The 63,860-nt window shown below is 51.6% G+C and overlaps 3 protein-coding genes across 6 annotated transcripts; 2 read left to right on the forward strand and 1 right to left on the reverse strand.

Annotated features, from left to right (window-relative positions):
• The first annotated feature begins 28,899 nt into the window (after positions 1-28,899).
• On the forward strand, positions 28,900-31,279 carry MED31 (mediator complex subunit 31). Its single transcript, XM_036756610.1, has 4 exons — positions 28,900-29,023; positions 29,176-29,253; positions 29,881-29,977; positions 30,706-31,279. The coding sequence occupies exons 1-4, from the start codon at positions 28,993-28,995 to the stop codon at positions 30,926-30,928; spliced, it is 429 nt and encodes a 142-aa protein (XP_036612505.1). The 5' UTR covers positions 28,900-28,992; the 3' UTR covers positions 30,929-31,279.
• Positions 31,273-32,476, reverse strand: TXNDC17 (thioredoxin domain containing 17). The gene is made up of 4 exons (XM_036756611.1): positions 32,084-32,476; positions 31,861-31,942; positions 31,697-31,772; positions 31,273-31,481 (listed from the first exon to the last, which is right to left on the reverse strand). Exons 1-4 carry the CDS (start codon positions 32,226-32,228, stop codon positions 31,410-31,412), a joined length of 375 nt encoding a protein of 124 aa, XP_036612506.1. The 5' UTR covers positions 32,229-32,476; the 3' UTR covers positions 31,273-31,409.
• A 32-nt stretch (positions 32,477-32,508) lies between these two features.
• Positions 32,509-59,946, forward strand: KIAA0753 (KIAA0753 ortholog). 4 transcript variants are annotated; one of them, XM_036756613.1, is made up of 18 exons: positions 32,559-32,717; positions 33,129-33,687; positions 34,165-34,271; positions 37,977-38,039; positions 38,126-38,341; positions 42,513-42,720; positions 44,267-44,481; positions 46,988-47,157; positions 47,508-47,624; positions 47,715-47,825; positions 48,213-48,302; positions 49,705-49,783; positions 51,720-51,785; positions 54,928-55,089; positions 56,442-56,523; positions 58,397-58,517; positions 58,615-58,839; positions 59,206-59,946. In XM_036756613.1, exons 1-18 carry the CDS (start codon positions 32,691-32,693, stop codon positions 59,321-59,323), a joined length of 2,736 nt encoding a protein of 911 aa, XP_036612508.1. In that variant the 5' UTR covers positions 32,559-32,690; the 3' UTR covers positions 59,324-59,946. The 4 variants fall into 4 exon arrangements, with proteins under 4 accessions (XP_036612510.1, XP_036612508.1, XP_036612507.1 ...); XM_036756615.1 differs by lacking the exon at positions 47,715-47,825 and having other exon boundaries at positions 32,509-32,717; XM_036756612.1 differs by having other exon boundaries at positions 47,508-47,825.
• The last annotated feature ends 3,914 nt before the right edge of the window (positions 59,947-63,860 follow it).

Genomic DNA, 63,860 nt, shown 5'->3' on the forward strand with positions numbered 1-63,860 from the left:
CCTACCTCCTGCTGGGCAGTGTTCATGTCCCACTGAAGAAGAGCTGCATGCCAAGATACCCTGGCTAGTGGGTGAAATCTCACCTTCCTTTCTCACTAACCTACATAGGGAGGTGAGGGAGTCTTTCTCAAGGAAGGTTCTCAGCAGAACTCATGGTCCTCAGAGCAGGAGCCTAGCTAAAATCCCCCCAGAGAGTTGGCCGCCTAGAGAGCCTCCTGGGGCTCACTGAAGAGTTGCTTCTGCCCTGGTGCAGAGATTTCATTTGGTGCTTCAGCACTCTGCCTGTCATGACAGATCTTGAGGGTGGGGTCTCCCAGAAGGAAACATCTGGAGACATTACAACCAACTCCCCTGTGACCCTGACCATTATCACCTCAAGGTCCTCCCCTCCCCCAGAGCCTGGTCACCAGGGCCATGGCCCCCACCACAGGAACCTCAACCCTGTGTGGCCACACATGACATTACCCCAGCTCCAGCCGCTTTGGAAATGAGGCGTCTGCTAGTTAGCGTGCTGCTGTTATCACTTATCAGAGATCTGAGCAGGATCCAGAGAAATCCCCCTGGCACGTGCAGGAGTGCTGGCCTCTTTCTGCCACCTTCACTTAGGGCAGACATGGAGCATTCTGAGCAGCATATCAGCCTGGAGCTCTGTGGATTCAGAATGTACTGTCTGCTGATGCAGCCCGGAATGTGGTCTCTCCTAGCCTCAGGTCCTATGCCCTGTATCACTCTGTACCACCCAGCCCTCACCTCAGCCCCTGATGGAACAGGAGGAGCTCAGAAAACACCCATTTCAGGAAAGGTGTAGGAGAAAGCTCTCCTTGGCAGGCTGTCATCACGGAAGTCCTATCGGGTTGATTGCCTCCTAGTTGGGGGAAGGGGGTAGGAGAGCATGGGTGCCCGGGGCCCTGAGGATCCCCCATCCCCCCTCACACTTTCACCTTTGAGGTCAGGGGTCAGGGCCAGGGTGATCAGCCAGCTCTCTGCCTCTGCCTTGGTGCTCAGCCTTTCCCTGAGGGGCCCCAATTGCTGTCCTTTCTCCTAGCTCCCATTAAACCCTGGGGGGGGGTGCTTCTGAACTCTGCCAAAGGCTATCCATCACCCTGTCCCCACCCCCACACCAAGGCCCAGGGCCGTCCCTGGGATCCCTCCAGACTCCCTACAAGGAGTCCCTTCAGTGCTTCTTCTTCCCCAAATGGCCCTGGAGAATCCTGGACCTTGGACAGGGCCTGAGGGCAGGAGATGCAAGATTAAAGGAGAGGAGATGCAACCTCTTTTCAGTTGAAAAACCACTGCCTGTGGTTGTGATTTCTGGCAAAGTGAGAGCTGATCAGAGCTTCTGCTCTGCGCTAGGCTCCAGCAGGGAGATCTGGGATTAGGGAGCTATGTAGGCTCCTGCCCCTTCCCTTCTCAGTACTGCCTCACCCCTCCATATCCTTCCTCATCTCCACGCCCGAGCCCAGTCCCCCGGGACTTGATTCTGCTTTCTGCCTCAATTTCGCTCGTACGGACCCCTCCGAGGCCCCTTCCCCCCAATGCTCGCTGAGCCTTCAGTGCCCTCAGAACCTCCTACTCCCTATGACAGCTCCTCTGGCCCTGTCCTGTAAGCTCTGAGTGTTCAGAGCCTAAGAATGCATTCAATTGTTGGGCTGCCATATTACACAATTTGCTCACATTAAAGCTTGAGGTCCACTAAGACCCCCCGCGCCCCCGATCTTTTAGGAATGGTTCATGCTTAGGAAGCTGAGTTTTTGAACCTTGATTTTTGACTTCACATTTATCCCATTAAAATTTCATCTTACTAGATTCAGCTGGAGGTTCTGGGCTGTTGAGAACATTCTGTCTCCTGGTCTGCCCAGGTCAGGCCTCGGCTGGAGTTCTGTGCTCAGGGCTTCTGGGTGCCAGGGTTGAAGAATGACATGGATAATCTGGAGAAGAGGCCAGGGACTGGGCAGCTTTAGCCCTGAGTAAGACAAGACCAGGGCTGGGGTGGAGGTGAGGAAGGACTGGTTAGCTGGCTCCTGGTGTCTATATGGCTGGTGGGGGGGCGGTGGGGGGAGGCTGACTAGACTTGACCTCCTTGGCCCCAGAGACAGGAACAGAGGAGCGAGTTACAGGGCTAGAGGTGAGTCAGAGTGTACCTACTATGTGCCAGTCATTGTCCTCCATGTGAAACATCTGAGACCCCTTGCTCACAAGCAGCTCTCACACTAAGAGGGGAGGGTTCTTCCCATGGCTGCCTGGCTAGAAGGATGCAAACAGGTAGCACAGAGATGTGCTGACAAGTGTTTAATAACCATCTCTCCAGAGGAAAAAAATGCGTCAGCTCTTAAGCTTAATCTGCGTCATTAACATACTTTCCACTGCTGCCTTAGGTCTAGACAGAAACAAAACAGTCAATCAAGCCCGGATGTGTAGCATTGCCCAATTTATGAGGTGTAAATGCACACCCTGAAAATTTAACAATAGGCTTTCAAGACATGCGTGGAGGTGGGACACCACCCAAGGGGGCTGGAGGAGGCACAAAGGGTGTCCTCAAGGCCCTTTCAGACCAGCCCCTACTCCTGGGAATCTGTGATTTCAAGACCCAGGACCCACTCCCTTGGCCCTCACTCATATGGAACAGGTGGAAGGAGCTCTCCTCCCATCGTGAGTGCCCAGGCCCCAGCAGTAAGGGCCGGTGACCCAGCTCGACCCTGCCCGCCTGTAGAGGGGATGGCGCTTGGCTTGGGGCTGTGCAAGGTTGACCAAGGAGGAGGGACCGGCTCCCCAGCCCCGCAGGAGTGCTCCAGTAATGACAGGGCAGAGGTATACTTGGGGTTTACCACTTGGCATTTTTAGCTTCAGACCTGCCCAATTTATCATCATGTTGTCCCGGCCAGCACTCCACAGAACCCCCAGGGCCTGCCCAAGAGGCCTCCAGCTTGGAGCTCTCCTCAGTGACAATTCCCATGACATGTTTCTCTTACTCAATGGGTCCTGAGTGGCCATTGTGGACTGCCGGCTTGGGGCATCCTCCTGGCTGGTCCTTGAACAAGCCCCTCTTGGCTCTGGGCATTCCCTCTGGCTGTTCCCCAGGCCTGGCTGCTCTCCCCCTCTGCTAACCACCGACCTCCCGGCTTCCTTCAAGTCCCAACTAAACCCCTCTGGACAGGAAGCCTTCCCTACCCTTCTCTCCCTTCCTTATTCTTTATTTATCCTGTTCAGAGGTTGCTTTCTATATTTGTTTGCATATTGTCTCCCCCATTAGATTTTAAGCTCCTTGAGGGTAGGGACTGTCCTTTGCCTCTCTTTGTATCCCTCACTCTTAGCACAGCAACTGGCACATAGTAGGTGCTTCATAAATGTTGATTTATTGATTGATGCCCCATGGGGAGCAGGAGGCAATCCCCAGGCCTCCCAGTATGTGAGGGATGTCTTTGCCCAACTAATCAGGGCCAGGATTGGCTACCCACTGCCTGGAGGTAGCTGAGCACCCAGCCCATTCAGGATCTGTGGGCCTACTGGGCAGAGCACTGGATTTGGAGGCAAGAGGACCTGTGTTCAAATCCTGACTCAGACACTCACTGGCTGTGTGACTCTGGGCAAGTCTCCTCCCCTCTCGCTGTAGAACGAGGGGGTAGGACACAGTGGCCTGGAGTGTCCTTCCAGCCCTAGAGGCCTTGTTGGGGTTCAAAGGGGCTTGATCAGGGATGGTGGAGAGGGTGCAGAAAGGCCCAGGAGTCATAACCCTCCCTTTGTCTGAGGTGTGCCTGGGACCAGGGTCACTGAAGAGCTCCATGAGACCAGGGAACTCTGGGGGGCACTGGGAGCAAAAGCCGCGGAGCCTTCATGCACCCCACCCTTGGGTCTGCCAACTCACACATGAGACTCTTCCTGAGTCTTGCCTGCAGACCACAGTGACTTGGACATTTAAACAAGTCAAAAAGAAAATGTTTTCAATGTGGATGAACCCTTCAGCTCTGCTGGCCCTGTGACCCAGGGCTTTAAGGGGACCTCAGCAGAACTGGGGGCCCAGAGTCCCCTGGGACTACCACTCTGACCAGCTGGGCCACCTTGGGCTAGTTCCTTCCCTGGAAGGAAACCTAGGCCCAGTTTCTCCATCTGTCAAATGAAGGGGCTGGACTGAGGGACCCCTAAGGCCTTTTCCAGCCCTGGCTACTGGGATCTGAATGGTTAAGGACTCCTCTTGCTCCCCTTGCCCCAGCCCTGCCTGATTTCCTTCCAGGCTCAGAGCCAGCCCAAATTTCAGCCTGGATCCTTTCTTGGTCTCCCCTCCAAGTTGAGCTAGCATTGGTTTTGATGGGTTCTTGTAGAGACTTCTCAAAGTATGTGTCATCTTCCCCAATGGAGTGGAAGCTCCTTGAGGGGAGACCTTCCCGCTGGCCTGTGTATCCAGAGCACCTCATACTACGTACCTGGCATATAGTTGGTGCTTAATAAAGGCTTGTCAATGGATTGATCTTGAAGCATCAGCATAGCTTAGTGGGTAGAATGATCATCTCACTTAGACTCAGTCAAGGTTGGCTTCAAGAAAGTCTGGGTTCAAGGGCCTTCTCTGACAAATACTGTTAAACCATTTCACCTCTGAGTTGGCCCAGACACTAACTAAAGGGCCATAAGTTGCAGAGCAGATGTTGCTGAGAATCCCCTAATCAATGATTTCATTTAACCCTAACCTTAACCTTAAATACACACCTGGCTCCTAAGACCCTCAACCTCGGGGACAGTCATGAGGACCAGTGTGATGGGCTCCTTAACCGATGAGATCCCAAGCCTGGCCTCCAATCCCCCCAACCTTGGGGACAGTCATGAGGACCAGTGTGATGGGCTCCTTAACCGATGAGATCCTAAGCCTGGCCTCCAATCCCCCCAACCTTGGGGACAGTCGTGAGGACCAGTGTGATGGGCTCCTTAATCGATGAGATCCCAAGCCTGGCCTCCAATCCCCCCAACCTTGGGGACAGTCGTGAGGACCAGTGTGATGGGCTCCTTAATCGATGAGATCCCAAGCCTGGCCTCCAATTCCCCCAACCTTGGGGACAGTCATGAGGACCAGTGTGATGGGCTCCTTAACCGATGAGATCCCAAGCCTGGCCTCCAATCCCCCCAACCTTGGGGACAGTCGTGAGGACCAGTGTGATGGGCTCCTTAACCGATGATATCCCAAGCCTGGCCTCCAATCCCCCCAACCTTGGGGACAGTCGTGAGGACCAGTGTGATGGGCTCCTTAATCGATGAGATCCCAAGCCTGGCCTCCAATCCCCCCAACCTTGGGGACAGTCGTGAGGACCAGTGTGATGGGCTCCTTAATCGATGAGATCCCAAGCCTGGCCTCCAATCCCCCCAACCTTGGGGACAGTCGTGAGGACCAGTGTGATGGGCTCCTTAATCGATGAGATCCCAAGCCTGGCCTCCAATTCCCCCAAACTTGGGGACAGTCGTGAGGACCAGTGTGATGGGCTCCTTAACCGATGAGATCCCAAGCCTGGCCTCCAATCCCCCCAACCTTGGGGACAGTCATGAGGACCAGTGTGATGGGCTCCTGCCCTGGCTGCCTTGCTTGCTCTGAGAATCTGGGCTCAGATGGCTGCATCTCCAGAAGCCATCCTGGATTTCCTTGAATGTCACCTCCCAGAGGGCAGGGGCTGTCTCCTTTTTGCCTGTTTCCCTGACATATAGCAGTCCATGGCACATTGTAGGAGCTTTGAACATGTTTGTTGATTCAGATGGGGAAGTCACAACCACAAGGGAAGTAATTGACAACATTGAGGGGTGCCAGAGACTGAGATTATCTAATTAAACTTTCATTTTACCAAGGAGGCAACAGGCCCAGAGAAGGAAGGTGAGTTGTCCCAGGTCACCCTGACAAGAAGGAGCCCAGCTAGGGCTAACAAAGGACCCATCAGAGACAAGAGGTTTCTGAGCCAAAAGAAACCTAGCAAACAAACCTTCCTGATCAAATAAGAAAGATTTTTCTTCTGGGGCATCCCAGAGGCTTCCCTCTGCCCCCTTCTCCCTGAGCCAAGGGCTGGATCCCCTTTGAATTGGGGGTGGAGCAGGCTCCTCATCTCTCCCAAAGCAATTCCGGTCAGCCTGGCCCGAGTGTGGTGGTCTTGTCCCATACAGCAAGGCTCCCAAGGGTCTATCTGAGTTAGTAACATCAAACCCATGGAAGGTGATTCCTTAGTTTTCCTCTGGGAAAGGTGGGGTTCATCTGACCAGACTGGGGGGACTGAGTAAAAGCTGCGAAGGCAAGCCGCTGATGTCCAGGGACTCCGTGCCCCTGAGAGAGGCCTGGGCAGTCAGCTCTAGGAAGAGATCGCATGAGCCGTGCTGAGCCGAGCTCAGTGTCCTGGAGGTGGGTACCTCCTGGCACTCCCTGCCCCCAACTCTACCTAACTCCCCCCAGCTTTCTTCCTCTGAAAGAACAGCAGCTGACAGTCTGACTCCTACATCTGAGCACTGGACCAGATTCATTCATTTGTTGTTCACTTGTTTATTCATCTGTCCATCTCTCATGCACTCAGCCCGGAGCTAGACAGTTTTCATACAATGACTGTATTCTCCCTAAAGCCAGGCACACTTGAAGGATATTCCCTTTACTAAAAGCGCATTTTCTTTGTTTGAAATTGGGAGTGACATCTACGGAGGATTCCAGAATCTAGATGGTAAGTTCCCTACCTTTCAGAAGTGTCCATACCTATGGAGTTAAAAGGGACACTCTGAGCCCTGATCCCTTATTCTGGCAATCCTGACGTCACCTCATCTGCCCTTTGCTTCCCTCCAAGAAGAGACAGGGAGGTAATACTAGGCAGAGGATGAGAGTTTCCGAAGGGGAGAGATGTAGAGACAAGGAGAGACACAACGGCCAGCAACCTGTCCCGGACAATTGTCGGTATTGGACTTATGACAGGAAGATTGTGCCCTGCAAGGCAGTCAGCTGGGTATTAGGCTTGGGGTGTTTGCCTGGCACCTCTGGTTTAGTGATGGATTCACAGGGATAGACAGGTGCAGGGGCCAGAGCCTGGAACTGAGAGCCAGTGCCCTGTCAGGACAGCTGTGAGCATCACTGAAGACTTCTAGAAATTCACTACTTTCAGTCATGTCCAGCTCCTTGTGATCCTATTTTGGATTTTCTTGGCAGAGATACTGGAGTGCTTTGCCATGTCCTTCTCCAGCTCATTCTCTTGCTCAATGGGTCCTGAGTGGCTATTGTGGACTGCAGGCAGGACTAGGCTTGGGGCTTCCTCCTGGTTGGTCCCAGATGAGGAAACTAAAGCAAACAGGGTACAGTGACTTGCCCAAGGTCACATAGCTAGTAAGCATCTGAGGCTGGATTTGAACTTAGATCTTCCTGACTCCAGGCCCAGCACTCTCTCCATTGATCTGGTAAAATGTCTAGACAACCTGCCATGGATGAGTAACTGGCTACACCCTGCTCCTCCTCCCTCAGTGCTCGAAGATGGGAGGCATCTCTGATTGGCTCTGCCCCCTTCCTGGACTGGGGCACTGAGACACATGGGATTGGGGGAGGGGGAGGAAGCTGACTCCTACCTGAAGTAAGGAAGGGGAAGCTGCCTTGCCATGATGCATATCTCCATTGCCATCATATTTGACTATTTTTAGTCTAATCTAATTAAATAGTGCATTCAGCCGAAGCTGGGAGTGAAGGGCAGCGGCTGCCACACATGAGGGCATCAGAGGAAGGGGCATGACTCCTGTCTGTGGGAATGGTTCCCGAGTGATCAGCAGCCCCTGATTGCAGGCCTCCCCATTGATGACAACAGCAGGACTGCAGAGTGGGAAGGGCGGTGACAAGCTGCTGAGGCTCTGCCTTGCCTAAGGCTGCTCACCAGGTTACACGAGAAGTCCAGTCTGCTCTGGGACCTTGTCACCCGGTGCCCATCAGAGGAGGCTCACACAGTGGCTGAGGTGCAGAAGTTGTCCATCCACTTAATTTTATTCTCCAAAGTGAAGACCAAGGGAGATCGCTGGTGTTTATGGTGATACTAAGGATGAAAATGGTTCAGTGTTTGTTAGAGGGAGGGGAGGAGGAGACACAGCAGTGTGCGGAATCCTAGCTCTTTTAACAAGATCCTAAGAAGAGCCAGGGCCCAAAGTTTTCAAGGTACTGACAGAGCTCAGTGGTCAGCTCCAAATCCATGGTCCATGACTATGGCCTCTCTTAGGATGTCCATCCTGGGTCTGTGAGGGTCCTCTGGCCAAGCCCCTTTTCTCTGCCCATTTCACAAGCCCCAGATGGACTTTGTAGATGACCAGAGTAGGGTAGCTGTGACCATTCCTGACCCTAGCAAACAGGAATGCCTTCAGCTTTCTTCTTTGTATATCTCAAGGTACAAGAGTAAATGGCACGTTGGGGGAGCTCACATCCTACCATAACCTCAGGGAGGGGAGCAATACCCAGAAACCAACAAGGAAAGCTAAATCCCCTGGTCAGATTTCAGGCCTTGCCCTACCCAAGGCTTTCTGGGATGAAAGGGGCACTGTCTGGGACTGGGGGCACATCCCACTTGAGTGTTGCTGGCTTTTTAAAGAGAAGTTCACTTCAGGTGTATTTACAGTAGTTAATTTTGGCCCCAAGTGTTCCCTCCCAGAATCTTTGACAATCCTGGCTGCTGTGGGGTGACCGCAAGGATCATCTCCCACAATGATGGCCAGAGCAGAGACCGTTCTGGGGAGGATTTGATGAGGCACTTGCTAGAAAGGAGGAAAGGTCTGACAAAGGCCAGCATCTCTACCTGGCCCTTCTCTGCCTCATTTCCAAAGGATCTTTGGGTATCTGGGGCATGATGGGGGCTGAAGGAATCTTATCCCTCAGCTGCACTCCTTTGTAGTTTGGTTAAGCAGTCTTTGGGAATATTTGAAGGGACTCAGGATATGATAAGAATTGGAAAAAACATTTTTGGACCATCTCTCGAGCAAGAGTTTGGAGGAGCTGAAGGACCTGAAAAGACCTCTTGTAGAAGGTGAGATTTTAGGTGAATTTTGAAGGAAACCAGAAGCGGAGGAGGGAGAACATTCCAGCTTTCCCTGAGGCCAGCCAGAGAAAATGCAGAGCTCTGGCAGGTCTTATGGGAATACCAACCAGAAGGCTGGTGTCACTGCGCTGCAAAATCCAGGAGGGAGAGTCCAGTGGCAGAACACCAAGAGGGGACAGTTGTGCAGGGCTTGGAATGTCAAATAGAATTTTATATCTGATCCTGGAGCGATTAGGCTGCCACTGGAGTTTACTGACCTGTCGTTGGACCTCCTTCCCCTTTATAAATTCAGAAGCCTTTGTTCATTGAGGCTGACTGCTCAGGCCCCCCACTCAGGTCCCTTGGATCCCACACTCCTTCACGAGAAAGAACTTAAAATGACCAAGACTTGGCTGGCCTCGACCCCCTCTGCTGGCTATTGTTGGTATTTTCCCATTCTCTGTTAGTTTCTCAGGCTGTGGACCTGGTTAAATGAAATTGGGTCACTGGTCACTTCCACCTAATAGTGTGAGAGCCATACTGAAATGGGGGCCCAGTCCCTCAAACCATTGGTAAAAATGTCAAACAGCACAAAGTCCAGCCCAAATGCCTGCGATCCTCCACAGGAGACCTTCTTCCAGTTGGCATCACATCATTAATGCAGATCCGGATCTGCCTAATCGTACCATGGATACTTCTGTCCAGCCTTTCCACAAGAAAAGCATGAGACATATTGTTAAATGCTTAGCTAAAATGTAGACAAACTCTTATCTATATACCATTTCCAATTTAGTAACTTTATTTAAAAAAGGAAATATGCCCCATCTTCCCTAACTTTTCTCAGTAATCACTACTTCCATACCTAGATGGTCACTGCCAGGAATTGAAGCCCAGCTTACTGGTCTATAATCTGTAGACTCCTTTCACATTCTTTTTTGCAAAATCAGGACAACCAGTTCTGAAACCATCTGACTGTGTCCTCATCTAATGTGTATTTCTCTATCTTCTCAGAGGTTTCAGATACTTTATTAAAAGCTTTCCTTACTAAAATTAAGTAAATGGTGAACACAGAATTCCTCTCATCTGCCATTTTAGTAATCCTGCCAAAAAATGAAATTAGGTTAGTAAGGTATAGCACACACGCTCTGGTCTCTCCCTCTGAAAGCCCCCTAGCAAACTGGGTCGCCAGAGAGAAGCTGACGACTATTCCCCTTGGGGATCTGGAGGCAACCCTGGGGGCTTTGGCTTCTAAACAATATTGCATATGAGCCCCGATCCAATAACATTTTTTAAAGTTCTGAATTCTCCCTCTCTCATCTCTCCCCTGACCCAATGAGGAGGCGAGAAAACAAAACCTATTACAAATATGTCTAATCAAGCAAAACAAAACCTTGCATTAGCCATGTCCAGAAAATGTATACATCAGTCTGGACCTCTGAGTCCTTTACCTTTCTATATGAAGGTGGGTAGCATGTTTTCTTTTCATGAGTCCTCTGAAATTATGATTGGTTACTGTGTTGGTTAGAGTTTGTAAGTCTTAAAAAGTTGTCTTTCCAATATTGTTATTATCGTATAAAATGTTCTCCTGGTTCTGCTCATTTCCTTCTGCATCAGTTCATACAAATCTCTGAAACCATCCTCTTCATGATTTCTTCAGCACCATAGTATTCCATTGTATATATATTATACACACATATGTGTAAAATATATATAAAATATGTCCAGTAATCCTGAATTGATAGGTACCCTATCAGTTTCTAATTCTTTGCCACCACAAAACCAGCTACTATAAAAATGTTTGTATATGTGAGTCCTTTTCTTCTTTCTTTCCTTTCTTTGGGGTATAGACCTGTTAAAGGCATTGATGGTTTAAAGAGTATGCACAGCTTAATAGCTTTGGGGGCATAGCTGGAAATTGTGGATGGCTGGATAAGTTCATTCAACAATGCATTAATGTACCTGTTTTCCCACAGTTTGTCAATTTTGTCACAGTTTTTTCAGCATTGTCATTTTCCTTTTTTGTCAGTTTTGCCAGTCTGATAGGTGCGAGGTGGTATCTCAAAGTAGATGGAATTTGCATTTCTCTAATTACTGATTTAGATATTTTTCGTTTTGGCTATTGATAGTTTGAATTTCTTCCTCTAAAAATACTTAATCACATCCTTTGAACACATCGATTGAGAAATGGCTCTTATTTTCATAAATTTGGACCAGTTAGCTATAAATCTTAGAAATGAGACTTTATCATTTATGATGAAAAATGCTATCTATCTCCAGAGAAAGAATTGATGGAGTCTGAATGCAGGTGAATGCTTTCTATTTTTAACTTTTTTTCATGTTTTTTTTTCTTTTTTGGTTTGTGTTTTCTTTCACAATGTGACTAATACAGAAATATGTTTTGTATGTAATCTATATCAGACTGCTTACCATCTTAGGAAAGGGGACAGGGAGGAGGGAAGGAGGGAATTTGGAATTAAATTTAAAAAAAAAGAATGTTAAGAATTGTTTTGCATGTATTTGGAAATTATATGTATATGTATGATTGTGTGTATATATATGAAATATATACTATATATATGTTAAATGAGACTATCAGAAATACTTGCTGCAAAGATACCCCCCCCCCAAATTTCCTGCTTCTCTTCTAATTTTAGCTGCATAGGTTTTATTTGGGCAAACACTTCTTAAATTTATGTAATCAAAATTAACCAATTTACCTATTGTGAAGCTCTCTATCTCTAGCTTGGTCACAAACTCTTCTGTTAGCCATAGATATGACAAGTGGTTTCTTCCTTGCTCCTGTAATTTGTTTATGATGTCATTCTTTATGTCTAAATCATGTACCCACTTGGAGTTTGTCTTGGAAAACAATGTGATATTTTGGTCTATGCCTAATTTCTGCCAGGCTCCTTTCCAGTTTTTCCCAACCATTTTCCGCATATAGTGAGTTCTTGGTCAATAGTTGGGCTAATTGGGATATTATCAAACACCAGCATATGATGATCATTTGCATCTGTTTATGGTGTACCTAATCTATTCCACTGATCAACCTCTCTATTTTTTACCCAGTACCAATCTTTTTAAATGATTATAGCTTTGCAGTACAGTCTGAGGTCCGGTACTGCTAAGTGCCCCTCTTTCAGTTTTTTTTTCATTAATTTCCTTGATATTTTTGACATTTTTTTTTTTTTGCTCAAGATGAATTTTGTTATTTTTCTAGGTCTCTAAAGTAATTCCTTGGTAACTTGGTATGGCACAGAATAAGTAAATTAATTTAAATAGTATTGTCATTTTCAGTGTATTGGCTTGGCCTATCCATGAGCAATTAATATTTTCCTATCATTTAGACTTATCTTTATATGTGTAAAGAGTTTTTGTAATCATGTTCATATATAGTCATACATATATAGTCATATGTAGTTCCTGTGTCTATCTTGGCAGGCAGACTCCCAAATGTTTTAGATTGTCTGTAGTTATTTTAAATGGAATTTCTCTTTCTATCTCTTTGTTGGAAATCCGTAGAAGTGCTGACGATGTGGGTTTGTTTTATATCTTGCAAATTTGCTCACATTGTTAATTGTTTCATTTTTTTTTAGTTGACTCTCCAGGATTCTCTAAATAAAATGTCATACTATCTGCAAAAAGTAATAATTTTGTTTCCTCTTAGCCTATGCATATTCCTTCCATTTCTTTTTCTTGTCTTATTGCTAAAGGTTGTGTTTGTCCTTCATTCTTGAAGAGGACCATGACATCACGGAGATGATGATATGACTTGTAGTTGACTTTGATTTGAGTGAGTGAGGGCTGTGCAAGTTCACCAGCCTCACTTTCTCCTCCAGAGCCATCTGGGTCCACTGGTCTGATATTCATCAGGATGACTGGGGATGGCCCAAGATGCATTGGGACACCCTGGTCCTTTCAGGCTAAGATCTTTTCAGGTTCTCACTTTGAGTGAGGTAATGCCCATTCAGTGAATAGGCCTCTTTAAGAAGTTAATCAAGGGATGGCCCCTTTAATCAAAAACTGGGAGGGGAAGAACCTCAGGGTTCCTGGCCAAAAGAGAAGGGTATTTACATTCATTCTGTGTTAGGTCAGCAGGGACCTATTGTCTAATCTATTAGTTCTAGAGTGAGATGGGTTTTAAGGCTTGGTTTTTGAGAATAAAATCTAGCCAGTAAACCCGAAGTTAAGGAGGCAGCCTTCAGCTACAGAAATGGAGCGTGGAGAGGAGGCAGAGGCAGAGGCAGAGGCTACTCTCAGGTTGTGTTTGTCCTTCATTTGCAAAGAGGACCATGACATCAGGGAAACGGTGACATGACATAGTTGACTTTGATTTGGATGAGGGAGGGCTGTGCAAAGTCACCAGCTTCACTTGAATGGAAGTAGTGATAATAGACAGCCTCACTCTATCCACAATCTTATTGGAAAAGTCACTAGCTTATTTCCCTCCATTACAAATAATGCTTGCTCTTGGTTTTAGATGCATACTACTTATGTAGGAAAGTTCTACTTATAAAGGAAAGTTCTAATTATTCATATGCTTTCTAGTTGTTGTTTTGTAAACAGTAATGGGTGTGTTGTTCCATCCAAAAGCTTTTTCTTCACAGATTAATGTAATTACATTTTTTTCATTGTTTTGTTACTATAAATTATGTTTAGTTTTCCTAATATTGAACCAGCCCTGCACTCCTCACATAAACATAGCCTGGTCTTGGGATAGAATCCTTGTGATGTGTCACTCTAATGCTTTTGCTGATATTTTATTGAAAATTTTTGTATCAATATTCGTTAAGGATGTTGATCTCTGGGTTTTTTTTTCTCTATTTTGACTCTACTTGGCTTAGGTATCAAAACCATATTTGCATCATAGAAGAATTTTGGTAGAATCTCTTCTCTTCAAACAGTTTATATAGTAGTTTAATTAATTGTTCTTTAAATGTTTGGTAGAATTAGCTTGTAAATAGATCTAGTCCTGTTTTCCCCCCTCAAGGAACTCATTTATGACTTGTTCAATTTATTTTTCTAAGATAGGGTTATTCGAGTATTCTATTTCTCATTCTATTCATCTTTATATTTTTGTAAATATTCATCCACTTCATTTAGACTGCCAGTTTCATTGGCATATTGTTGGGCAAAATTGCTCCAAATGATTGCTTTTCTTTCATCTTCATTGGTTGTGAATTCATCTTTTTGATTTTTGATACTGGTAATTTAGTTTTATTCTTTCTTTTTGAAAATAATCAAATCAGCTAATTGTTTATTGAATTTATTATTGTTTTTTTAAAATCTCTTATTTATTAATTCAGTATTTTTTTTCTTTCAATATTGTTAACCTTTCCTTTGATTTGTCAGGATTCCCATTTTGGTGTTAAATTAGGGATTTTTAATTGTCTATTTTCCTCATTTTTTTAGTTGCATGCCCAATTCATTGATTTGCTCTTTCTTTTAGTGATATAAATGTTTAGAGATGTAAAATTTCCCCTAAGTAATGATTTAGCTGCATCCCACAAATTTTGCTATGCTTTTTCATTGTTGTCATTATCTTTAATGAAGGTATTGATTATTTCTATAATTTGTTCTTTAACCCACCCATTCTTTATGATTATGTTTGTTTCCAGTTAATTGTTAATCTTTGCTTCAAATATTCTTTATTGAATATAATTTTATGATGCTATGTTTGGTAAAGGATACACTTAACATTTCTACTTTTCAACATTTGATTGTGAGGGTTTTGTGTCCTAATTCATGGTCAATTTTTGTAAACTGTGAAAACACAATTGAAAAATAGGCATACTCCTTTCAATTCTCATTTAATATTCTCTAGAGATCTATCACATCTAACTATTGTAAAATTCTATTCAGTTACTTAATTTCTTTCTTTATTTTTGGTTAGTTGCATATTTCTGAGAGAGGTGAATTGAAGTCCCCCATTACTGTAGTTTTATGATCAATTCCTCCCTGTTACTCAACTTTTCCTTTATGAATTTATATGCTATGAAATTTGTTGCTTATATATTTAGTATTGGTGTTAATTCGTTGTCTATGGTACCTTTTAGCAAACTTTAGTTTCCATGTTTATCTTTTTTAATCAGACCTTTCTCCCCACCCTTCCCCTCTATGATTATACTTAGTTTTGCTGGGTAAGTTATTCTTGGTTGTAAGCCTAGATCTTTTATTTTCCAGAATGCCACATTCTAAGCTCTCTCCTGTTTTATAGTGGTGGCTGCTAAGTCTTGTATAATTGTGACTGTGGTTCCTTTGAACTTGAATTCTTTCTTTCTTACTCTTTGCAATATTTTTACTTTGACTTTGGAGCTCTGGATTTTTGGCTCTGATATTCCTGGGAGTTTTCATTTCAGAGTTGCTTTCAGGGGGTGACCAGTGGATTCTTTCAACTTCTACTTCACCCTCTGGTCTAAAGTGATCTGAGCAGTTTTATGATTTCTTGAAATATTATGTCAAGGCTCTCTCTCTCTTTCTCTGTCTCTCTCTCTATCAGAGAGACATGGCTTTCAGGTAGTCCAATCATTTTAAAACATCTTTCCTCATTTTGTTTTCCTGATTAGTTTTTTGTTGTGAGATATCTTACATTTTCTCTTATGTTTTTTAGTCTTTTGACTTTGTTTTAACATATCTTGGTGTCTTCTGGAATCTCTTTGGTCAATTTTAATTTTCAGGGAGTTATTTTCTGGGGTACAGTGTTGTGCCTCTTGTTCTAAGGTCTTCATTCTCTTTTCATGTTTTTCTTCCAAAGCTTTCACTTGATTTTTAAATAATTTTTGGCTCTTTTTTTAAAAGTGCTTTCTTTAGTTCTTCCTGGAATTCTTGTTGGGCTTGTGTCCAAGCTGCATTTTTCTTTGAGGCTTGGCTCATAGATGTTTTCAAATCATTTTCTTCTTCTGTGTTTTTGTCTTGAACTTCCCTGATACCACAGTAGCTCTTTATGATTGAGGTTTTGTTGTTGTTGTTTATTTGCTCATTATTCTAGCCTCTACTTCTTGATTCTGGACTTTATATTAGGGCTGGGATCTGCTCACCTCTGGAGATGTCTGGTCTGAGCGTCTGTCCTTTTGTGTCCTGCTCCTTTCACAGCTCAGTCTGGGGGCCTGCAAGTTTTCAGTGCTCCCAAAAAGATATGATCTGGGTCTGTTCACTACCCTCCTGGTCTAAGCTCTGACAGTTCATGCCAGGTTTGGATCTGTTGTCTTGTCCTTAGTTGGTGGCGTCAGCAGACAGCTGTTGGACTCACCCATGGTTAGAGAGCTGGAAGGTTCTGTATGTCCAGAGGGACTGAACTCCCCTTTGACCTAGGACCCCTGCCCCTGCAGGCTTAAGCACTGAACTGCTCCAATCCTAGGCTCAGAGCCCCACAGTGCTGTTTTCCAGACTTGTCCTTGCTCAGTATGTAGCTAGGGCTCATGCTCCTGACCACTCCTCTCTTCTCTGTATCGATGACTGGGACATAGGTAAAAGAGCTTCCAGACAGTCTCACTCCTGTGTCCAGAACTTGTTAAGGAATCCCAGGATCTCTTGCTCTTCTACTGCCCCATCTCAGTCCTCTTTAATCTCTAGCTACTGGAATGCTCCCTCCCACCATGTGTGTTCCTGGGCAGATCCCTGTCTCCAGGGTCCACAAACCTCTTTGTCTCCCTAACCTACCCTGGCCTGGAAAAATGATTCACTGAGACTTTCTTGGTTTTCCTGATCAGAATTCATTCTGAAGCATTTTCTAGAGCTTTATTGAGAAGGTGTGCTGGGTAAGCTAAGGCTAAGATGCTTCCTCTCTCCCTGATCACCTTGACTCTACCTCTGCCCCAGGCTCACTGATGAATGATGAACCCCCACCTGGAGGGTGGGAGGGGTAGGGACAGCCTGGCACCTTCAGTATGAGCTACCTTGTCCCAGTGGTTATCATCCAGTCTTTCCAGAAGTTGGTGGGTAAATCATATCTCCTCCATGGGAAGGTCTTAAGTCAGGGCCCTGAAGGTGTGCATTTAGGGTTTGTTGGCTCTGTCACAGAACTTCACAGTTTGTGTCCAACCCTTGTACATGGAGCAAGGGACCAGAAGCCTACTGGGTGTTCTGAATGGCTTCCCGGAGCTTGGTGAGGGGCTTCTCTCAGTGAAGGATTGGCTTGGCCAGGCACCCAGACACCTCAGAAGCCCCCTTAGCCTAATCTGTTCAGAGCGCTTGGGATGAGGGTAAGTAAGGTCTTCAAATGAGTCTGTGACAGAAAGCTTTAGGATTCTAGGACTGGGTGGAGATGGATTGCACTGGTGCCACCCCCACCCCACTTTGCCCCACCTGGCCTTGATGGCTGGTGGTGTCCAGGCTGAGAGCAGAGCTGTTCTCTGAGCCAGCTGGGCTCTCCTGGGCCTGAAGCATTTTGAGCAGAGGTTGTGGGGGGCCGCGTGTGAGAGGCTAACACGCGGCAGACCTGGCAGCACGTCCAGCCCGTTGGCTCACGTTGGACAGAGCCTGACATTCCAGGCCCCTCCCGTGCAGCCACAAGGGCAGCCTCAGAGCCAGAGAGCTCAGGGTCTGATCCCCAGAAAAGCCGCAGGAGCTGCCTCCTCACCTGTGACTGTGGCTGCCCCGTGGGCCAAGTCAGCAGCTCCTCCCTCTCATGTTGGGGCTGGTGGGAAGCCACTGGAACAAGCTGGGTTTGGAAAGGCGGCTTACCTGCTCAGCACTCCCCTTCCAAAATAGAATCCCAGTGAAGAGTGCAGCCTTTAATTACCTCTGTCCTAACCATCAGGCCGCCCAGTGATGACTGTGATCGGCCGGTCTCGAGTTATAATTATAGAGTTAGAAGGAAAAACTGCCGACTTTGTCCTGGCTCATTATAAATATCACGTAACCGTCTTCTCTTCTCTATGATTTACTGTATTGGAAGCAGACTGCCCTAGAGCCGGCCCCCATCTGGCCTGATGCTCTGAGCAATAGAGACTTGAAGCCACCGCACAGACCCTCCAGGCATCAGCCCTGACCAGCATTGGCCAGGGGGTGGGGGTGGGGGTGGGGGCATCAGAAGGTCTAGAGTCCTGGTTCTGCTGCTGGCCTGCTGTGTGGACCTGGGGAAGTCACCCACAACTGCTGTCTTAGATACCTTCCTTGACCTACTTGTCTGAGGCAGGCATACAGTGGGAAGCCCCAAGTACCCAACAGCCAAGGCCTGGGTTACGTCCACCACCACCATCACCACCATCACCATTACCACCACCATTAGCCATGAATCACTGTGTGCTCTGTGCTCGCTCACATGCTGATTCTCAAATATTCTTGGTCTTTCCTGAGGGCTGCTTGTGGTTTACTACTAGAACATTCAAGTGCCATGGTTTATCCACTGTAGTGCCCAGTATAGCATTCTGAACTCAGCTGGAGCTCATTACGTAAAGGCCAGTTAAAAGACCTGATCAGGGCAGGGACGTGTGTGTGTGTGTGTGTGTGTGTGTGTGTGTGTGTGTGTGTGTGTGTGTGTTGGGGGGAAGTGCTGGAGTGATTCTCTTGAACTATTGAGAAGCTTTTCATTCAGTCTCTCATTATTTGGGTTCCCCACCCTGGGAGAGTCTCTATCCCTGTGGGTTTTGCAGGCATGGAAGCTGGGCCAGGCCCCCAGGCTCCAGGAATGGAATCTGCCCACGGCACTCTTCCTCCTGACAAGTGAGGGCCTGTCCAAAACTTTTACTTCTAAAACTTGCCAGTTGGCCAGCTGCCTGTGGCTTTGGGCAGAGCCCTAGGGTGGCCAACTGGCCCTTGAACAGTTGCTGGTGCTTCAGCAAAGGCCAAGTTAGGCACACGCTGCATTCATACTGTTCTCCCACACACACCTCAGGGATGAGACCTCAGAGATTCCTCTGGCCAGCAATCACATCTGACACAGGAGGACGCTGAGATCTAGAGAGGGAAAGCAGCCTGACCAAAGCTGTTGGCAAAGTCAGAATTCAAACCCAGGCCTCCAAAAGCTCAGCATGGTCATCAGGCCAGATCTGTATTCTGACCCACCTTCTGATGAACTCTGTCTTATGCTCAGCAGGGCAACATGAGACTTGGCACCAAGGGCCCCTGGCATGCCTCTCCCTGGTCAGCACCCAGGTCCACAGACCAGGTTCAGTTAGGTAGACTGAGCACTAGAATTGGGGAGAGGAACACCTGAGTTCATTTCTTGCCTCAGACACTAGCTGTCCAGTCTTCCTAGCTCGCTGACCCTGGGCAAAGCCTTCAACCTGCCTAACCCTCAGCTTCCTTATCAGTAAAAGGGGACAGTAACCATATATGCCTCCCAGGGTTGCTATGAAGATCAAATGGGATCATTTGGGTAAAGCATTTTATGCTAGCTCTTATGAGACAGGGAAGCTGGAAGGACCAGCTGGGAACTGGGATTCTCTCATGCTTCATGGGAAGTTTCCAAAAGATGCTGCCTCCTTTCCCTTGCCCAAGGCAGAGCTCTCTCAGCAGCACAGCCCCCACTGTGTGTCTTCTACATGTCTGAGAACAATTTCATCTTTTCTAAAGGTGGCCTGGGTTCTAAAAGGTGGTTCAGGTTCCAAGGGGTGGCCCAGGTTCCAAAGAGTGGCCCAGTCCTAAAGGGTGGCCTGGGTTCTAAGGGTGGCCCAGGTTGCAAAGGGTGGGTTCTAAGGGGTGGCCTGGGTTCTAAGGGTGGCCCAGGGTTCCAAGAGTGGCCCAGGTTCCAAAGATATCTTGGGTTCTAAAGGGTGGCTTGGGCTCTAAAGGGTGGCCCAGGTTCCAAAGGGAGGCCCGGGTTCCAAGAGTGGCCCAGGCTCTAAAGGAATGGCCTGGGTTCTAAAGGAGTGGCCCAGGTTCCAAAGATGGCTTTGGTTCTAAAGGGTGGCTTGGACTCTAGAGGGTAGCCTGGGTTCCAAAGGGAGGCCCAGGTTCCAAGAGTGGCCCGGGTTCTAAAGGAATGGCCTGGTTCTAAGGGGTTGCCCTGTTCTGGTGGGGTCTCGGGGCCTGCTGCCTCATGGTTCAAGCTTCTTCCTGCTTTCAGGGGCTTAGATCAAGCACCAGGTGGAGCCTCCCTGTGACTTCCCCCCTCCTCTTCCAGCCTAGAGGTTGCATTTCCCAAGAAGGCCCTGAGCCACTCTCCATGCTGATTTCTACTCTTCATCCGAGAAGTAAGAACTAAGCCCATCCCCAAATCGTTGCCAAGAGAAAAGCCACCTTCGGGGAGCCCCCGCTCTGAGCCCTCTTCATCAGAGGAAGGGCCCTGTGCCAGGCCAGGGTCGCAGGAACCCCTCACAGCTAAGGCCGGGCCAACTCTTTGGAGGGTGTCATGGGGCTTGGTCAAGGCCGGTAGGATATGGAAATGCAGGCCCCAGGTCTGAAGTCTACCACTGCTATTTCTCATCAGAGTGACTTAGGGCAAGTCATATTCTTATGTGGACCTCAGTTTCCCTATCTCTAAAAAGGGGAGTGGGACCAGAGGACACTAAGGTTCCTCCAAGTTCTCCACGTCTGAGCCAAGCTGAAGGCTGAAGATGCTGAAGCAATGACCTGATGGCTCCTCCCGCCTCGGCCTCTCACCAACCTTCTCTCACTGCCCATTGAAAACTCTGCTTGGGCACCTGCTGCCCCCTACTGTCCATTTTTAGCCTCAATGAAGGGCATGCTCCTGGCTTCTGGCATCCAGGGAGCCGATTGCCAAAGTGAGAAGGGCTCAGCCTGGTTTTGCTCAGCTTTGGGGCAGTACTAGGGTCAGTGTGGGGAGGAGGGGAGGTGGAGAGGCATAGGCTTGATTCCTGCCATGAGAGCTGTCAGTGCAGAGTGGAGCAGAGCAGGGTCCCTGGAGAGGCAATGGCCCACCAGCCTGATTCCTGAGGAGACTGAGCACTTTGAGGGGCTGCTGTGGGGGCATCCCTGCAGCAGCACACAGGCCAGTCTGGCTGGAAAAGCAGGCTGGAGTCAGACCGTGGGGGCCTCTGCCCACCAAACTGGAGCATCCACACTTTAGAAAACAGATTTGGGCCTTTCCTGTCCACCTGCATCCCTTGGCACACAAGAAGCTGCTTTGCCCAAGGATGATCCGGTCCTTCCAATGCCTTCCCATGCTTGGTCTACAGCACTAGGAGGCCTGCTTCTCCTTCCCTTCCCCCTCTGTTGTATCCTCTGACCTCCAGTCTCCCAGTGGAGATTTGGATTCTCCTGGCCTCTGTGCATCATGATGACCTGGAGCATAGGAAAGCCAGCCCTTTTGCCTTGTCCTCTGGGATGTAGATGATCTGCATACATAATTGCTGTTTGCTCCAGGAAGAACTTTATGTACAGGGCACTGACCAGGCCACAGGAAAGTCCACCTGCCTTCCATGCTGGTGGGATCCTCGGCCTCAGTCTCCTTGGGGGCCTCCCTCGAGACACCCTTCCTCCCTAAGGAGCACACTGAGTTCAGCACATCCAGACCCTGACTTGGGAGCTCTGGTGCCTGGTCTGTTAGGGACTCTTTGCCTCCTCTGCATTGTCACAATCTTTAACCCAAACAAGGGGCATCTGCAAGGGGCATCCAGTTTGCTCCCCAGTACAATAAGGAACAATGACTCGCATCTGGAACCCCTGATGCCTTGCTTCTAAGCCTTCTTTCCAGGTGCTAAAGTAGACATTTGTATTGCCCAGACATCCCCCGCCCCATTCCATGCTTTCCAGGGAGCTCCTCTCTCTAGAGAACTGTGCGGTGTGTCCTCAGAACACCCCTGTAGGGAGAGGAGGGTGTATTACCTCATGCATGGTTTTCTGTTACCATTTAAGCCAGAGGAAGTGACAAGCCCAGGTGACAATGCCTGGACTTTAACTGGAATCTCAGGGGAGGACACTTCCCACGAAGTCTTGTTCCTTCTTCTACTTTGATGCCCTCCCACAGCCCCATCTCTCAGCTCTGCTGGGAGGGAGGAAGGAGATGATGAGGAAGAAGTCACCATTCTAAGCTAATCCAAAGGTGAGCCACCCTACCAAGATAGGTCTGATTTCCCCCAGCCAGAGGGAATGTCTCCCTTGCACAGACTTTTTAATGAACACTTCACGTTTCCTCTCCTCTATTAGACTGTAAGTTCTACAAGGACAGAGAGCTGGTCATCTTTGTTTTCTATCACCCCCAGCACCTCACATAAACTATAAGCACACAACGGGCACTCGAGAAGTATTTGTTGAGTGCATGGAGAGTTGAGTAAGAGAATGCAGAAAGAGAGGAGGGAAGAAAAGAACGAAAGAAGGAAGGAAGGAGGAAAGGAAGGATGGATGAATGGAAGGGGGGAGGGAGGGAGGGAAGGAGGGAGGGAAGGAGGGAGAGGAGGGAAGAAGGGAGGGAGGAAAGAAGGGAAAGAGGAAGGGAGGGAGAGGAGGGAAGGAAGGAGGAAGGGAAGGAGGGAAGGAAGGAAGGAATGTTGCATGAGAGGGGCAAAGAGAACAGTTGGGCTGGAGTGCAGGAGGGAGAGTAACATGCAAAGAGAGTCTGAAAAGACAGGTTGGGGCCAGTTGTGAAGAACTTTGAAGGCTAAATAGGTAGCGGAGTGCAGGTAGATGTTTAACAACCAGCTCTTTAGGGGAAAATGATTCACTTTACAATTTAATTTGTATAATTAACATTTTCTCCCTCACTTTCTTAAGTCTAGATAATCAGCAAAGTAATACATCCAACTTTGCTTTGTAGGGTTTACTGTCTTCGAAGGTGTAACTGATCACACTGAAAATGGAACAGTTGGCTCCCCCAACCAACTGAACAGCTCTAGCTGGCTTCAGCAGAGGCCAGTTAATAGAGATTTTATACTTGATGCTAGAAGCCACATGGAATCGCTGGGATAGGAAGTCACATGGCTACATCTGTCTTTAAGGATATTACTTTGGCAGCACATTATAGGACTGACTGGGATGGGGAGAAACTTATCCACACCTTGGATTTTCCTGATCCCCTGGGAGCCCTATTCCTCTGGCTCCTTCTGCAGGAGTCCCTTGATGCCGGTTGCTGTTCATGCGCAGTGTTTTTTAATGAACTGCCCTCCAAGAAGAGGCTGGCTGGCCCTCCTGCTGGAGCCAGTGCAGCCATAGGGAGGCCTGTTCAAGCCCTGCTTTAGCTGGAAGGTCTTTATCCTTTCTGAGAGTCCGAGAGTCTGTGAAAACCATTGCACAGGGCTCTGGGACAGAAGGGTCAGGAGGGCTAAGCATCCCCTAGAGAGGTTCCCACTTTTGTGAGTGACTTTGGATGAAGGTCCAGAGTGACTGCTTGCCAGGATTGAAATGGTACAAATATGGGAGGGGCCATGAACACACTGGATGAGTCAGGATACACAGAGACCTCATGGAGGCTGGATACTAGGAGGATGACATTTGGTATGGGTGATGTAAAGTACTGAACTGGGATTCCAAATCAGTGTCCCAGAAACAATGAGGGGGAGGAATCACAGATAGACAGAGTCCTGTCTGCCAAAGACCACAGGGCTTAGTGGTTAGCAAGTCCTTCCCCTCCCCATGAATGTTGTTTTTATTTTTAAAAATTCATCTTGGATTTATTTGTAACCACTGTCCCAAAGCCCATTGGTGTGGGATCTCCTTATTGGGGGAGATGAAGACCATGAGGGGCTTCTTCTCTGTCTCTTTTGCTGGATCCTCCTCCAGATCATGCCCTCTAACCATCAGTGCCCCCTAGGTTCTGTCCTGACCCTTTTCTCAATTTATCCTAGGTCACTTAGTGATCTCATCATGGATTTAATCACCTCATACTTGGATTATTGCAATAGCTCCGGGGCGGGGGGGGGGGGGCAGGGGCAGCAGCAACACAGTCTGCCTACCTCATCTCTCCCTACTTCAACCCATTCTCTACTCAGCCACTAAAGTGATTTTCCTAAAGTGCAGGTCTGACCATATCATTGTCAAGATATTTGCAGACACCCTGTTTCTCAGAACTAAGGCCCCAGAAAGCAGGCTGTGTCCTGAACTTGACATAACAATCCTTTGCGCTCTGGATGATCTCACTCTCCAGCAAAGTGTATTGCTTTGACCAGCACCAGGTGTTCACTGAGGGATTTGTTTCATACTAATCAATAACTCTTTAGTTGGAAGCCCATCACCCATTTCCCAGGGACCTGAGAGCCATCCATCATACCTAGTGACATGCCCACAATCCCTGTTTCTTGTAACAGCCCAGTGAACCCGAGCCAGGTACTATGCTCCTGTTCCCACCACAATAACTCTGGTTCTGTTTGTGCCTGAGACAATCACATTGGAGACTATTCCCACAGGATGGAGTAACTGCATCATCCACGAATGAGCCTGCTGTGGGAGTGGCATGATTCTGTCGTGGTCCAGCCCACCTGCTTATTAAAGCACTGCCTTTGCCCCAGCAGCTCAAGCCTCCTCCTCAGAGGGACTTTCTCACTTTGAAATTCAACTTCCCTTTGATCTCACCCTCCCATCCCTAGCCTGCTCTGTTCAGCTCTGGCCACTCACAGGTTAGAGGTTAGTTCTGGTCCCATTGACATCACCACCATACTCCATGAATTCCGGTGGCTCTTATCACCTCTAGGATCAAATATCAAATGTTCCATTTGGCATTCAAAGCCTTCATAACTTCTCCCCTCCCACCTTTCTAGTCTTCTTACACCTTACCTCCCACCATGCACTCTTCGATCCAGCAACACTGGCCTCCTGGTTCTCCAGGAACAAGACTCTTCATCTCTCAGTTTCTGGTATTTGCCCAGGCTGTCTGTCCACCATGCCTCTACTGTTACTACTGACCTGGCTTCCTGTAAGCCCAACTAAAGCCCTACCTTCTACAGGAAACCTTTCCCAACTCCCTTAATTCTAGTGCCTTCCGTCTTTTACTTATTTCTTTTTTATCCTGTATATAGTTTGCTTTGTATAAATTTCTTTGTATGTCGTTCCCCTCCCCCCCCCATTAGACTGTAAGCTCTTTGAGGCCAGGGAACTATCTTAGGTTTCTTTTTGGATCCCCAGGGCTTAGCACAGTGTCTGACACATAGGAGGTGCCTAATAAATGTTTATTGAATGAATGAATTTTGATTCTCAGACCAGTGGGCTTTGCCTTAGCCTGTGGGGTTTCACAAGGCAGACAGCCAGGGAGGTCTTGTGAGGTGTTTGTAGGAGTCCAGGCCCCAGAATTAGTCCTGTAGCTCCACCCCTGCCCCAGCTCCATCCTGTCCTAGGTCTCACAGCCCAAGGGAAATGCCTCTCAGAGCTAGTGTGCAACCTTTTCTCTAAGGTTGCATTCAGATACCTTTTTGTGACTAGCTCACTTTCCCAGAGGAAGGCATTGTCTGAAAATGTGGGGTGAGCCACCAAAAGGTCCATCCAGTGGGTATTCTGGTTTGCCTCCTGTCAGTTTGATCAGCAGGAATTCTCCTTACCTGGCTAGTTCTGGCTTCAGAACCTGAGGCCCAGAGGCAACCCGGGCTGACTTCTTGTTGCTAGCAGCCTATGCTGGGGCCCAACTGGGCAGCTGACTATTCTTTCCCCATCTCTCACTCGATCTTTGATCAACATCAAGAGGAGTTACTTTGTGAGTTGTTGCTGAGTGGTTTTAGTCATGCCTGACTCTTTGTGGCCCCATTTGAAGTTTTCTTGACAGAGATACTGGGGTGGTTTGCCATGACCTTCTCCAGATTATTTTACAGATGAGGCAACTGAAGCAAACAGGGTGAAGTGACTTGCCCAGGGTCACACAGCTACTAAGTGTCTGAGACCAGATTTTAACCTAGGTCTTCCTGACAGCAAGCCCGGTGCTCTATGTGCCACCTAGCTGCCAATTATGAGGGGAGTTGCCCTATTTCACAACCGAGGAGTGGGGAGAGAATTGTGTTGGGCAGACCACCAGTAGGCTTCTTCAATAGTCTAAGTGTGGGATAATGAGGGGCCTGAGGTGGGGGGTGGCACTGTTAGAAAGATGTTGCAAAGACAAGCCTTGGTAACTAATTAGATCTAGGGGCAAGAGGGAGGAGTCCAGTCTCCTTGGTTTTAAGCCTGGGTGACTGGGAAGATGGCAGGGCCTTCCACAGTAGTGATTGTGTGGTTTGTCCTTGGTTCTCAAAGAGAACCATGACATCAGGGAGATGATGATAATGACTTGTAACTGACTTCGATTTGAGTCACCAGCCTCACTTTCTCTTCCACAGCCATCTGGGTGCAGTGGCCAGAGATCTATCAGGAAGACTGCAGGCCCAGGATGCAGTGGGAGACAGTTTTTTTTTTAAGTCTTTTCAAGTTCTCACTTTGAGTGAGGCAAAGCCCAAAAGGCCAAAAGAGAGTTACCATTTACATTCACTCTGAGCCAGGACCTAACCCCCCCCCCCATCCCCACCCCCAAATAATAATAACCATTAAGGCAGGGACCTATTGTCAATCCTTAAGATCCAGAGTGAATTGGGTTTAAGGCTTGGTCTTTGAGAAAGAAACCTAGCCAGTAATCCCTAAGTTTAACTAGGAAGCTTTCCGCCATCAAAATTTACCTTCTTTTGGGCAGAACACCAAGAGAAGGGAGAGAGGAGGAGGGAGGGGAGGAGAGAAGGGAGAGGGAGACGGAGAGAGATGGGGAGGGGGAGAGGGAAGAGGAGAGGGAGAGAGGCCTTTCACGGTAACAGGAAAATGAAGGAAGAGGGGAGGCTTTGTAATAAGTTCAGTTTGGGACATGTTGAGTTGAAGAAGTCTACAAGACAGCCTGTAGGAGATGGCTGAAGAAGTCTACAAGACAGCCGGTAGGAGATGGCTGAAGAAGTCTACAAGACAGCCGGTAGGAGATGGCTGAAGAAGTCTACAAGACAGCCGGTAGGAGATGGCTGAAGAAGTCTACAAGACAGCCGGCAGGAGATGGCTGAAGAAGTCTACAAGACAGCCGGCAGGAGATGGCTGAAGAAGTCTACAAGACAGCCGGCAGGAGATGGCTGAAGAAGTCTACAAGACAGCCTGTAGGAGATGGCTGAAGAAGTCTACAAGACAGCCGGTAGGAGATGGCTGAAGAAGTCTACAAGACAGCCGGTAGGAGATGGCTGAAGAAGTCTACAAGACAGCCGGTAGGAGATGGCTGAAGAAGTCTACAAGACAGCCGGTAGGAGATGGCTGAAGAAGTCTACAAGACAGCCGGTAGGAGATGGCTGAAGAAGTCTACAAGACAGCCGGTAGGAGATGGCTGAAGAAGTCTACAAGACAGCCGGTAGGAGATGGCTGAAGAAGTCTACAAGACAGCCGGTAGGAGATGGCTGAAGAAGTCTACAAGACAGCCTGTAGGAGATGGCTGAAGAAGTCTACAAGACAGCCGGTAGGAGATGGCTGAAGAAGTCTACAAGACAGCCGGTAGGAGATGGCTGAAGAAGTCTACAAGACAGCCGGTAGGAGATGGCTGAAGAAGTCTACAAGACAGCCGGTAGGAGATGGCTGAAGAAGTCTACAAGACAGCCGGTAGGAGATGGCTGAAGAAGTCTACAAGACAGCCTGTAGGAGATGGCTGAAGAAGTCTACAAGACAGCCTGTAGGAGATGGCTGAAGAAGTCTACAAGACAGCCGGTAGGAGATGGCTGAAGAAGTCTACAAGACAGCCGGTAGGAGATGGCTGAAGAAGTCTACAAGACAGCCGGTAGGAGATGGCTGAAGAAGTCTACAAGACAGCCGGTAGGAGATGGCTGAAGAAGTCTACAAGACAGCCGGTAGGAGATGGCTGAAGAAGTCTACAAGACAGCCGGTAGGAGATGGCTGAAGAAGTCTACAAGACAGCCGGTAGGAGATGGCTGAAGAAGTCTACAAGACAGCCGGTAGGAGATGGCTGAAGAAGTCTACAAGACAGCCGGTAGGAGATGGCTGAAGAAGTCTACAAGACAGCCGGTAGGAGATGGCTGAAGAAGTCTACAAGACAGCCGGTAGGAGATGGCTGAAGAAGTCTACAAGACAGCCTGTAGGAGATGGCTGAAGAAGTCTACAAGACAGCCTGTAGGAGATGGCTGAAGAAGTCTACAAGACAGCCTGTAGGAGATGGCTGAAGAAGTCTACAAGACAGCCTGTAGGAGATGGCTGAAGAAGTCTACAAGACAGCCGGTAGGAGATGGCTGAAGAAGTCTACAAGACAGCCGGTAGGAGATGGCTGAAGAAGTCTACAAGACAGCCTGTAGGAGATGGCTGAAGAAGTCTACAAGACAGCCTGTAGGAGATGGCTGAAGAAGTCTACAAGACAGCCTGTAGGAGATGGCTGAAGAAGTCTACAAGACAGCCTGTAGGAGATGGCTGAAGAAGTCTACAAGACAGCCGGTAGGAGATGGCCAATAGACAGCTGAAGTTCTCAAAAAAAAAAAACTCAACCCAAGACACCCAGAGAGCCCCGGGGCTGGCACCGTAGGACCAGTCAGGGAGGACACTTCTGGTTTTCTCCAGGGCGTTTTCCTCGGGTTACAGATAGCAAAGTAACAACGCAGGCTTCACGAGCGCCCCCAGGGATTAGTTTCTGTAGTTACTTTGTATCCATCCTCAGCACAGACCGCATCAGTCTCAGGGTTGTTCCCCGCGCCATCGCTGCAGTTACTTTGTATCCATTCTGTTGGGGGCGGGGGGGTGGGTGTAGGTTAGTCTCCAGACCTAGACTACGTCAGGTTCAGTGTCTCCCCCCCCCCCACCGCCTCGCCCCCGGAGCGATAGCTACGTAGTAGCCAGTCTCCCTGACTGGTCAGTTTCAGCTCCGCAGCGGTGCCCGGCGGTGGGCATTTAGAGGGCACCCACCTCCAGCGAGGCTTGGAGGCCAGGCGGGGCGCAGCTGGGCAGGGTGCTGTGATCCCGAGGTAGCCCGGTCTCCGCTCCGCGCCTCCTGCAGATTTCCCGCGCCCCACCCCCAAGCAGCTGCGCTCCTCTCCCAGAAGCGCCGCCCGCGGCCTCTCCCCACCCTCTTCTCTCCCTCCCCTTCTCCCACAAGGCGCCGCGGCACGCCTGCGCGTGGGGCGGGACTCGGCGGCAGGGTCTTACGGCCCGCGGTGTGGCCGGCGCTGCTTCGGGAGCGGGGCGGGGCGGGGGCCCGCTCATGGCCGCCGCCGTCGTCATGGAGACCTCGGGTGAGTGCACGCTCCTGGGGATTCGGGGATGGGTGGGAGCGAGTTTCCGGGTGCGGCCCATTTCGCGGTGGGGGTACTGCGAGGCTCGGCTGGGGGTGGGAGCGGGATCTCGCGCGTCTCCGCGCCGAGCTGAGCTCGCCTCTGTTCCGCAGACGACGCCGGCAACCGGCTTCGCTTTCAGCTGGAGCTGGAGTTCGTGCAGTGCCTGGCCAACCCCAACTACCTGAACTGTGAGTCCTCGAGGCCGCGCTGCTAGGCGGGGTGGCGAGCACCGGGTACTGGGCTGTGCGGTAGAGGCGGCTGGGGAGGGCAAGGGCAGGGTCTCGACTGTGCGTGGGCGTCATTGAGTCAAGAACAAGACTTAGGGCACCTGGGCTAGCAGGGAGGAGTAAGTGAGTCTGCTGCCAGAGAATGATTTTGAGACTGTGATGACAGTGGGGCTATTGGGGTTCTCAGGGGCACCGGAGGCTGCCCCAATGCATTGGACATCATTGTTAGGGAAATGCCAAAATGCCCCATGTTGTTCTTCAGCCAATCCTAGACCCGTGCCTGACACCTAGTAAAGGCTTCCTCCAGCCCGAGCTTCGGACTCCAGTCAATGAACTTTGTCCAGCCATGCCCTCTAGTTACCTGGCGTATTCACCCCATCTCTTTCCATCCATTTCTGTGTCCCTCCCGACACCCCTTTCAGTTTCTTAAAGACTTGGTAGTTGGCCAGGGGTGGTGATATGGCCTAGTGGAGAGGGGCTGGGCATGCCCAGCTGGCCGAAATCTCAGCCCCTTGGAGGGCTTCTCCGTCAGGGGTCCTGTGGATGGGCAGGTGGGCCACTATACTGATTTCTTTCCTTGTCTTGCAGTCCTTGCCCAAAGAGGGTACTTCAAGGACAAGGCCTTTGTCAATTATCTGAAATACCTGCTTTACTGGAAAGAGCCAGACTACGCCAAGTACCTGAAGTAAGTCTCAACAGCCAATTCTGAATTCAGAAGCTGATGTTTTGCCTTAGAAGAAATCACAGCTGATTGGCTTCCTGGGTGTCCAATAGGGAGGCTGGCAGAGTGCCAACCCAGCTAGGCAGCTGCTGGAGTCAGGAAGACCTCAGTTCAAATATGGCTGCAGACACTTCCTAGCAGGGTGACCCTGCGAAAGTCACTTCCCTAATGCTCTCCTGTTTATTCTACAGTATAAAGGGGATAATACTAGCCCCTCCCTTCCAGTGCTGTTAGGAGGAACAAATTGGCCAAATTGGCTAGCACAGAGTAGGTACATAACAGGGCCTTCTTCCTTTCCCTTCCCTTGTGCTTTTAGCACAAATTTAGGGTCACCTAACCGCATAAGTAGAACATTCTCCTTTCTCTGCCCTTTGGAATGACCCTTAGTTTCCAGCCTAGGGTCAGTGTAGATGCCAGCTCGTCTCCAGTTTCCCCTCCCCCCCCCAAAGTTCCATGACATGCCTACATTTGGATGATTTGAGAGAAACGGCTTCTAGTCCACTGTTTGAAATGACCTGTGGAGCCCCAACAAGCCAGGAACTGTCCCACAGAGGAAAGGAAACAGAATTAGGGTAGAAGAACAAAGTTGCTGCCTCCCCTCCCCTGCCACCGGACTTTAGGCATGGCCTCTATGCTGGCCTCAGGGGCGGGGGGGCTTGGCACCTGAATTTGGGGCTGTCTTCCCTCCCCAGGTATCCCCAGTGCCTGCACATGTTGGAGCTGCTGCAGTATGAACATTTCCGTAAGGAGCTGGTGAATGCCCAGTGTGCCAAGTTCATTGACGAGCAGCAGATCCTGCACTGGCAGCATTATTCCCGAAAGCGGATGCGGTTGCAGCAGGCCCTGGCAGAGCAGCAGCAGCAGCAGCCTCAGCAGCACAGCAGCAGCAGCAGTGCATCCTCAGCGGGAAAGTGAAGGAAGGGAGGGAGGGAGGGGAACCACTAAAGGCGTTTCTCCGAACCACCTTCTTTGTTCTAATTCCCAAAGTAAAGTTCTTTGTCAGAAGAGGCCGTTGGATAAGCCTGAGTGTCTAACCTGAGTAGGCCTGTTGGCCTTGCCAGGGGAGAAGTCCAAGGATCCCAGCGCTCCTAGGGCCACATTCATGTGGGCACAAAGGTGAAAACCTTGCCCAAGTTCCCCTGGGTCTGGAGAGGGCCCTAAAAGGTGCTAAGGGGCCCACAGAAAGCTGAGAGGGGTGCTTGGCCCATACCCTGGGTCTCTGTTCACCACTTCCTTAGTAATAAAGAGAACCCCTTCCACCATTTACAAAGGGTGTTGTATTTGCAGGACATTCATTAGAGGCTTTCTAAACATTATTTTGGCTAATGTTACTATCACACAATTGATCACGAGGTTCCTTTATAATCGGGACATCGGGGCTGCCAGTGAAGCTTGCTTAATCCTCCTCAGAAAACAGCATCTCCACCAGACTGGCTTTCAGACATTCCGACTCCACCAGCTTCTGAGGCTGGAAGCCAAGAAACCTCCGAGTCAGCCTCCCCTCTGAGACTGGTGTAACCATAGTCAACCAAGTCAATCATTGACTTGGCGGCTCCCTGGGGGCACTTCTGCCTAGCTCCGGTTCAGCACCGCCCCCACCGCACCCAGACCCGGGGGAACAGAGAAGGAGCTGGGGAGGGGGCATCCCGGCCAGACCGGGAGAGGGGGGCACCAGGCACTCACCGTCCCATACTTGAGCAGTGTTGGCACCGCGGTCAACTTTAGATTCTTCTTGAACTCATTGTTAGGATCTTTCCAGCTACGGGGCAAAGAACGCGCGGCCCGTGGGTGCCAGGGCCCGGACCACCCACTCCCACCCCCACCCCCGGCCCCCGGGGAGCACTTACTAGGGCCGGTCCCCAACCTGGCAGTAGATGAACACAGCGTTCTCTGGGATGTGCTTGAGGGCCTCCAGGACCACAGGCTCGGCTGCACGGGGACGCAGGGAGGGAGAGGTCACCGGTCAGCCGGAGGGAGAGGCCAGGGCCCGGGCGGACTTGCTCACTCGCCTTCCCCGAGCTTCGGTTTGCCCCTCCCCCCGCCCCCGCGCCTCAGTTTCCCCCAGCTCACCCTGCACGCAGTCCGGGCACCAGCTGCGGCCCTCGGCGTCCTTGTCGCCCGTGAAGTAGACGAAGATGGTCTTGTCCCTGTGTTGCTCCACCGCCCCGCAGAAGTCGCCGAAGCCCGACACGCGCACCTCTTCGTAGCGGGCCATGCTGGCTGGGTGCACCTGGACGCTCCCTGGCCGGGGCGGGGCATCCACGTGGGGGGCGGGGCAACAGCCACTTCCGGAGCCCCTCGCTCCGCCCAGCGCCGCCCGAGAGGCCGGAAAGCCTCGGCCGAGTCGCTAGGGAAGCCTGCCGACCCGGAGCGGCCGCTGCTCATGCGCAACGCTGGCCCCGCCCCCGCCCCCGTCCAGCCTCTGGCCCTTCTCGGCTCCCGTTGACTGCCTCCCTCCTTCCCTTCCGGCTTCCCGGCAGCCCCTGCGCCGTCGTCCCGGTAACGAGCCGGGCGGCCGGAAGCGCGGGCCCGAGAGCTGGGAAGGAGCGCTGGGAAGCGCTGGGGCGGTACGCGTGAGGCAACCCTCGGCAAACCCAGCCGGGAGGAAGCGGGGCCTGCTCCATCTCCCGTCTCCCGTCTCCGCCCCCTTGCACAGCTCGAGCCTCCCCGGGCCGCCATGGGCCCCAGCAACCTGCATACACAGGTACCCCCGCCCTGTGCACCATCCTCAGCTACTGGCCCCTATCTGAAGGGGGTTGGGGAAGGGTCTCCGGTGCCCGCAGACTCTGAGGAGCCTTCTGGAGACACCTGCCCCTCGTGGGGAGGGGGTGTCTCCGACCACTTTCCCTCCCCCACCCCCGCCAGCTTGAAGCACACAGAAGGCGCCTACTGTGTGCCGGCCTAGGAAAGCAACCCCCTTTCCTCCCTTCCCCTCCCCCCAGGCAGGAGTGGCAGGAGGAGGGGGCGGGGTGGTCAGCCTCGTCTGCCCCCATCCCCCACTGGCACACCCGTACAAGTACGAAGGGCACACATGCGCAGCACACAATGCAAACAAGCCTGCGGGTGTGTGAATGCGCGCACACACAGACCTTACCCTGTTTCCCCCGCCCTCCAGCTGCAGTTCAACAGGAACGTGCCTTCGCTGCCCGACAACCTGGCAGTCCGGTACTCGGGCCCGCGCCCCATCGTTATCGAGAAGCTGCGGCCTCCGGACAGAGCCAGCGCCCCCGCCAGTGCCCCCGGGCTTCTGGAGGGGCCCCGCCACCGGCCCTCCGTCCCCTTCTCCGTGGTGTCTGAAGAAAAGCTCAGCTTGGCCGTCCGCCTGGCCAAAAGAGACGTCAAGAGAAAACAGCTGGCAGAGCTGGTGTCGGGGCGTGTCCCCCACAGCCAGCCCCTGAGTGCCCGCAAGTTCAGCCCCAGCAGGAGTGAGCTGACCAAGAAACCTCGGGGCCCCCTCCCAGGCAGGCAGCGCCCCTCCCAGGGGGAGACAGCCGCCAGGGCCAAAGTTTACCTCTCCCGGGACCCTAGGTCTGATTCTTCTCCTCCCATGAGGGACCGGGGCCCTCAGCCCTGTGCCCTGAAGGTAGGGCACCCTCAAAGCGTGCTAGAGCTCCAGCGGCTGCAGAAAGAGCTGAGTGCCTGTCTCCAGAGTATCGAAGGTTTGGCCACCAAAGGTGAGGGAACCAGGTTCTGCAGGGGCAAGGAGGGACTCCCCCAAGGTTAGCTCACAGCCCACCCCCTGGCCCAGATTTTTCTTGCCTTTTGGGGGTGCTTTCTTGGACCTAATGATGGATGGGCCCTGGGGACCTTTCCCTTTGTTGCCCAAGGAGGAGCCTTCTCAGGAAGCCCCTCTTTTTCCCCTTGGGATGCCCTTCCTAGGGCCCGATCACAGCTATTCCCAAAAGAAGTCTCAAGAAGAAGGCAGGTGGTGAGACTCCCAGCTAACAAGTTCTTGTCCCGGGGGGCCTGAGAGGGGAAGGAGCAGACAGGGAGGGCAGCGGGCAGCTGGCGGCAGGGCCACTGGGGCTACCTCCTCCTCCTAATGCTCAGCCGGAATCCCAGCATGATGGCCTCACAATCTGGGCCCTCGCCAAAGATTCTGGAGCCCTGGGCACCTGCCTCTCATCCAGCTGGGGAAAATCTTCTTTCAGATAGACTGGAGGAAGGCCTGGATCCAGACGAGGCCAAGCGAAGCCGAGTGCGGAGGCAGGAGCAGGCTGCCCGCACAGCCCGCACGCTCTACGCGCTCCAGCAACAGGTAGGGATGGCAGCCTCTCCTGTATGCACCTGTTGGAGGCCTTCTTGGTGCCCTCTCCTCCTTCTCCTCCCCTTCCCTGGGTGGGCTGGCTCGCCAAATGCCTCCCAGGGTTCAAGGGCTCTGTTCTCCATTCTGCCAGGCTCCCTTCCTTCTTCTCCTCTCCTTCCTCTGAACCTGTGCTGTCCCATGTCCTGCCCCTCCCCACTCAGGTGACATGAGACCCCTTCATTTTACACAGAAAGGACTTAAGGTGTCTTGCACCAGGGTCATAGGGGAGGGAGCCTTCAGGGTAGGATTTGAACCCAAGCCTTCCTCCTACCTTTCTGATGGCCTGTCCTGAGCTTTTTGAAATTTTCTTCTTTTATTATGAATTTATTTGCCGCAAACAGATACAAACTTTGCATCTCAAAAAGACCTAAGAAGAAGGTTGGTGAGCAACATTTGTACTGAAAAGTGGATGCTTGAAGTTTCCTGAGTGGCTCGCTGGTTGTTCTTGTCATTAGAAAAGAGAGTACATGTCAGAGGTCATTTTGATCTGTGTCTTCAGTGCCTAGCATGGCACCTCAGACATAAGTAGGCACAATTAGGTGGATGGGTAGGATTTCAGCAGTTGTCAGAGTGGGTGGAGAGGCATTCTAGGGGTAGAGAAGGCCCTGAGCAAAGCTGTGAAGGCAAAGGACAGCACCCATGAGTGGGGTTGGAGGAAGAAGCATCATCTGATTGGAGGGACAGTAGAGCAGTCTGAAGGCTCCTGCAGGTGCCTGGGATGGGGCTGTGAGTGAGGATGGGCATGGCAGGCCGAGGAATGAATCGAGGGGACCTGAAAAAGAATCCTGTAGTCTGCTCTTCTATGTGCGTGTGCCCCCCCCCACTTCCCCTCAGGAAAGGATCATGGTTGGTTTCTTCATAGGCCACCCCGGAACACCTCACTGATGGCTCCTCTGGGGGACTGAGAAGTGAGGGGGCCAGTGGGACTCACTCCTAGATCCCACAAGTCTCCCCTTGGTTCCTCTGTTTGGGATGAAGAAACAAGGGTGCCCTGGCGAGGTACAAGACTAAGCATGTCTAGTTGGAGTTATTTGAGGAGGAGCCCAGAGGAGAGGGGTGTTTTTACAAAAGGCACTGATTGTCCTGTCCCTGAGCAGCATCTGAGGAGGGCACCGTCCACACCAATCCCCTCATTTTCACCACGAGAATGTTGGGAAGAAACTAACCCTGCCAAGGAAAACAAACTAGAAGCCAGCTTGGGAGGTGGTCATGAGAGCCCTTGGGAGGGCCTGTGATCCTGCCAAGGGGAGAGCTCTTTCCCTCCTCCCCAAGTGACTCTGCAGGTCCTGTGAATGCCCCCCCCCCCCCCCCCCCCCCCCCCGTGTCTCCATCTCCTTTGTTCTCTCCGATGGCCTATGCTGCCTCCTCTGCTCTTTGAGTGAGCCTTGAAAGCTCATATACTCCCTGTGAGGAGATGGGTGTTAGATGGACCATTGATTCTAACTAACCCCAAATGCCGTCTTCCCCAAAGCCAATCAGCCCAGCCTCCTCCTCCTGCTGAGCTCTGGGCTCTGCTCATTCTTCACGTGCAGGATCTGATCGAGGCAGGCGTCCCGGCTGAAGTGGGGGTTCCGATGCAGTGGCTCTGCTTCCCAGCAGCTTGGCAGAGAAGACCTCATTGGTAGAGGTGGGCTGAGAGCTGGAGGGAGCTCTCTGGCCTCGGCTGGCATCAGGCTTGGCCGTGGCCAGCTTGGTCAAAGCTCGCTCCCCTCCGTAGTCCCCTGAGGTGGCCTGACCTAGAACCATGAGTAGAGAACATGGGGACAGCTCAGGCAAGCAGCTCTGAAAGTCAGACAGATGGAGAGAAACCTGGAAGATGGAGGACAGCCAAAGCCTCCCTGAGGAGGTGACGGTAGCTGAGCTGAGGCTGACAGGAAGCAGCCTGGGCAAAAGCATGTAGGTGGGAGATGACCTGTCTTGGGCCCACGTGAAAGCCAGGTGGGCTGGAGTGTACAGAGAATGGCTGAGGGGGAGAACCTGGGAATCAGTACAGAAAGATGGGCTGAAGCCGGACGGAGGAACTTGAAATAGCAGATGGAGACGTTAATGATTGAGCCACTTTGGCCACTGTGGAGCATGGTACAGACACAGGAAGACCAGTCAGAAGGCCACTGCAGTTGTCTGGTCAGAGGGGACAAGGGCCCTGTGTGTGGAGGGAAGGGGACAGAGGACAGGTTGGCCACCAACCTGGGAGGCAGACCAGAAATTCGGTTTTGGATATGAGGACCCCAGAATGTCTTCATTAAAGATCCACATGGATGTTTTCCAAGACCTAAAGTCATGGTAAAATGTCTGGGAAAGTCCTTGGACAGGAAGGACAAAGACCATGGGGCTGGGGGTGGGGCAGAGCTGATAGGTGGAGGCTGGCCCTTCAGCTTGAAAAACCACTGGCTGCCTGGGGTGGGAGGAGCTCCAACACACTTGTGTGGATTTCTGATGAACTTCTGCTGGTATTAATTAAACAAGAAAGGCTGTCGGGAAAGGGCCCACCCAGCAGAGACTTGGCCAGCAATGACCTTTCCAGCAGGCCAAAGGCCCAGCTTGGCACCCTGTGGTTTTGGGGGGGGGGGGCTTCTTGTCCTGTAGCTGATCCACCCACTCCTGAGGGCTCCTGGACCACATAATGCACACAAAACAAAAGAATCAAGACTGTATTTCTCTGTGAAGAAGCTGGATAAAAACTTAGTATCCAAGTCTCCCAGGAAGCCTGCAGTGAACTGATGGGAGCCCAGTAAATCCCACAAACATGACTTGGGCATGACTGGAGGCGAGCTCTGCAGGCTGGCAGCATCCTTAGGAGATGTGGAGCCTTCCTCAGGAGCCCAGAGCTCAGGCTTCTGTCCCGGGGACATGGGCAGCAGGAGGGAGTGGACACTGTGAGAGCTTTATCTGAGCTCTGTGGCTGCTAGAGAAAAGGGTAGGGACCCTAGGTGGCGGCACAGCCCTGGGTCTGTGGCTGGAGTCTTTTGCATTTTAGGTGCCTTTTTTCCCTGGAAATCTGCAGAAGTTCATCACAAACACATAGTTAGAACAGGAACTTTACCTTGGGATAGGCAGGGCAGAAACCACCTTTCCTGATCTGTCAGTGAAGGTGGTGTGGAATGCTACCCTCTGCCATGCCCACTCACAGTACACATGTGTACACAAACACACATGCACTCACCTCATGCACACACGCACATATACCCTTGCACACACATAATACAGGTGCCCTCATATATATGCTTGCACACACACATGCATGCATAATACACATGCACATGTACACACTCCATACACAAACACACATGCACTCACCTCATGCACACACATAATACACGTGCCCTCATATATATGCTTGCACATACATACATGCACACATAATACACATGCACATGTACACACTCCGTACACAAACACATGCACTCACCTCATGCACACACGCACATACACCCTTGCACACACATAATACACGGGCCCTCATATATATGCTTGCACACTCATACACATCATTTGTCCCTCACAGCTGACCCAGAGAGTCGGTGGCAGTGCCACCTACTGTGTGCTCCTTCCCCTGACCCGAGTAGCTCATCCTGGGCTCCTGGCTGGGCCCCTTGGTCCCTGCCAGCTCTCCAGGCCTATTCTGCTCACTCGTTTTTTTCCTCTTCTAACGAATAGGTGAAAGAACTTCAGGAGGAGTTGGATAAGTTAAGTCCAAATAGAATCAAGCATACTAAGAAGGTGAGGCCAGAGCACGGAGAGCCCCGGGGGAGGGGTGGGCCTGCTATTCTGTGGTCTCGGCAGCCCATGTCTCCCATTTTCTCTAGTCCAGGGCGATGTCTCGATTGGCAGCTGCCCACCGAGGAGCCATCCGAGCCTTGCGGATGTTTGTCAGTCAGTTCACAGACTCGAAGGAACAGGCAGTATCCGAGCGCTACAGAGAGCTGGGTGATCTCATTCGGCAGCTTTCCATCTGCTCTGCCAGACTGGACACTGATCCTTCTGTCCTGGCTGTGGTCCTCGATCTCCTACAACAGATTGAGGTATGGCTGTGGTGGAAGGGGGCAGGCAGGGCTGAGGAGGGGTGAGGGGGCAGGTGCAGATTCTCGAGAGAGGGACAGCTCCATTGCTAAAATTTGAGTCCCTCCTCTCTGGCCACTGTTCGTGCTTATTAACCTAGCTTGCCTGTTGCCTAGGGCTGTTCTTGCTATAGACAGAGAAGTCCTCTGCACATACACATGATTGTGGTGATGGGGACGCAGGCTGGGGGTGCTCCCTGCCGAGGCCTGACTAGCCCGCATCTGTCAGGAAGGTGGGCTGCTTTGGTAGAGTCTAACGGACGGACTGGGATGAGTGAGCGGCCCCCCACCCCCCACTAGACCTTAGACCAAGGGCCCTGTGTCTGGCTCCTTTCTCCCCTCTCTCCTCTCCCCTCATCTATTTTCATAAATCTCCACCAGGCAGCTGGCCAGTAAGCTTGAGGCCTCCCTCTGAATCTGCCTGTACTCCATGGATTCCCAGTCATTTCTTGAGTTCTGGTCTGTCTGTAGCCTTTCGTTCCAGCTTGTGTGTGTGTAGGTGTAGGGGAGGGGGGCAGGGTGTACTTAGAAGTATTACTCTTCAGAGCCTTGAGGAGAAGCCATATCATCTCTCCAAAAATTAACTGTAGAGGATTTTTTTTTTTTGCTGTGGTGCTGGAGAAGATGTGGGAGAAGTTTGTAATCTGACCCCCTAAATTACCTCAATAATAGTGATTTGTCATTGGCCGCAGAAGGTTCTGGGTTGTGTAGGTCCACATATTATTGGTTGTTCCCTGGTTCTCTGGGGAAGGCCTTCATGGTAGTTAGCTTGGGGTCATAGAAACCCCACTTGTGAAGGCCTGATGACTTGGGAGACAGGACCCAGCTCCCCAAGCACATGGGTGAGCAAGGGGCTGCCTAAGCCTGTTGGTGTCTCTGTGACGTGGTTACTGGTCACATAACGAGCTGTCATTCAGTGCTATGTCATTGGCTTTTTAAATGCACCTATTTGGGGCTAGGCTTCTGCACACTGGTTACAAACAGTTCCTATAAAGTGCAGATTTTGGGTGGTCAAAATTTTGCTATCTGTTTTTGTCTTTAAAAATTGTCATGTTCTGTGGCTTAAGGGCATTCCTGTGTAGGAAGCAGATGGTGAAGAGAGTGTTTAATAGCTGGAAAATAGCATTAATTTTCACTGAGTTCCCAGAATTTTTTGATGAGTTGAAGAATTCCCTTGCTGGGGGCTGCTGTAGGGGCCAGTCATTTCCTGGACCCTTGAGTGTGTCATGAGTCTTTGTAAGATAAATTTCTTTTTTTTTAAATATTCTAGTTTTTAATTTAATATTTTAGTTTTACACATTGATTTCCACAAGATTTTGAGTTACAAATTTTCTCCCCATTTCTACCCTCCCCCCCATTCCAAGATGGCATATATTCTGATTGCCTCATTCCCCAGTCAGCCCTCTTTCACCCCACCCCGCCCCATGCCTTTTCCCCTTACTTTCTTGTAGGGCAGGATAGATTTCTATGCTCCGTTCCCTATATATCTTGTTTCCCAGCTGCGTGCAAAAAACCAACTTTTTTTTTTAAAGCATCTGCTTTTAAAACTTTGAGTTCCAAATTCTCTCCCGTCTTCCCTTCCCATCCACCCTCCCTAGGAAGGCAAGCAAATCAACATAGATCACACATGTATCATTATGTACAACACTTCCACAATGCTCGTGTTGTGAAAGGCTAACTATATTTCCTTCCATCCTATCCTGCCTCCCTTTATTCAGTTTTCTCCCTTGACCCTGTCCCTTTTAGAAAGTGTTTACTTTTGATTACCTCCTCCCCCATCTGCCCTCCCTTCTATCATCCCCCTTTTTTTATCCCCTTCCCTTTACTTTCCTGTGGAGTAATTTACCCAATTGAGTGTGTATGTTATTTCCTCCTCAAGTCAAATCCGATGAGAGCAAGATTCGCTCATTCCCCCTCACCTGCCCCCTCTTCCCTTCCAACAGAACTGCTTTTTCTTGCCACTTTTATGTGAGATAATTTACCCCATTCTATCTCTCCCTTTCTCCCTCTCTCAATATATTCCTCTCTCACCCCTCAAATTTATTTCATTTTTTTAGATATCCCTTCATATTCAACTCATCCTGTGCCCTCTGTCTATATTCCCTTCAACTCCCCTAAAACCGAGAAAGGTCTTATGAATTACACACATCATCTTTCCATGTAGGAATGTAAACAAAACAGTTCAACTTTAGTAAGTTCCTTATGATCTCTCTTTCTTGTTTACCTTTTCATGCTTCTCTTGATTCTTGTATTTGAAAGTCAAATTTTCTATTCGGCTCTGGTCTTTTCACTGAGAAAGCTTGAAAGTCCTCTATTTTATTGAAAATCCATTATTTTGCCTTGGAGCATGATACTCAGTTTTGCTGGGTAGGTGATTCTTGGTTTTAATCCAAGCTCCTTTGATCTCCGGAATATCATATTCCAAGCCCTTCGATCCCTTAATGTAGAAGCTGTTAGATCTTGTGTTATCCTGATTGTGTTTCCACAATATTCAAATTGTTTCTTTCTGGCTGCTTGCAGTATTTTCTCCTTGACCTGGAAACTCTGGAATTTGGCAACAATATTCCTAGGAGTTTTCTTTTTGGGATCTTTTTCAAGAGGCTATCAGTGGATTCTTTCAATTTCTATTTTACCCTCTGGTTCTAGAATATCAGGTCAGTTTTCCTTGATAATTTCTTGAAAGATGATGTCTAGGCCCTTTTTTTGATCATGGCTTTCAGGTAGTCCAGTAATTTTTAAATTATCTCTCCTGGATCTATTTTCCAGGTCAGTGGTTTTTCCAATGAGATATTTCACATTGTCTTCCATTTTTTCATTCCTTTGGTTCTGTTTTACAATATCTTAGTTTCTCATCAAGTCACTAGCTTCTACTTGCTCCAATCTAATTTTTAAGGTAGTATTTTCTTCCGTGGTCTTTTGGACCTCCTTTTCCATTTGGCTAATTCTGCCTTTCAAGGCATTCTTCTCCTCATTGACTTTTTGGAGCTCTTTTGACATTTGGTTTAGTCTATTCTTTAAGGTGTTATTTTCTTCAGTATTTTTTTGGGTCTCCTTTAGCAAGTTGTTGACTTGTTTTTCATGATTTTCTTGCATCGCTCTCATTTCTCTTCCCAATTTTTCCTCTACTTCTCTTCCTTGCTTTTCCAAATCCTTTTTGAGCTCTTCCATGGCCTGAGACCAATTCATATTTTTCTTGGAAGCTTTTGATGTAGGCTCTTGGACTTTGTTGATTTCTTCTGAGTGTATGATTTGGTCTTCTTTGTCACCAAGAAAGGAATCTAGAGTTTGAGTTTGAGTCTGCGTTTAAGTCTGAGTTCGTTTTCGCTGTCTGTTCATATTCCCAGCCAACTCCTTGACCCTTGAGCTTTTTGTCAGGGTATGACTGCTTGTAGAGTAGGGAGTACTTTGTGCCAAGTTTTATGGTCCAAGCACTGCTGTTTTCAGAGCTACTTCTACTCCACAGTCACCCCAGGCTCTGTCACAGCCCCAAGAACCGCCAACCAAGACCGCAATACAGATCCAAGCAGGGCACAGCCAGAGAATCTGCCCTTGTGCCCACAAAGTGCTCCTTGTACTCCCGCCCTGATCTGCTGCTAGATTCCTCCCACTTTGTGAGCCAGGGATTCGGGAAGCTGCTGACGCTGGTGCTCTGGGGGCAACCTCAGGAGCTTCCTGCTACTGCTATGGCCACCCCTGCACCACTTCCTCCCCCCACCGGAGTTGGCGGCCGGGACCTCTCTGAACTCGATCCAGCAGTTTCCCCCAACCTGCTCTTTGGCTTTTGTAGGTTGAGAAGTCTGGTAACTGCCACAGCTCACTGTTTCATGGCCCCAAGGCCTGTTCCGGCTGGCTGAGTCAGGGTCTGGTCTGTCCCGGCATGGCCCATGCTGGGCGGCCCTCCGCTCTCAGCACCACTCGATAGACCCTTCCCAGCGACCATCCAGGCTCTCCAGGGTTGGATACCTGTTTCCCTCTGCTATTTTGTGGGTTCCACAGCTCTAGAATTTGTTCGGAGATTTTTTTTACAGGTGTTTGGAGGGATTTGGGGGGCAGCTTAAGCAAATCCGTGCTTTCCAGCTGCCATCTTGGCTCTGCCCCCTCCTATTTGTAAGATAAATTTCATGTTTCCTGGCAGGAGCTAGATTCCCTTCTGGAAAGGAAACAGTCACTTGGGAAGATAAAGAAACGCTTCCCTGGAGTTCGAAGCCAGTCTCCACTGGGTTTCCCAATGGCCTTGGAGAGGTCTATCAGCACATCACCAGTGAGAGAAAGGAAGCCCCTGGTGGCAAAGGAGAAACTTCCCTTGGAAGGGAGGCGGCCTGTTGTGCGAAAGCTCCTAGAAGGTAATTGTTTTGCTGGCTGGTCTCAGGAGGGCTTCTCCTGGAGGGCTTTTGGAGACTTGAAAGAAGGCAGCATTGCTGTTGTAGGCAGCCTTCCCTGGCTTGGATGAGATTACGGTCCTGGAACCTCATGGACTTCTGGGAGTTACTTTCAGTAATATGGGACTGAGAGGAAGCCCTGTGACTGGATTTCTGCCCCCTCTCTCTCAGGAAAGGAGAGTTTAATATGGTAAGGTCCTCCCTTGCCTGGAGCCAGAGAGACCTTTAGTTAGCAAAGCCCTGAACCTGTGTAGGGTTAGTGCCTCAGGAAGTTAGGATCTTCCTTAGGCTCTCAGGGATCAGGAAGAAGAAACAGAAGCAAGGCAATCTGGGGACTAGGCCAAAGGGGCCTCAGGAGTAGCCCATTCTCCAGACTAGCAGAGCGGCAGAAAACCCCGGTTACCCAAACCTCCCTGCGGAGGACAGCAAGTGCCCATACAAAGTGGCCATCGAGAGAGCCTTCCAGTGGCCAGTCGGTGCAGGCAGAGAGGCAGACAGAGGCAAGGTCAGTGTTCCTGTCCCCCACACTCAGCTTCTTGTGGCCTAGTGAGCAATGCCTGCTGGTTTGGATGCTGCCTGTGGACCCTCAAATGGTAGTGGGGGGTGAGAGGGCAGGAGAGACAGACCTTCCCCAAGACTAAAGGCAGGCAGGACGGTGCCCCTTCCTTGGCCCAGGAGGCCCAGGCCAGAGTCAGCTCAGGAAGAGGAGGGGCAGCTGTCCCAGCACTGCCGAGCCCTGAGCTCAGATAGGGAGGACAGGCTTCGGGGTCTCTTTGGCCACTTGCCAGTTGAGGGGACTGAAGCTTGGGGGGGCATGACTGAAGGAGAGATTCCCAGCTCCGGGCTGCTTTGGCCCTCCCTGTTCTCAGGGTAAATAAAGAGAAGGCTCCCAGGGCTTCCTTCCCTGAAGCTCTGTTCTGGGCATGCTTCAGCCTCTGCTCTGCTCTGGGCCTCTCAGAAGTGGGAGCTGGGGGCTTTAAGACCCCTTCTCACCATCCTCATTTCCTTGCTTATTTTGTGTCTCCATCTGTGGGTCCTGGGACAAGGGGCCTGGTGAGGGAGCATGCCCAACTCCAGTTGGGGGCTCTGTAGGGCCGAGCTAGCCTCCCTAGCTCGGGGACCCCCAAGTCCTGCAGGCCCTGAGGAGGTCAGCCTAAGCCTCAGAGGCTTGACTGGCCTGGGCAGTGTGAGGGTCGCAGGCTTACAGAGGTCAGAAGCTAAGGGCCCCTTGCTCTAGGGCCAGGCTCTATCCTCCCAGATGTGGGCTTCAGGGGAGGGGGCGCGGGAAGGAGGTGGTGCCCACAGTCATGAGTCAGAGGAGTCTTGTAAAGGGGAGGGCAGTTCTGTGGGTTGGCCAACCCCTTGGGCTGTGAGGATGACTATAGGGGTCCTGGCTCCCTCATGGGGTGCTCCCCAGAGGTGTGGGGTGGGGCTGCCCTGGCCTGATGCGGGCACCAGGTTTCTTCTGGACTGATTGTGCCTGTGTTGTGCTTCTGTATCCTCTGGGTAGATGAGCACCCATCTTTTGCATTGAGTCCTCTGTACCAGATATTGGGTGAGGGGCTGAAGGGCCAGCCCGAAGAGGACCTCGCCTCCTCAGACCAGAAAGCTGCTTTCAAAATAGGGCCAACCTCGACGAAAGCAAAAGCCATGAAAAAGCGGCCTCTGCCCACTGCTGGGCCCCTCCGAAGGCGAGGTGTTGAGACAGCTGCCAAGTCAGAGCAAGTATGCACTGGTCCTGGGCTTCAGGATGGGAATCCGCAGGCAGGTGGTGGCTATGCTCGGAGCCCCCAGAATCACAGCCTCTTGAAAGGGCCACATTGAGGCCCCTGAGTCTGCCCATTCCCCCCAACACTTCCCTTGTCCTTGTCGGGTTCACTCAGTGATCACGAATGGCTGGGGGACTGAAGGGTCTCCTCCGCCCTTGGGGGCCCATCTGATTTTGAGGAGCACTCCGCACCTGTGGGATGGCAAGGCCTCTGGAGTCTTTCCTAAGTCACAATTTCCAGGGAAAGTGAGATGGTGTGATCCGTGGAGGCTCTGAGTTTGCTCAGTCAGGATTCATTCCCAGATAGATTGGCAAGCCTTTTTTTTCTCTCAGTATATTATTTACTTTTTCAAATAACAAGCATGTCTGTTACCTCATATTACTCCCCCCTCCCGAAAAATACCAAACAAACAGAAAAGGAAACCCTTGTAATCACTCTGCATGGTCAGGCCAAGCCCCCCAGTGTGTGTGTCAGGTGCAGGGGACTCCTGCTCCATCCTGGGGATTAGTCCTGTCCTTCGCAGTGGATCACATACATGGCTTCCCTAAGATTGCCAGAAAAGGGATCAGGGCGGGTAGAGGACAGTGAGCTTCTTGGGGGTAGGCCAGGGCAAGCAGCCCGCCTCCTCAGGGCCCAGAGGGGGTGCCCTGCAGCAGAATGAAGCCTTGCGGCAGAGACTCTTCACTTCTGCTCTGAGCCACACTCCAGTCTGAGATCTCAGGGCTCTTTCCCCTCAGCCTACTGCCTACCTCCCTTTCTCTCCCTTTAGTCTGTAATAGAGAGGGCGCCGTCTAGCACATGCCAGGGAGGGGACCCCCTTGGGCCCCTCTTGATTTGTCCACCTCTCTTATCTACCTGGCTCTCTCCCACTGCACGTCCACTCCTGAGAATCCTTTGGGTGACCCTCCTGTCCCCTCAGGTATCACTTCTGTGTCCCTTCCCTTCTCTCCCTCAGCTGCCCTGAACCAGCTGCTGGCACTCCCAGGCTGGCCCCGGCTTCTGACCCCCAGCCTGTTCTCCGTCACCTCTGCAGTCCCTCCAGAGCCCTGCGCCCCCCGTCCCTGCTCCCCACTGTCTTCCTTGGTCTCCTTTGCTGGGTCAGGATCCCTGGGTATCTCCCCTGGCTCTGACCTGGGCCCTTTTCCCTTCTTTCTGTAGACTCTGCCTCTGTCTCTATCCATCTCTGTCTGTCTGTCTCTCTCTCTGTCTTTCTTTGTTTCTTTCTGTCTCTGTCTCTCTGTTTCTCTTCCTTTCTCTCTATGTCTCAGTCTCTCTTCCTCTCTGTCTCCGTCTCTCTCCCCCCCTTCTTCTCCCTTTCTTTTTCTCTCTCTGTCTCCTCTTTGTCTATCTCTCTCTGTCTCTCTCCACCTCTTCTCCCTCCCCCCCCTCCCTCTCCCCCCGCCTCTCTGTCCCTCTCTTTTTCTCTCTGTCTCTCTGTCTCTTTCTCTCCTCCATCTCCCTCTCCCTCTCTTTTTCTCTGTCTCTTTCTGCCTGTCTCTGTCTCTCTTTTTCTGTCTCTCTGTCTCTCTTTTTCTTTCTGTCTCTCTTTCTCTCTCCCTCCCTCTCTTTGTCTTTCATCTTATCTCCTTTCATGGCATCCACCATCTCCCTACAGATGGTCAAAAGTCCCTGGTCCTGGTCCTGCTGCATCTGCTGCCTCCCACTGGCCAACTCCATCATGTCCTGTAGACCTTTCACGCTCTCCTTTCTTCCTGCTGGGATTCCCCATGCTGGCCGATTTCTCCTCCAGACTAGTCTGATTGATTCTGCCTTGGTCACTTGTGCCCCTCACATAGGCCTGTGTGATGGCAGCATCCTTCCAGGGGGCCTCTGGGCTCTCAGTCTCTTCTTTGCTGGTCCCACTTCCACACAGTGGGCAGAATTGTTCTCTTGGGAAGTATCCCTGGCCCCCTCTGCTAATGGGGTAAAAGAGAACCTGGCATCAGATGAGATCAGTCTGGCTCCCACATCCCCTCCCCATACCCTCTGTGTTTGGCCAGATGGCCCTCCGTCTCCCACCTCTGGGCCTTTGCATAGGTTGTGCCCTCTCACTGCTGAGCTGACTGCCTTCTAGTCACCTGGTAACATGTCCTCCTTTGTGTGTCGGCTCCAAACACAGTGCCTGGCACATGGGAGGGACTGAATAAGGGAATACTTTGGGATTCAGCTGGACATGAGTGGCTGAGAACATGGCCTTCTGAGCTCTGTTTCTTCTGTTCTGGACCCTGGTGATGGTGGAAGTCACCTAGAAGTGTGTGTGCATGCGCGTGTGCATGTGTGTGAATGTGTATATGTGCTTCCCCTCCACCCCCCGCCATGCACACACAGGCATGTACACCCCTGCGGGCCCTGGGAAGGAGCTTGCCCTCAGACTCCTGGCCTAGCCCAAGGCCTGGGAGACACGGGTGGGGGGATCTGGGAAGCGGGGCTCCTGTGGAGTGATGGGTCAAAGTTCTCTGCAGAGCTTCCATAAAGTGGAAAGGCTAAGACCCCACCAGGCGCAGGGCAAGGACCACAGGTTCCAAAGGATGACCGTGTCATTCAGATTAAAGAGGAACCAACCCCCTGTTAAGGACCACCGCACGCCGTGGATCCCTCCCAACCCCACCTCCCCGCTGGCCTCCCCTAAATGGTAGGTGCCGAGGAGCTTGGCCCCTGGGGTCTCTAGGGGGGGCTGGGAGAGCCCTGAACCCATCCGTGCATGACCCATGTCACAGCCCCCTTCCAGTCCCAGAGTCGGTAGTCTTGTATTCCAGCAGGCCTTGAGAGGCCCTGTTAACACCAGTGGCCAGGCCAACACTGTGGCGCCTTTGGGGTTGTGTACACCTGCCTGTCTCACTTCTCCTAGTGGTTGCTCCACAGGGCCTGGGACCCGCCTCGCTGCCTTGCTGGGCTGCACAGCCTGTTTCTCAAGATGGCGGCTCTGCCGAGTCCTGGGGCGTGGGGGAATGGTTAATAGAGACCTGTTTTTCTCTTTTGTAGTATTGCTTGGGGAAAGGGGAGTGTCAGCCCGAAAGATGCCAAAAGGGAACCATCTCCCCAACAGGAGGTGGTTCGGGAAGGAGCCTGTGCAGACCCCATTGAGCACGAGGCCCTCAGGTTGGCAGCAACAACCCCTCTCTGTGCATGGGCTCCAGGCTGCCCGCCCACTCCCAAAGGCCAGGCCTCTCAAACTCTTCTTCTGTGTAGGGAGCTGGACTGGCACCACCCACAGACCAGGGTAGGGGGGTCCCAGCCCCAAAGGAGGGGAAGGCAAAGGAAGTGCCTTCAGACACCCCTGGCGCCTTCGCTGCAGACAAGGTGAATGGGGGAGCTGGGCACGGGAAGCTCCCTAGGGACCCCCAGGTACCATGGCTCCACGGGGCATTGGTGGAGGTCATGGCTGGCTTTATCCTTGGGGGCCTCAGGTGAGTCTGGCCCAGCCCCAGCCCCTCCCCCATTCCTGGCCCTGCTGATAGGATAGTGCCCATTGCAGAGCTGGCCAGCCTCTAGGCCTCGGTTCCCCCTGCAGAAATGGCCAATCAAAAAACCAAGTGGCCCAAGTGGGTCTAGCCAGCCTCCAGATGGTGGGTGGTAGAGCTGTCCTGGAGCCACTGGGGCCCTCTGAGAGCAAGGACCCATCCCATGAGGAGGAGGAGGCACCTGGCAGACAGCCTGGGCACTAATGGATGCCCTCATCTCTCTCAGGCTTGCCTGGCTGGATGCCGAGAGCGCCCGGAGGCTGAAGGAGCTGGACAAGCTGAAGGCCCGAGAGCTGGCTGACATCCGGAGGCTGAGGTGAGGCATGGGGGAATGAAGGGCGTGCATACTCCCAGAACACGCATATGGACATGCAATCACGTACATGTAAGCAGACATGCTCCCATGTACATGGCTCCCGTGCACACACACATACATGTGCTCACACGTGCTCATATATTCACACATGTGTATGTGTGTGCATGTACACTCAGGCACCTTCACAATACATATGCACACTCACATACAAACACAGACACTCACATGTGCACTTACAGTCATATCTGCTCACTTGCACATGCATATAGTACGCACGTGTGTACTCACACACATACACACTCACATGCGAGGCACTCACACACATACGTGCACACACACACACACAGACATACCCTCAGACATTGTGACATACACACATGTTCTGGACATTGGATTACTGGTGTACACACACGGGCGCGCACGCACGCGCGCACACACAGTCATTTCTCAGTCCAACATCCAGGGTACGTGTGTGTGTCTGTTACATATTATCATGATAATCTATACCACATGCCCTCACACACCACCCACTCACGCACACCCCAGACATTGGATCACAGAGGGCAGCCCCACCTGGAGAAACCTTGAAAGGGGCTGGTTAAAAGTCAACGTACAGGAGCTGTGTGAAGGCGCGCACCTGCTCACGTTTCCCTGGCAGCTTGGGGGCTGGGTAGGGGGTCCAGGCCAGCTCCCGGGTCCTGAGCCCCGCAGAGGGAAGCCTCCCTGGTTCCCATGCTGGCTCTCAGCCTCCTTGCCAGGTCCAGGGTCTGATGCAGGGAGGAGGCTGCCATGGAATTCCCTGCCCATGTGGGTCGGCGTCTTTTCCCATCCCCTTCCACACACCCCTGTGCTGGTGCACAGGAAGGACATCACTGTGGCCCCTCCTGTATCCGACAGGAGGGTTGGACTCTGACCATCTTCCCGGGGGCAATCACTGGTGAGTGAGGCCCAGATGCCAGAGCACTACGCCTGGAGTCAAGGTCCTGAGTTTCAGTCCAGCCTCAGATAGATATGAGCTGGGTGCCTCTGGGCAGGCCACTTTCCCTCTGGCCACCTCAGTTTCCTCATCTGAGTAGCACCCTTTTCTCAGGGGTGTTGTGAGGATCAAAAAGCTAATATCCATAAAGCCCAGTGCCTGGGCATGTAGTAGGCGTCATGTAAATGCTCGTTCTTCCCCTCCCCCCTGGAATCTTGAGAACTTCAAAGTCTTTTTGAGAGATTTGATGGACAATTTGGGGGTAGTTCAGCCCACCCTGAACTGAAGGCTGCTCTGCAGTGACCTTGTTCCCCATTGCATGGCCAGTCAGCGAGCATTTATTGAGTGCCCGCTGTGTGCCAGGCACTGACAAGTTCTGGGAATACAGAGAAAGGGAGAAAAGCCAATGGTTTTGTTTCCCACCAGTGCGTCGACCTCCGAGTTGGCAGACAAGGTGGAGAAGGCAGTCCTGGAGCGTCTGAAGCCCCTTCTGGACCAAGCAAAGGTAACGGCACACGCCTGCACATGCTGCTGAGGGCCTGGTGACCTTCCCCAGAGGCCCGCATCTGCTGTTGGAGGCAGGGAACTCCCCCTTCCTACACGTGAGATTCAGGAGGACTTGAGGCACCCTCCTCTTGCGGGGAGAGCTTTGGGACCATCTGGCCTGACGGCCTGGCTTGAGACCCCTCATCCTCGGGGCTGCTCTCATGGTCTGGAAATGCTCATTTCCTACAGCACACATTTTCCCAAGGTGGTGGACCCAAGTGCCCCCTGGGAGCCCATCTACTTTTGGGGCGACCTCCCCTTGAGCCCAATCATAGGTTTGGGGTCCAGCCTCACCCCTCACTGCCCCCTCCCCCAAGCCTGGACCTGCACAGCTAGTGTTGGGAGCCTGGTCGATAACTGTGCCTGGATCCAGCCCGAGGGTCTTTGGCCCTCCTCATGGCTCATTTAGTTATCACAGCAGCCCTGGGAAGGAGGCACAGAGCAATTATGATGCCCAAGATCATGGTGCAGTGAGTGTCTGAGGCAGAATTTTAGCTCAGGCCTCTATGCCTCCCAAGTGCAGAGCTCCACCTGGCTCTGAGGAGTGGGGGCAAAGCACACAGGGTGGGGAACTTGGAGGCAGTCTGCCAGTCAGCATTTATTAAGCACCTGTTGTGTGCCAGGCACTGTGCCAAGTGCTGAAGATACAGAAGGAGGCAAAAGACAGCCCCTGCCCTCAAGGAGCTTACACATACATACAGCTAACCTGGGGGAGACAACATGCAAACAAACAGAAGCAGAGCAAGCTCCATACAGGATGATAACGAGAGAAGAGTTAACAGGGAAAACGGCTTCCAGGAGAGGGTGGGATTTTAGTCAGGAATGAAGAGGAAGCCAGGGAGCTCAGTGGTCAGAGAGAAGGAGAGAGAGCATTCCAGCCCGGGGGGTTGGCCAGAGAGAGTGCTCAGAGCCGAGAGGCTGGGGAGGAAGGTGGAAGAAACCTGGAAAGGGGGAGCTTGGGAAGGGCTTTGAATGCCAAACAGAAGTGATGGGGAGCCCCTGGAGTTTATCGAGTGAGTGTGTGTGTGTTGGGGGGTGGTGATGTGGCTGAATGTGTATGTGTGTGTGCATGTGTGGTGACGTGGCTGAGTGTTTATGTGTGCATGCATGTGTGTGGGTGTGTGGGTGATGTGGCTGAGTGTGTGTGTATGTGTGTGTGTGTGTGTGTGCGTGCGCGCCTGCGCACGTGTGATGATGTGGCTGAATATATGTGTGTTTGGTGACGTGGATGAGTGTGTGTGGGTGATGTGGCTGAATGTATGGGTATGGGTGTGGGTGTGGTGACATGGCTGAGAGTGTGTGTGTGTACGTGTGCATGCACGTGTATGTGTGTGTGTGATGACGTGGCTGAGTAATGTATGTGAGTGTGTGTGGGGAGGTGGCTGGGCCTGCACGGGAGGAGGCACTAGGGGGAGCCCTGGGGCAGGCAGCCTCTCCCAGCAGCCTGCGTGATAGTCCAGTGTGAGGTGATGGGGCAGGGTCAGAGCAGAGAGGATTAGATTATCCATCCCTCATAGTAACAGAAACCCTTCTCTTCCTGCAGCTTCTGTATTTCAGGGTTAGGGTCTTGTAGGTGCCAAAGCCATCCCTTCTGTCTGTCACACAGATGATCAGTCATCCCCACCTTCAGGGAGTTGGGCCTCAGCGGGAGCCTTAGTCAGCTGAGGGTCGCTCCACAGCTGCAGTGACCTCTGCCTGACCGTGGAGTGACCCTGGGCATGTCACTCCACCTCTCGGTACTCCCAGGCAGTCATTGTGATCCCCCCTTGCCCTCCATAAATGCGCTGTGGTTACTGGCTGCTGTGCCCCCCTCCCCAGAGGCAGCAGGCCAGCTCCCTCCCCTTCCCCCAGGGCAGACAAGCACACTAGTCACTAACTCATCCGTCTCCTGGTAGGAAGCTGATGCTCCATTGGGGGATTCTTTGTCTGTGCACGAAGCCATGGCCCAGGCTCCAGAGAAGGTAAGTCACCTGTGGATGAGACAGTAGGAGCCACGTGCATATGAGCGCAGGATGGCTCTCAGCTCCAGCCCAGAGCTTAGATCTCCTGGCACTACTCACCTGTCATTGGTACCCAGAGGAGGGGAATCTGCCCACACGGAGCCGGCCTGACATCCGTTAGGCCCAAGGCTCCACCCAACCGGGTGTCTGCCAGGCCCGGCCTTCCAATGATGGGAAGCCTGGGAGGAAGGGAGTCTCTTGGAGGAAAACTGCATGTGTTGTCCCACCCCTGCCCCTCAAAGCTGGGGTTGTCCAGGATAACCTGGTGTTTCCCTCAAGTTCGTTCTAAAAGCCCTTTGGTCAGACATCAGTGTGTCTGAGCGTCACCACTGCCGTGCAGGAAACAAGCTCAAAAGCCGTGTCGAGATGCCTTGAGTGTTTTCTTTGCCACGGTTGCTGGGTAAGGCCCTGCTCTCCTGGCTCGGCCTTCGAGGCCTGACCGCGGCGGCCACATCCATCTGTCCTGCTAGAGATTAGAAATAGGATACGTGTGGTTGGAGGGAAGCTGAGCATCCCTGAGGAGTGGCCGCAGTCTATGTCTGTGTCTGTTTCATTTTCTGCTGGAGCACATCATCTGAATAGGTCAGTTTGGAGGGAACTCCCCTGCAACGCCCTGCTTCTCATTTGGACCTTGGCTCAGCCTGGTTGGCATTCTGCACCAGCAGCCACTTCTCGTGGGCCTCCTTGTGGCCTGCTGTGGCCTGTGCCTCCTGGCTGTGCTTCAAGAAAATATTCTATCCAGGCTCGAGCCATGCCCTGACAGCTGGGCACCCAGGATCAAGAGCTGGCCAGTAACTTGGGAAGCCCCCGTTTCTACTGATGAGAAAGAAAAGCTATTTTTCTTATGAGTAATGCAGGGCAGAGGAAAGATTTGAACCCAGCACCTTGGGCTCCAAATCCAGGGTTCTTTCAGCTAATTCATGCCTGTTTCATTGTGGGTTTTTTTTTTTTGGAGGGGGGTGAGGCAGTTGGGGTTAAGTGACTTGCCCAGGGTCACACAGCTAGTAAATGTCACATGTCTGAGTCCAGATTTGAACTCATTTTCTCGCTTCCAGGGCTCTATCCACTGCGCCACCTGGCTGCGCCCATACCTGTTTTTAGTTGGTAGTTCCATTGAATATGGCAGTTAAGACTGCTGTGTGATCTATGTAAAAGCATTTACGCAGAAGCATCGACTTCGGAAGGGTGATCACAAGTATACACGCTTACTCTCCCACCTCATCTCTGCGTGCAGGCCTCATTCAGGCTCTGGGTCTTACCTTGACTCGGCTCCCAGGCCCCCTGGCTTCTCAGGGCTTCCATGCTGGGTTGGCTGGGCTGCCCCAGCCACTCTGAGGCCACCTGCCATCCTGGCTCCAAGGCAGGCAGAGCTCAGACTCCTGGGTCTGGGGACAGAAGGAAAACAGCAGTGAGAGCTGCTGACATCAGGTGATGGCGGCATCCAGAAGGAGAAGAGGAGGGGGCCCAGGAGGGGCCCATGCGATTAGAGGGTTCAGTCTGGATAAGGGGCCTGCACAGGAGTCAGGAGAAGCAGTCAGAGAGGGAGGAGGAGGACAGACAGATTGCCTGCCCTGCCCCTCTGCCCGTCGAGGGGCTTGGCCCACAGGCTGCCTTTAACCAAAGGGTCTTCCTAGGGCCTTTGTATTTACATGTGTCTGTTCATCCCTCTGTCTGTCCCTCTGTCCATCCCTCTATCCCTCTGTCCTTCCCTCCATTCCTCTGTCCTTCCTTCCATCCTTCTGTCCTTCCCTCTGTCTGTCCCTCTGTCCTTCCCTCCATCCCTCTATCTGTACCTCTGCCCTTCCCTCCGTCCCTCTGTCCTTCCCTCTGTCCATCCCTCTATCCCTCTGTCCATCTCTCCGTCCCTCCGTCCTTCCCTCTGTCCATCCCTCCATCCCTTTGTCTGTCTGTCCGTCCCTCTGTCCTTCCGTATGTCTGTCCTTCTGTCCATTCCTCCATCCTTCTGTCCATCCCTCATCCCTCCATCCTCTATCTTTCCCACCTTACTTCCTCTCCTTCCTTCCTCGCCGCCTCACTCACCGTCCATCCCTTGCACCTCACTTAGCTCTGCCTCCTGGGACACTCAGGAGCCACCTTCTCCTTGAGGCTTTTCCTGGTCATCGTCCCCACCGCCCCTTAATGTTCTGTCCCACTTCTCCGTGCACCCGTTGTTTCCTGCAGGAGAATATAAGCTCCCTGAGGGCAAGGACTCTGTTGCTTTTGTCTTTTTGTCCTCCGTGGACCAGCATAGTGCTTGGCTCGTAGTAGGTACTTAATACCAATCCATGTTGACTTGAAAGCAATGCAGTGACAGAGCTGGAAAGGCTCCCACCCCCAGGCCCATCTCCTCCTCCCAAGGCCTCCCCTGGAACTGGGGCACAGCTGGAGCAGTCCAGGTGCTGGGCCCCTTGGCAGGCAGCGGCTGATGGTCATGGGCGAGGGGTGTAAAAGGCCTTTTAAGAGGTACGTGACTGGAGATGCTCATGAGGTCATCACCAGACCAAACAAGAAGCAACAGGACTCAGGCCCCTGACCCCTGGGCAGTCCCTCAGTGGAGCATTCCTGGGGAGGAGCCGCCCCATCACCAATCCCCATCAGCCTGGATCTCAGGCCCCTCTGAGGGAGGAAACGTAGCCAGACCCTCTTCCCCAGGTGTGCCTTCTCTGGGGGGCTCCCCTTACTCAGGCCCTAGGGTGAGGGCATCGGGGCTCACTCAAATGCTGCTGAGGTGATGCCTTTGTCTTGTCGGTGTCTGAGCTGAGTGGTTGAGGTAGGCAGGCAGCTTCAAGTCAGGAAAACCGCCATGAGACAATGGCTCTAAACCCACTTAGAAAACAGGCGCACGGTTTCACGTTCTGTGCCTGTAGAGACAGGGTGGTCTAGTGGTTAGCGTACTGGCCTGGCTTCTGGATGAGTCACATCAGCTGTGAAGACTTTTGAGGGGTAGAGGTGGTGCAGGTCTATGTGGGAAGAGGGCGTGTCCACCCCAGACCTCCCCAGGCCTGCTGAAATCCAAGATGCCCTTGGGTGGTGATGGAGCCTGAGCATGGGAGGCCACGGGATGGCAGCCCTGCCATGTCTGCACGCCCCCTCTGTCTTACAGGCATTACCCAGAAAGGAGCTCCCTGACTGCACTCCTCGTGATTTGGCCCCTGACCTGCACTGCAAGACTCGCACTCAAGTCTCACAGCCGGAGGCCATGGGCTTCCAGGATGAGGACAGCCCTGATCTTTGGACCATGATGCGCCGCATGGAGGAGATGGAGGTGTGTGGCTGGGGGGAAGGGGGCCAGGTTATGGCTCCCCAGCTATAACCCCAGAGAGTTCTGTCCTGTGGCTGTCCTGTGGCCTGATCAATTCCTGACACCAGCTTCTTGAGGAGAAGCCAGTGGGGGCCCTGGCACTACCCGAGGCAGCTCCCTTTGCTTTGGGCCCTTTCTATGACCCTCTCCAGGTGTGGCCCTTAGGGGCCAGGGTTCGAATTGAGGCTGTCTCCCTTGTTAGAGTCTTTAGGGCCTAGTCTTGATGTGGCTTTCAGTGCCCTGCAGTGAGCCCCTGGACCTCCCTCTGAACTAGGAAAAACTTCATGAAGCTCCCACATCACAGGGTCATTGTGAGGGTCAGGTGAGGTCATGCCTGGGAAACCCTGTCTGCCACCAGAAGCATGTTGGTCTGGCCCGGAGGGGAGCAGGGGATGTTCTGGTCAGAGCCAGGAGCTCTGTGGGGTTTTTGTAAACTTTTGGTGGCTGGCTGGTTTGTCTGTCTGTCTCACTGGCTGGCTGGGTGTGTATCTGTCTGACCTGCTGGCTGGATTGTGTCTGTCTGACTGGTTGGCTGGGTGTGTGTCTGACCCACTGACCGGTTTGTCGGTCTGTCAGACCAGCTGGCCAGGTGTTTGGCTATCTGACCAGCTGACCAGGTGTGTGTCTGTTTGACCTGCTGGCTAGGTTGTGTCTGTCTGACCGGTCGGCTTGGTGTGTGTCTGTCTGCCTAGCTGGCCAGGTGTCTGGTTGGATGCCCGGCTAGCCAGGTGTGTATCTGTCTGACCCACTGGCCGGTTTGTCTGTCTGTCTGACTCGTTGGCTGGTGTGTGTCTGTCTGCCCAGCTGGCTGGTTTGTCTGTCTGACTGGCTGGCCAAATGTGTGCCTGTCTGAATGGCTCCTTGTCTGTCTGACGGGCTGGCCAGGTGTCTGACTGTCTGATCAGCTGTCTGTCTGTCTGTCTGGCCGGGTATTTGGCTGTTTGCCTGGCTGGCCAGGTGTCTGGCTATCTGCCCAGCTGGCCAGGTATGTGTCTGTCTGCCCAGCTGACCAGGTATGTGTCTGCCTGGCTGGCTGGCTGGGTGTGTGTCTGTTTGGCTGGCCAGCTTGTTGTGTGTCTGTCTGCCTATGTGTCTGTCTGTCCTTCCATGTGTCTGTCTAGCTGGCTGGTTTGGTCTTTTTTTTCTCAGCTTCTGCCTCTCGTGGGCATTGCTTGGCAGTTATTCTCTTTCCTGGGTCTGGTTCAAAGCCCTGGCTGGTCTCCTTTTCTTCTCCCTTGTCTGTCTTTCTCTCTGGTGGGGAAAGGCCAGTCCTTGCTTGGGTCATTAACACTTGCCCTTCATCTGCTCATTCTCAGCGATACCAGGAGGCCGTCCGGCGGAGGTTCAGTCAGATGGTCTACGCTGATCTCGATTTTGGCACCGAGAGGGGGAGAAGCAGTGAGTAGAGCCTCCTCTCCCCTTCCTGGGCGCGTGGGCTTTGGGCTGTGGTTGCTAGGCTACGCTTCCTGTGCTGCCTCTGTGAAGGAGGGCAGGCTTGTGCTTGTCAAGGGCCTTCTTTCTGGATGGGAGGTAGAGGAAGGGAAACTCTGAAGGACCAGGGGCACTGTCCCTCTCCTCACTGGGAGGAGGAAAGGCCTAGGAAGCAGCCCCAGGGCCAAGCCCTTTTGGGCCTGGGAGGATGGAGGATGGACAGAATGAGGCTGAGAGAGGACCCCCAGCCAGCCCCAGGAACGGTCTGAAGTCAGGAAGGGCAGGGGTTGAGGGACCATCGTTCAACTTTGCCCTCTTTAGTGAGGGGCCCATGATACTTGAAGAGGTGCAGTCCGAAGAAGGGGCCTGAGGTTCAGAGTGCACCTCAGAGAAGATGTCTGCAGTCCTGCGGCCCAGCAATCTTTCTGTGATAGGATGTGCCCTGCCCACTGAGGCCTGCTGGTACTGGGATCAGGGAGGGCATCCTGTCCTCAGAGGAATTGCTGCTGCTGCTGTGTGGCTCTGTCTCCTCTTGAGGAGGGGCAGCTAGAACCAGGCCACTGCTTCCCCATCCTGGAGAATGCTGTGGATGGGCTCTGACTCCCTCAGGTCACTGGTGCTGCCTCCTGTGGCCTTGGCCATCGGAGGGATCCAGCAAGCAGGGGCTCCCACCAGCTGGCACCACCCTCAGCCCAGCAGCATCACTTTGGGCCATTGCGCCGGGCTCTGGGAGACAAAGACAGAAGTGCCACCATCTCTGCCGTTGAGGAGTTGATGGGCCAGCCTGGCTGTTGCTGGAATTGTGTCTGGAGGGAAGGCAGGGAACGTGGAGTGGTCCTGGAGCTCTGCTCTGCCCCTTCCCTCTGTTTATGTCAGGCCTGCTCAGCCCCTCCCAGACACTCCCTTGTTCTTCCCCTAATGTTCCTGATCCTGGGAAGCTCTTTGTCTCCATCCTAAGGGGCTGCAAGAGGCTGCATCCTCTGAGCCAGGCTGACAAGTTAGAGACCCCCATGAATCTCTTAGCCTGTTGTTTGGAGGCCCCCGAGAGATCCCAGAGGCTGGCCCCAGAGACTCGCTGTGTGGCCCACATCTCTGCCTCAGTTTTCTCATCTGTAAAATTGGGATAATGATGGTACCTCCCTCCCAGGGATGTTGTGTGGATTAAGGAAGAGTGCTTAGCACAGTGCCTGGCACACAATAGGTGCTTAATAGATGTTTATTATCCTCCTTTGCCCCTTCCCATTCCTCTCAGTTGAAAGAATTCCCTGATGTTGGGAAGAGGGGAGGTCTTGGGGGGAAGATAATGAATTGGGTTATCTCTGGGTCACCCAGTTTGAGACGAAGCTCAGGACAGACACTGGGGCTGGGTATAGAGAAGTGGGGGGTCATCTGCAAAGAGTGCAGAGGGCCTAGGACAGAGCAGGTGTGAGCTGGACCAAGACCTGGCCGGAGTGAGGAGGAGGGAGGGCTGAGAGAGGACAGAAGCCGAGGCTGTAGACAGCTTGAGGAGGATGAAGAGGGAGGGAGAAGGGAAGGCCGGGAGGAGAGGCTGGGTCATGCCCATCTGTCGAGGGCTGGGGAGCTGGTGACATGAGGGAGAGGGCAGAGCCTGGAGACAGCTCTTTGTAGGATAGATTTGGGTTGAGAGCCTGAATGGGCATGTTTGTGAAGAGGAGGCCTGAAGGGGGCAGAGGGGTCACCTCACTGAGTGGGGGGAACGAGGGGACCCTGGCGTTAAACTGCTCACCCAGGTCACTCCTTTGATTTCTTGAAAATCTCCGCAAGCCAGGGTGGGCGTCACCTAGATTAATCAGCCCACCCTTTCCTTGTCCTCCTGTAGACGGAAAAGTCCCAGCAGTAGATGAAAGGCCTAGGCCTCCTAACCCCATCCAGCTCACCAAAAGAGCAGGCAGCGGAGAGCCCCAAGTCAACATTCTGCTTGAAAAACCTCTGGATGAGAAGTGAGTGGGGCCAAAGGTGGGGCATCCAGCTCTGTGCCCGTGCCTCCCTGGTCAAGGGTGCGAATCCCAGCTGCCTTCATTTCTGGTGGCTTTCCAGGTATTTTGAGGAAAGTATGGACATGGAGGAAAGAGGGGAGAAAGGGGCTCCCCTTCGGCCTGCATCTTCAGCAGCCCCTCAGCAGCCAGAGGGCAGCATCCTCCTGTCTGTGCCTCGGGAGATGCTCCGGAACCTTGGCAATTACCAAGACAGCTACCAGCAATACCTCCGGACAATCTCTCACGAGTCCATTGGTACTTTCAACCCGTGGATTATAGTGGAGAGGTCAGTGGAGCTAAATCCTGTGGCTAATGCTGGGGGCCGCTCACGCCGTGCCCCACCCCCACCCCCACAGCGGCCTTGGTATTCCATGCCTCATTTAATCCACACATGACCACCCACTCCATCCCCAGTGGGCTAATGGGCATCCAGGTGTGGGACTGAAAATTATGCCAATTGCTTCTCTGTGTGTGTGTGTGGGGAGGGCAGGAGCATCTTTGTTTCAAAGATCCCTTGGATGAGTCATTTGTTTATGCAGATGTGGCCCATGGCTGTCCCAGCTCTCAGTGGGCCCCCCCACCTGCTTTGTGAGTTTGCTGGGTGGGGGGAGGGGAAGAGGGGCTGGCTCCTGACCCACTGTGCCCCCTGCAGCCTGGCAGAAGAGCTGGTCGAGGAAGCCCTGGAGGACGTGACGGCCGAGCTCCAGGACGTGTGCGAGGATTATGCCGAGGCCGTGTTCACCTCCGAGTTCTTAGAGCCCTCAAAGTGAACATTCCTCACAAACCTTCCCTCGTGTCTGTTCCCCCCTTGAAATGAAGCCTGGCAGTGCCTGCCGTCCTCTGCACACACCGTGTCTGGTCACCTTGTGGGGGGGCGGGCACGAGAGCAGAGAGGACGAGCCAGGATTGGGCAAATAGGGAGGTGGCCGCAGGTGGCGTCAGCCCGGAGGAGCTGGACCCAAACTGCCAGGAAGCACAGGAGCCTGCCTGGTACACTTAGCACCACCGGCAGGCTTAGTGCCTGTTCTTCCCGGGGAACCTGGAATACTGAGTCACCCATAGAAGAGGGCTGAGCTGGGCAGCAGGCCTGAGCTATCATGGTACCTGACCTCTGGAGACAATGTGCTGGGCCAGGAACACCCCTTAAGGTAGTGGAGTGGGGTGGGGTCAGCTTGGATTCCCGGGGTGGGGGCTACAGAGCTTGGTGGTAGCTTTTTAACCTCAGGGCAAATAACCCTTTACCCCAGAACCTCCCAGGCCTTTCTCCTGGATGGGAGCAGGGGGAGGCACACTGTGCAGCCTCCCCTTTGGAGATTTCAGGAGCTCATGAGTTGGTGTGGCCATTTTTTAAGAGCTGATAATTTTTTAAATAAAGTCCTTGTCTTTGACAATATCTCTGTCCATTTGTCGTCTAGATTCCTGAGAAAATCCACCACAGCACTGAATGTTTTGGGTATGTGGACTGATTTTGACTCTCTCTGCAGAGGGCTTTTGTCAACGGGTTCATTGTTGGCATAAGAAATGATTATGGAAACTAGGTTTTGTAGGTCCCAACATCCCTTGTCTCTTGCCTCCTGGGCTCCCTAGTGTGGTCAAGGTCCCCTTGATCCTTCTCAGTCCTCAGTCCTGAGCAGTCAGGCTATGGTCTTTCTGCATGGAGGGCTGAACTCATTTTGATGTTCCTGGAGCATCCCAGGGGCCAGGGGCTAAGCAGACCTTTCAGCCCACACTGAAGCTCCCACAGGACCTGGTGAATTAGCAGCTGCCATTTATGGTTGCCCAGGCTAGCCCATAGACATCTGTCTAATCTAGAGGTTCCCAAACTCATTTGGCCTACTGCCCCCTTTTCAAAAAAAAAAAATACTTAGTGCTCCAGCTTCCTGGAAATCTTTCTTTAACCCTTTAATGTTTGTTTTTTTTTTAATTTGCATCATTTCAAAAAAATGTAAAATTTTTAAAATGACACATCTTAAATTGAATGATTTATTATAAATTCGTAGGGTTTTTCCTGCATTGAAATTTTGATGATGCAATGTTGCGTCATGTAACCCCCAGTCATTACATGTACGTATTCCTGCTGATGCATGCTGGACTTCCTGACGACGCACAACACACTTGCCTGCCAGCACTTGCTTGTTAAGACCTGCTGGCAGACTTGACCAATGATAGGCTCTAACGTGCGTTATCTGTGATTATTTGGAAAATAATGAAATCATTACAGCTTTTAACTCTGTTGCACAGCAGATGAAACATACAAATGGTTTTTCAAAATTCTCTTCTTTCCTTATGCTTCCACTGCCACCTTATTTTTATTCAACACTCCTCAATTGCACTACCCCCACCCCTACCCCTAATCGTTCTGGGGGCCCCCCAGGGGTTGGTATTGCCTACTTTGGGAACCTACGATCACATGTACACACCACACTCACATTCATGCACACACATACCACATGCACTCATACGCACACACCACACTCATACATGTACACACACACATACCACATACACTTATACACATATACATGTACTCACACAGATACACACACACACACAGAATTGGTTTCCTCTTCTGTCTCAGCACGCCATGAGTCTCCCTAGCCCAACTCTGACAGGACTGCACTACACGTTGGCCTTTCCCCTGGGCTCCCTCCTACTCTTGTTTCCATCTTATGGACAAGTTTTTTTTTTTTAATCTCATATGTCTGGGGAGCTCCCTGTGCAGCCACATTGTTCTCCTTGAGCACCTCCCCCTTCTCATCTTCATTCAAATAATCCCATCCCCCCTCTCTGGCCTCCCAGGCCAGGTTCATTAGGTCTCAGTCATCTTTCTTAGGGATCCTTTGAAATCTGCTTTTCCCGGGTTGGTGTGTGTCAGATCATGACAGACTTTCCCTTATCGCTAACTTTAACTAAGAGTTGAGTTCAGAACAGACCTTTCTTTTACTGATTCCTCCTCTTCTTGAAGGATGGAATTATCATTAAGGCAAATAAAGTATCAGCTGCTTGGTTTTGGCAGAGATAGATGCAGCAGATGTCCAGAGGCTTAAGGGCCTCCTCACTAGCCTCTCGAACCTTTGGGTTGAGCTTGGGACCAGCTTCCCAAGCTTCTCATGTGTTTCCTCTTTCTGACCAAGTGGTCTGGAGTCTATTCCAATGATTAGATCACATCTGGGGCTGCCTTCATTGAGCTGAATTGGATATGGCTGATAGGACTGTCCTGGATGATCTGGAATCTAGTTACTCTTTCCAAGGAACGTGGCCCTCCTACACTGCCAGCCTGGTGAGTGAGGGGCAAGTAGAAGAGAGGCCAGCTGTTGCTGGGTGACGATGCCATCGTCCTATCTCCAATGGGAGGGTTGGACTAGAATTGTATCTACTTAACGCAGCATGTATCTGTAGCCTACAGATACAATTAGGGCAGGGGAGTGCTGGCTAACATTTTAACAACCAGCTCTCTCCTCCCAAAATGTATATGGGACACTTTCAAGTTTAATCTGAATAATTAATATTCTCACTGTCACTCTTCAAAGTCTACACAATCAAAATAATGAACCAAGCCTTGATTTGTAGCATGTGCTGATTTTTTTAGGTGTAAATGGCATCCTGAAAATTTAACCATTATGTTCCAGGCTCAGCACCCCTGAAGGGGTTCAGAACAAAAGCCACTTTGCCTGGTTACTATCAAGGGAGCTTGGCTTTCTCCCATTATGTGCTGGTTATACAAAAGTCCATCCCCAAAGCTACCATACCTCCCTATCGTGATACCGAGGGAGCAGCAAAAAGACCAGGAAAAGTGATACAGAGTAAGGGGGGTGAAGGGATACAGAAGAGATGAGCTCCTGGGAGGCAAGATGAGCCTTGAGCTCCCATGGCCAGAGCAGAGAGAGCGAGCTTGTGGGGAGTCTGTCCTAGCGGGTCTACGGCTGCTGGAACGCAGGAATCTCCATCCTAGCGGGGTCCAAGGCTTCTGGAACGCAGGGCCCATATTGGCAGCCGGCTTCCCCATGGGGCTGGGGTTCACGGAGATTTCCTGTTGGCCTTTCAGTCCTCACCACCCTCTCGAAGCCTCCCCTCAGACCCAAGGAGTCTCCTTTACTGAAGCAGGCCTGCAGCTCCGTGGTCTCTCAGTCACTAGGAGTCCTAGCAGTGGAGCCAGAGCACTGTTCCTCAGGAAAGCCAACTTAGGCTTGGGGGCCAGGGAGGTTCCATGAATACATAAGGCTCCTTAACCATTTTTTTTAAAACCTATGATGCTTCTTTTGAATATGGTACATCCTTCCAGAATCATATTAGTGACAAGTCTCTTCCCACCAGGGCTTTGGCACAGCCCTTCTGCATTAGGCCCACCAATCTGTCTGGTTTATAATGCCTAACCTTTGCACATTTTTGTAGAGACCTGGGAAGCCCTACATCTTATTACTGGCTCCTTTGAGGGGATTTTGGGTCCTCTTGGTTTCTGGATATGTGCTCTATAGTCTGGCTTGAGAAACATCCACAGGCAGTTTTCTTCCTTTCCTTCCATGTTAAATCCCTTTTGATTAGATTGTCATGGCCACAGGCATATGCACTTTTACAATTTGAATTCTTATATTCTATTTTTTTAATTACATGTAAAAACAATTTTTAACATTTTTTTTTAAACCTGGCTCACAATTATTCTAACTCTTGCCCTCCTGGAAGAGGGCTTCAATATATGGACTCACCCAAACCTAACCACTCAGCTCCTCAGACCACCCACCTCTACCCATCTCAGCCACAGAAAAAGACAGCCACTTTCATCCTGAGGAATTGATCATAATCTATTGACGTTTCTCCTCTGCTTCCCTTACAAATGTTGCTCTTGGTCTGCAGTGACCTCCCACCCCTTGAACCTCAGTCCTCTCCCAGGCTGGCTCCCTCTTCTCCTCGTCTTGACTCCTTGGTGAAACAACTTCACTCCATGCTGTCCTCCTCTCTCAAATCCTTCTTCCTTGGATCTTTCATCATCTCCCCGGTATTGTCTGGCTGAGTCTCAGCCTGGAATCACTCCCGCCAGGCACCATGGGCTGCTGAAGGTGGAGAAAATGAGGCAACTGTTCTTACGGAGTCTACTACCCTTCAATGCTATACAGCCTCACCTGGGCCCTCACTGCAGCAGGGCAATCCTTTCACTCTTCCCTGATTAGCTCACCATCCCACTGTCCACCAGGATGCTAACAAATTATCTCTACTCCCTCCACTTTGTCAGCTGACTCCCTTGCCTCCTATTTTACAGAAAACCACCGAGGCCATTCTATGTGAGCTCCTTCTTCTCCCTCTTCCTCACCT

The sequence above is a fragment of the Trichosurus vulpecula genome, chromosome 4 (assembly GCF_011100635.1).
Source record: "Trichosurus vulpecula isolate mTriVul1 chromosome 4, mTriVul1.pri, whole genome shotgun sequence".
NCBI classification, from domain to species: domain Eukaryota; kingdom Metazoa; phylum Chordata; class Mammalia; order Diprotodontia; family Phalangeridae; genus Trichosurus; species Trichosurus vulpecula.

What these genes read in the sequence shown, in the direction of transcription:
- MED31 (XM_036756610.1), top strand. Translation starts at nt 28,993, where the DNA reads ATGGCCGCCGCCGTCGTCATGGAGACCTCGG. An exon ending in CGTCGTCATGGAGACCTCGG is followed by an intron (nt 29,024 to 29,175) that starts GTGAGTGCACGC and finishes TCTGTTCCGCAG; the next exon opens with ACGACGCCGGCAACCGGCTT. An exon ending in CAACCCCAACTACCTGAACT is followed by an intron (nt 29,254 to 29,880) that starts GTGAGTCCTCGA and finishes CTTGTCTTGCAG; the next exon opens with TCCTTGCCCAAAGAGGGTAC.
- TXNDC17 (XM_036756611.1), bottom strand. Translation starts at nt 32,228, where the DNA reads ATGGCCCGCTACGAAGAGGTGCGCGTGTCGGGCTTCGGCGACTTCTGC. An exon ending in CAGGTTGGGGACCGGCCCTA is followed by an intron (nt 31,773 to 31,860) that starts GTAAGTGCTCCC and finishes TTTGCCCCGTAG; the next exon opens with CTGGAAAGATCCTAACAATG. An exon ending in CACTGCTCAAGTATGGGACG is followed by an intron (nt 31,482 to 31,696) that starts GTGAGTGCCTGG and finishes CTTGGCTTCCAG; the next exon opens with CCTCAGAAGCTGGTGGAGTC.
- KIAA0753 (XM_036756612.1), top strand. Translation starts at nt 32,691, where the DNA reads ATGGGCCCCAGCAACCTGCATACACAG. An exon ending in CCGCTGGCCTCCCCTAAATG is followed by an intron (nt 47,158 to 47,507) that starts GTAGGTGCCGAG and finishes TCTCTTTTGTAG; the next exon opens with TATTGCTTGGGGAAAGGGGA. An exon ending in GCCGCATGGAGGAGATGGAG is followed by an intron (nt 55,090 to 56,441) that starts GTGTGTGGCTGG and finishes GCTCATTCTCAG; the next exon opens with CGATACCAGGAGGCCGTCCG.